The 72,089-nt window shown below is 35.8% G+C and overlaps 2 protein-coding genes and 1 long non-coding RNA gene across 3 annotated transcripts; all 3 read left to right on the forward strand.

Annotated features, from left to right (window-relative positions):
- The first annotated feature begins 28,141 nt into the window (after window positions 1-28,141).
- Window positions 28,142-30,316, forward strand: LOC145053382 (receptor-like protein kinase ANXUR2). Its single transcript, XM_079001421.1, has 3 exons — window positions 28,142-29,201; window positions 29,525-29,587; window positions 29,677-30,316. Exons 1-3 carry the CDS (start codon window positions 28,220-28,222, stop codon window positions 29,913-29,915), a joined length of 1,284 nt encoding a protein of 427 aa, XP_078857547.1. The 5' UTR covers window positions 28,142-28,219; the 3' UTR covers window positions 29,916-30,316.
- A 36,925-nt stretch (window positions 30,317-67,241) lies between these two features.
- On the forward strand, window positions 67,242-68,145 carry LOC145053383 (uncharacterized). Its single transcript, XR_013684464.1, has 2 exons — window positions 67,242-67,383; window positions 67,816-68,145. It is a non-coding gene; the product is annotated as an uncharacterized LOC145053383 (long non-coding RNA).
- A 762-nt stretch (window positions 68,146-68,907) lies between these two features.
- Window positions 68,908-71,111, forward strand: LOC145053381 (putative receptor-like protein kinase At5g38990). Its single transcript, XM_079001420.1, has 3 exons — window positions 68,908-69,986; window positions 70,543-70,608; window positions 70,690-71,111. The coding sequence occupies exons 1-3, from the start codon at window positions 68,957-68,959 to the stop codon at window positions 70,923-70,925; spliced, it is 1,332 nt and encodes a 443-aa protein (XP_078857546.1). The 5' UTR covers window positions 68,908-68,956; the 3' UTR covers window positions 70,926-71,111.
- The last annotated feature ends 978 nt before the right edge of the window (window positions 71,112-72,089 follow it).

The following is a 72,089-nucleotide window of genomic DNA, read 5'->3' on the forward strand; positions in this document are numbered from 1 at the left end:
AACTACCAATGGATCTGAAGAATTCAGCCCCTTCGTTCGTCGTCTACCTGAATTCAAATTCTTGTGTGTCCGGTGGCAAATCGGGCAGTCGTTCTGTGTTTTTATCTAACACGACACGACATGAATTATTTTCCCTCAACCCAAACACGAAACGAAACGATATCGTGTTTGTTTTCATTAACACGAACACGAAAAAATAAAAAAAAACACGAAAAAACCGATAACACGAAATAATTTACCAAAAAAACAATTCCATAATGTCATTCATAGTTCTTGCAAAAAAGTTAAGTTAAACATAATAAATACACATTTAGTGACAGAAAATAACATAAAACGTCATAAAATTTGGCTAAATGTCTTCAAGCTTGTGACTCCATTTCTTCATGTGTACCATTGGTATTGTTATCCAACTTCATAACATCTTCGGTAAGATCTTGTAAACATAACTCTTTATCACCTACAAACAATATTAAAAACATATTAAAAATATTAAATACTTTATACAAATGTTTCAAGAAGAATATAAATTACCTTTAATCCCAAACAACGAATCTTTTGCTCAAATTAGAGCTTCAACATTTTCATGTTTCAATGAACTTCGATATTGATCAAGAACACGACCACCATTACTAAAGGCTGATTTGGATGCAACTGTGGAGACGGGGATGCTCAAAATATCTCGAGCCATGGAAGCAAGTTTTGGATAACAATATTGATGAGCTTTCCAAAAGGAAAGTACATTTATATCTTCAGTTATGTCACTTCTTGGCTCATCTAGATACATCTCTAATTGTGATTTTTGAGACAAAGCAAACTCCTTAGTTTCATACACTGTGAACTCCTATGAAAATAGAAAATTAATTAGTATAAATTAAAAAAACTTATGAAATAAACTAATTATAAAAAAAATTAATTACTAAAAACAACTTCTTACTTGTAGCATTTGTCTCGTGCTTTTACTAAGTGTTGTGTCATCTTTCTTTTTGTAAACACTTTTACTTGAATCACTTGTTGAAATGGTTGATGCTCTATAAGCCATGGGTGATTCAATAACGTATTCACCAAATAGATCATGTAACTTCTCCCGAATACAATCACTATGCTCATCAAAACTGCTTCCATAGAGTTTTTTGTAAGTAAACTCAACATATTGCATTTTATAACGTGGATCCAAAACTACAGCCATGGCCAAAATTGGACTATACTCGGCCCAATATTTAGAGAACTTCTCATACATTTTGCAAGCCATTATCTTTATAAACGTATCCGAACTTTCTATTTCTTCTTTTAAAGTTCTTTCAACTATGGAAACTGAAGGAAAATATAAGTTTGCTGTGCAATACTTATTTCCAGAAAAAATGCATATGACTTCATAAAATACTACCAAAAATTTGAAAATCTTTTCTAATTTGCCCCATTCTTCATTACTTGGACAATCTAAGTAATTAGAATCACATAGTGCTAAACGGAAAAAAGCACGACGATAAAAAAGGGCACTTTCAATCATAAGAAAAGTACCATTCCATCTAGTTGGAACATCTTGTCGCAAGCCTTTTTTTTGGATTCAAATTAACCTGTTTCAAACAATTCAGAAAGTTTCTTTTCCTTACTGAAGATCCCTTCATGTACTTGATAGATTCTATAATTTTGACAATCCCTTCATCAATAGCCTTCAAGCCATCTTGCACAACTAAATTCAACACGTGAGCACAACATCAGACATGAAAATAATCTCCGTTACTATGAAGTGCACCTTCATTACATAATTGACCTTTTAGGAGATTCACAAAAGTATCATTACTTGCAGCATTATCTAACGTGATTGTAAACAACTTTTTATCAATCCCCCAATTGGTCAATAAAGTAGATATTGTTTCGGTCAAGCATACGCCATTATGTGGAGGTGGCATATATTGAAAGTTCAAAATTCTTTTTTGCAACTTCCACTCCTCATCAATAAAGTGAGAAGTAACACACAAGAAACCATCTGTGTTAATAGAAGACCACAAATCAGCAATTAATGAAATCCGACCAGGAAGTAACTCAAACAATTTCTTGAGTGTTCCTTTTCCTCTTTTAAACAAATTCAACACATCTTCTTTAGCAGTTTTTCTAGTAATTGTGGTAACTTTTTCATTTAAGTAGCTAAAGATTTCTCTAATTCCCTCATACTCTACAAACCTAAAGGGAAGGTCGTGCTTGACAATAGCTTCACTAATAAGTTCACAGAATCTTTTGGGTTTAAAAACTGTGGAATTTATTAAAATGGAACCACCTGATTTTGAAAAAATGAATTGTGCTATATCACTTTTGTCTCTTCTTGGAGACTTTGCAATGTGATTTCTCAAGCTACCTGTCCCATTTTTTGTTTCACAAATGTATCTTTTTTTGCACTTATCACATTCAGCCCTTTCCCTACCATCTGCACCAATTGGAAGTCTAGTATAATACTTCCATACCTCAGACCATCTTTCCCTTTCCATTTTTACATGATCTTCTGTTGGATTAGTGTCTAAGTCCATAACTATTTTGGTATGTACTTGACCCGATGGTGCATGGTCCTTTTGGGTTGCCTTCACCAAAGCAACTTGATTGGAGAAATAAATAGAGAGAGAGGTTATTATGATTTATTAATATGTTATAAGAATAATATATTAAAGGAGAAATCATATTTGTTTAATTAATATTGGTCAATAATTAATTAAGAATTAATTTTGTGATCAAGTGTAATTAATTAAACTAAAGGGGTTGAATTGTAATTATGTGATAGTTACAAAATAAGGTAAGGATTATCTTAAATATAGGGTGAACGAATTTAAGGAGATAATGCCTTAGAATTCGACTAGGATAAGGGTTTCTAAGACTTATCTTATGGTTGCTTGGTGGGCAAGTAACTAGATAAGGATAAGGACTAAAACCCTAATCTTTACACCTATATAAACCCCTAAGGCTCATGAATTCGTCTAAGCCTTCCCAAGAAGTCCTAAGGACGAATTCCTACCTCTATCCTCTCTCTTTATACCTTCTCCATTTGCTCTTGGTGTTTGTAAGCCATTAAAGGAGTGACACTTGTGACTCTAAGCCTTCCAAAGTCAATTCAAGGAGGAATTGGGATTGTTATTGCTACATAACAATCAAGGTAATATCATAAACCTAATTATATGTTAATATCGATTCCCATATGCTAGAATTAGGGTTTATAGCCTTGGATAACTTGCATGTACAATAGAGAAACCTAGATCCAAGCATTAGGGTTTGTATGAGCACATAGGATGTTCTTAGGACCAAAACCCATCATCTTCTTCACCCTCTACTTTAACATCTACCTCCACAACATCAATGTCATCAGCTTCTTCTTCAAGTTCAACACCCCTGAAATAAAAAAAGGAGGGTCTTTTTCAGAAATTATATAATTTAAATGGGGAAAAGTTTAAAAAAATAATGAAATAGTTGAGGAGCTACAGATGCTGAATGTGTATCTGTTTTATCAAGCTTTGCCTTTTTTGTATTATGTGTTTTATCAAGCTTTGCCCTCTTCATGTCGATTTTCTTATCAAACTTTTTGAAATAGAAATTGGAAACAAATATTTAAAAGAAAGCTGTAATATGAAACTAAGAAAGCAATCAGAAGCAAAATATGGAGTGTACAGTTTATATGAACATGATTATAACTTTAGATACTATTATACAAGAACCTATAATATGAAACGAAACAAGTTTATTAAAATAACAACAAAATTCAGAGTAATCAAGAAGTCTAGAAGTATAAGTAAAATCAAGTATCTCATAAACAAATATGGAGCAATATAAGAAGTAATCAAGAGACAAGATGTATAAAGCTTCTCCTTATTGCAAAATCAATCAAAAATTATCAATCCAACAATCAAGTTTTACTTGAACATATCACAGAAATATTTGTATTTTCTTTTTGTATAAGAAACTAAAAAAAAAAAAAGCAAGTGACAAATTATTGAGTGCACAAATGTTTAGTGCTATTACGTAAGTAACCAGTTGCAACATTCTTTGAAAATTAAATAATAAAATTACATTTCTTGCGACGATTGTGGTTGAGATTTGAGAAGCAATAAAGCAAGTATATGAGTCAATTGCGATTGTATGAACGGCTAAACCAAAAACGAAACAAGTTTGAGAAGCAAGAATAGGAAACAACTAGAGCATTTTGGTTTTGCGATCACCGATTGTCGACTTGTGGTTGAGAGATTGTAGTTTAAAAGCAAATAATGAACCGGAGATTCCTTTAACAAAATCAATTGCGTATGGTTTTCAAATAACACCGCCATCAATGGTTTATGGTTCTAGTTCTACTGAGTATTGAGAATGGGGAAATGCAAAACGCCGATTAGAATTTCTAAAAGTCTTTTGGGTTTTCAAAGAAGCCGATGGAAAGGCCTAGCCTAGGTCTTGAATCCTTAATTGTTTAATTATTTTAATGCATAAATTTAAATACCTATTATTATTTTTTATTAAATACCTATTATTTAATAAAGTGTAAAATGGAATTATCGTGCTATTATGGTTTTAGTATCGTTTTATAGTTGTGTTTCATTTCGTTTTAATATCGTGTTATAGTCGTGTATATATCGTGTTTTAGTCGTGTTGTTATCATTTCTTATTTCAAACACGAACACAACATGACATGACGTCGTTTTTTTTAAACAACACGAACACGAATTCGAATTCGAATTTCGATTTTGCCCTAATTTCGTTTCATGTCGTGTATTTTTGTCGTGTCGTGTCGACTTTTGCCACCCCTAAAAGTTGAATCTTCATTGGTCACATTTGTTGCATATTACAGGTACATTGAAGCATCTAGATGATCATTATAATAGGGATTTGATTGACAGAATTTGTTATACCATACAATTTTTCAATATTGAAAAAGAAAATGTTATTTGCCTTAATGAATTTCTTATTACTTGTCATGCTAATTGTTATAGCTCTAAATATTATTAAAAGAGAAACCTTATGACATCATCTAAAATAATCTAGACCCTTGATTGTATTTTAATCTTATTTTTTGCACCCTTAGATCAAATTGCCGACATCATCTTTCCCATATGGAATGTATTTAATTCCAATAAATGGTTTCCAGTTGTCAAACAATAACTTAGATTCGTTGAAATGAAATGTATTTAATTCCAATAAAAGCTTTCCATATTTTAAATTTTGAATTTCCAGTTATGAAGATTTTAATATGCTCAATTTTAAAAGCATATTACTAATAAACCATTTCAATCAAGACATTAATATCAACCATTAATATAAATCTGTTTATATTAGTAAACCATTAATATAAAACCTATTTTTATTAGGAAATCATTAATACCAAAAAATGATGTTCAAATTATCACATAGATATACGATTTATCATTGAATCTGCGGCTCATATTTATTTTCAATCGTTTCTTTTCTTCAAACCTTCTCTTACAACATCATTATTATTGCTTATAACTTTCATCATCATTCTCTGCTTCAAACATTCGCTCTTGTGCACTAGAAGGTCAATACCTTCTTTTGCTTTTTATATTTTTTTGGATTATTTTTTTGTTCCTATATCAAATGTATGTATTCATATATTTCGATTTTCTTTGTCACAAATTATATAAAATCAGTTAACTACTTTTCTGAAACTTTTCAAATAAATAGGAAAAGATATTACGTACCTTTAACAAAACAAAAATTAACTATTTTGGGAACTAACATTAATTACGAAAAGAGTAAATTACACGAATGGTCCCTATGGTTTAGGGTAATTTATATGTTTGGTCCCTAACTTATTTTTTTAACTCGGAAGGTCCCTATTGTTTGTTTTTGTTACGCGCTTAGTCCCTGTCTTACCTAAACAAACCATTTTTCCTTTGATTTTTTTAATTTATTTAAATAAACACACCCCAACCCCACCCCTTCACCTTACCTTACATATCCCATTATTTTTTCTATATTTAAATAATAGTTTTTTAAGTAAGACAGGGACCAAGCGCGTAACAAAAACAAACAGTAGGGACCAAGCGTGTAACAATAACAAAAGGTAGGGACCTTCCGAGTTAAAAAAATAAGTTAGGGACCAAACGTGCAAATTACCCTAAACCATAGGGACCATTCGTGTAATTTACTCTTACGAAAATGTTACTTTTATATATTAGAGATGATTATGATTTTTTTTTTTAATTTTTATGTCATGAGAAGCCGGTTAATTTTGGCATGATTTTAAAATGTCATTGAAATTATTATGTTTTTGTATATCATATCAATCTACTTTTTTATCTTTATATAGTAACAATAAAATTTATAAATTTACACAACAAATATACATATTTCGAATTTTGTAATATTATTATACCTTACAAAATACAACTCCCTCCAAAATAATTTTCGCCAGTAATTCCATCCATAATTTCAGCAAATTTAAAATTGTATTTTCTTTATATAAATTTTTTTAATGATCCTGGTCTTTTTCTTCCAAAAGTATATTAAGCATTTACGTCTTAGATAATGCTGTCCCATTATAATTATTATTTTTCAAAAATATATCTGTTTAATAAGGAATTTGATATAATAAAGGAAGTAAATGTTAATTAAAATGAGATACATATTCCATAATTATTACACGAGTTTATTAAAAAAAATTAATATCAAGGTGTAAACATTAAACATTTTTAAAGTGAAATTTCAAATACATACAAACAGTGATGTTGTACAATGAAATATAAAATTAAATATACTGAAGAAAAAAAAATATTAAGACAGTCAATCTTGAAAAATAATATTATTATGAAAAATTATAAAGTAAGATAAAATTATAAGATATTAGGAGATTTGTAAAAAATACAATCAGTAAAAATAAGACCGTTAAAATTAGTAAAAATACAATATATAAACTAAATTAGCACAATAGTAATAAAATGTCATTATTTGATATTTCATATAATTGAAAGATATATCAAATTACATTGATGATATAATAAAATTATTCAAAGTTATGCCAAAACTAATGCAAAGTATTTTCGAATACAAAATAAATAAGAGCAAACATAAAAGCTAGCACTTATATTCATAATCAATTTAAAATAAACAAATCATGATTTAGAAAAAAAAAATTCATTGATGATATACTAAAATTAAATTCATACAACATTTAACATTCTATAAATTATATTATATAACTTTATTTGAATAAATGAAATAGTTGTCAGTATTTAATGCAATAGAAAAAACAGTATATTTGTTGTCAATATATGTTTAAATTATGTAACCTTATTATGGAAGGAACGTCTAATTAAAATGTTTATAATTATATAAAAATATCATAACTATATGAGACGAGGAAGGTCGTTTAACTAATAAAACAAAAAATGTTGTCTACATTATAGATATTTATCATTTTCAATGTATTTTCTACACATTTCAATAATACCAATAACCATATATTTTTTTATAATCGTTATGTAATATTTGTAAACGATTATATGTTTTTTATGCGTTTCCCGCGTTTAACGCAGGCTATAATCTAATTAGTTACTGTAGATAATAGGTGTTGTAGGGATTAATTCTCAATATTGGTTATATAACATACAACAATATATATATATATATATATATATATATATATATATATATATATATATATATATATATATATATATATATATCCTTATGTGTTAAGTAATTTTTTATGCATATATAATGAAGGTAAATGTATGCGTTGTATCTTCCAACTTTTTTTTTTCAATTTAATATAAAAATGTTTGTTAAAATATTATTATTATATTGTAATAAATTTTAATTCTTTAAAATATATTCCATAGAAAATATAAAATGTGGAATTCTAAGGATTAATAGAATAGCAGGTGTTCATTACAAACTCCAACCTTTTTTTGGCTAATTTTTATACTAATTACGCCCTTTATTATTTATTTAATTTTAGAATGACATTTACCACTCTTAATGAATTTAATGACATTAATCTTATTATATATAAATAATATAAAAGTTATGAAAAGTTTAAATAAACTGTTTTAAGTTGTGAATGAACTATAAATTAATATGTGAATCAACTATAAATTTTATGTTTTATACACGCTATATTTTTTTTATAGAAATCTACAATTAAGAAAATATATTAATTTGATTAGGTGTAACTCTATTTTTTTTATTAAATTATATATATGGTTGTAGAAATGAAATGGTATGTCTTAAATAGTATTTTACCAAAGAAAGAAAAAATATAATGTTTATTAAATTAAGTTGTGAATAAGACAAGAAAAATGTCATTGAGTTTAGTGTTGGTCCAACGGCGGTCCGGCGATGGTCTGACGATGGCCCAACAATAAGTGGCAACTAGTTGTACATTAAGAAACGAAAAAGTTTGACTAATATAATATTAATGGTTGATTTGTCAAACAACTGTAAACTTTATGCATTAAAATGTTAATTAACTGCATTAAGTTGTGAATTTTATATTTAATCTGTGAATTGATTATATTAAATTGTAAATTTTGTGTATTAAATTGTATATATTTATTATATTAAGCTTTAAATTTTGTATATTAAACTGTTAATTGACTGTATTAAGCTATGAATTTTCTGTCATTAAAAAATTATATGGTTGTCAATGCATATTTTTGTGTACTAAACTGTAAATTTATTATATTAAGCTGTGAATTTTGTGTCTTAAGTTGTGATTTTTTTGGGGTTTATACTGTGAATTGACCGCATTAAGCTATGAATTTTCTGTTTAAACTGTAAATTGACTTTATAAACTATGAACTATATATATTAAATTATGATTTTTGTGTTATAACTGTGAATTCAATGCATTAAACTGTGAATTTCTATTTAAATTGTGAATGGACTATGAATTTTTAATGAATTTTGTGTTAATTTATGAATAATTTAAGTTGTGATTGTTCGGTTTAAACTGTGAATTGACTGCATTAAAATATGAGCTTTCTATTTAGACTATGAATTAATTATGAATTTTTAATGACATTTGTGTTAATTTTTTTGAATGATTTATGTATGAATGTTTGTATTCATATCTTTTGAATATATATTTTTATTGTACAAATATGTAAAAATGGATAAGTTTATTATTTTTTTAATTATTTTGCATTAAACTATGAATAAGTGAATTAATTGTTTTATTAAAATGTGAATATTGTATTTTAACTGTCAATCAATGATTTTATATATGGATTTAAGTTTAAAGGAATGATGAACGCGACTGTATCACAAATGGTTGATGGTGACGTGTAGTAGTTAGTCATGGTGGTGGTAAGAGAGTTTGAGTTTGACTTTTTAAATATGTGAATTAATGTATAATCAATTTTATTATGTTATGTTGTGAGTTTTATATATTAAACTAAAAATCTGTTGTATTAAGTTGTATATTTTATATAAATTTTGTGTTAAAATATGAATGAAAGTATGTATAAAAATATTAAACAATGCATTAGTGAATTGTTATGTTTATTAAACTCTGAATATTATATTTTATATCGTGAATATTTCTTAGACACAATATATATTTTTTTTACAAGAAATCTACAATTTAGATAAAGAAAAATTGAATTTTTCAAGACATAATTTAATTTTTTTTTACCAAAATTTTGTATATTTTGGCTGGAAAAATAAAAGGTATTACCAAAGAAATAGGAGTAACAATTTTTGTTCCACTAAACTCTAAATAAGGTGAGAAAAATGTTACCGAATTTCTTGTTATTCCGACAACATTCAGACGAAGCTCCCGCGGTGGCCGGATAAAGGTTCGACAGTGGTTTGGGGACAGTCTAACGACAAGTAACAAGTAGTTTGTACACTAGGAATGAAAAAAATTGTTTAATACAATATAAATATTGGATTTGTCCAAAATGTCTTTCATGAAAACATTAAAAAAATGGTTCTTAGGGTTCTTAATATTTTTGGGTTCTCATTTGAACGACTATATATATATATATATATATATATATATATATATATATATATATATATATATATATATATATATATATAATACAATATAAATATTGGATTTGTCCAAAATGTCTTTCATGAAAACATTAAAAAAATGGTTCTTAGGTTTCTTAATATGTTTGGGTTCTCATTTGAACGACTATATATATATATATATATATATATATATATATATATATATATATATATATATATATATATATATATATATATATATATATATATATAGACTTACATTATTTTGTTTTTACTAACTATTATGTGTTAGAATGCACAGATCTGGACCACCGGATGGAATAGAATCAAAGTTCATGATTTGACGGTCTATGATATTAGAATAGGATAACATGTACCATATAATCACACAAATTTCAGCATAAGGGCATTTTAGTCAATTAACTTATATTAAAAAGGAAATTTTCAGATTTTTAGGGATAATTAATTCATTTATTTTTAAAAATCAGAATATTTTAAATTAATTCAAATTTTAAAATCCGATTTTATTCTGTCAGGATGATAGAATTCCAACCACAAACTAGTAAATATAGTTTTAGATTTTATTCTTTTAGAATAACAAAATGTCAATCATAAACTAGTAAATACATTCCGAAAGAATACACAAAATCGATTCTTGAACTAATACCAAATAATTACATTATATGATTGTGATTCATTGAATAATAACAACATTCTGAAAAAATAAAAAGTGTAATTCTTAAAAAATAACAACATTCTTAAATAGTGAGTGTGGTCATTCTTTAATTCATTCTTCAAGCCTTTCCTATAAGATCTTCAAGCCATTTCTATCACAAATTCATTGCTAAATATTTTGTGATGATACACTTGTAACAACTGCACATTAAACATATAACTAATTAACTACAATTCTATCTAAATACAACAATAATATTCTTACATAATAAACTATTCTTGAAGAATGGTTTTGAATATTCTTAAATAATTTGTATTATGAAGAATATACCCAACGAACAAAACATTTGAAATATAAATGCAGGAAAAGATCATGTTAACACAAAGATGTATTTTGAATGAATAACTACAAAGATGTATTTTATATCAGATGTGTATACACATTTACGATTGACATAAAAACTCAGTCTCACCTTCTATTATAATTATTCTGCTTCTGAGACAATCTCCCAAACCTTTAAACTGGAAAATGAAGAGGGGGAATCAAGGTCAGAAATTTGAACTTAATAGCAGCTTACAGTATAATGAAATAAACAAAAATATTGTAACGCCGTAAATTTCAAAACAATTTTTCATTTAAAAATAATCGTTTAATTCTTAAAAACACTTTTCTTAAAATCTCATTCATAATCGAATTACAAAAACATAACTCCATTTTCACTTGCATAATAAACCAGGATCCTCAAAACATGACTTTTTCTCTGGTGTATACAATCGAGCCGGTGCCGTCCCGTGATCTTGAGAGAAACCTGAAACACATAACACAAAACACTGTAAGCACGAAGCTTAGTGAGTTCCCCAAAATACCACACATAACACATATTAGCCACTCGAGGCTATAACTCTGTGGGTCCGTGGACCCTACTCTGTGAACCTTCCGGTTCTAACTCTGTGAACCCTCCGGTTCTAACTCTGGGAACCTTCCGGTTCTAACTCTGTAAACACGCACAGCATAAATCACATAGAAATAATGCAGTACAACACATAACATACATAGCATACAAATACTCTGTCACATAACTCTGGTTACCTACTCAAGGTAAAGTATAGTGAGAAGACTCACCTGGTAAGCAGGAAGCAGATATCCTCACGCTTGCATCTCGAACTCGCCACCATCTATCACATAAGGCAAATGCTCTCTTGAACATAACTCTCGAGACTAGACTCAATCCTCTCTTTGCACCCTCTTAAGGGTAAAAGACCATTTTACCCCCTTCTTGGCCCAAAGGCCACATTGCTGACCAAACCCTAAAAGTCAACAAAAGTTAACGGTCAAACTTTCACCCAACTCGCCGAGTGCACTCCGGTGACTCGGCGAGTACACACGTGTCCACTAACTCTTTGTCCCGCTTGGTACGTCGAGTCCCTCCCTATGCTTGACGAGTCATACCAGACAGGAATCGCGGGGCCACCCCGACTCAACTCGCCGAGTCTCAAGAACAACTCGGCGAGTACTGCCTTGAACTCCAATCCTCTAACCCCCTCCTGACTCACTGAGTCATCCCCCAATTCGGCAAGTCTATTCACTGAGCAATTTACGTGAAACCCTAACCCTACTCGCCAAGTCTCAAGAACAACTCGGCGAGTTCATGCCATGCACAAACTCTACTGACCTCCTGAGGTCAGATCTGTTTCCCCAAACCATATATCTAGCCTCCCCAAGCATGAATGCCACGTAAAGTTCAAAACTTGATGCTTGTAGAACCACAACAAGGCATCAAAAGGAGATTTAGTCCCAAAAATGGCAACCTAAGGCCAATAACCGCAAACTGGTCCATAAAGCTCCAAGGGTCAAAGTCTCTGGACCTCTTTGAGTCCAGATCCAAGGCATAAAATCGAAGAGGGACTATTTGCTTCACATAATCACTCTACAAAGGGGTTAGAAAACCCTAAATCTAATGATCAACACCAAAACTGAAGGAGGTTCGAACCATTACCTCAAAATGATGTCTCTGAAACTCTGGAACTGCTTGAATCGCACCTCATCTTTGCTCTTGTCACCTTCTTCTTGCTAAACCAAGGGTTCAAGGATCAAAAGCGACCTCTTCTCCCTCACAACAATTTGGCTCACTTAGGGTTCTCTCAAGGGACTGGTAGCCGCAACGGGAGGCTATAAGTTCCCTTAAATAGGCTCCAAACCCGGGGGATTAGGGTTTCATTAAACAGCGTGGACTCGCCGAGTCCGGACGTGAACCCGGATGAACATCCGCGACCCTACTTGGGCGAGTCTTGGCTCCAACTCGCCGAGTTCCTCCTCAAACTCCAAAATAATTAAATAAAAGAATATACCTGGGAAATCAGGATGTTACAAATATTATAAAAAGGTAAACAGGGTCTCAGGAAGAGAGCCTATCAAACAAGATGCATACCATTCTTCTAACCATCAATGGTTGATAAGCTTTATCCTCTTCATTTTCTTTGTAAGCAGGTACTTTTCCCCAATCAAATTGAAAATAAACAGTTTACACTTTCAAGCATAACAGTATAGAACAGGACATACAAATTACATAAACAGGTGACAAGGAGAAACTAAGAACATCTATACTGATAAAACCTCAATAACCTTACACAATAGGCATGCCAATATAAATATGCAAATGTTCGAGGACCATTCATAGTTTAATTGTTCGCAAATTGAAGGGGATAATTACCTAGGTTGGATCTACATGTACTCCAACATCAAAGTTATGATCAGCCCATAGGTCTGTTTGCTTCAACATCATAAACATAAGGGAAAGTCTGTTTGCTTCAAAATCAAAGCTATGATCAGGATAGATTTTTGCTTCAACATCATAAACATAGACTGAATCATCAATACTTTTGGCTACAAGTTCTCTGCCATCAAAGAATGGTGTCTCGAATTTCTAAAAAAATTAAAAATTTACAAAAACCCAACTTGAAAAACTTAATCAAAGATCAATAAAGTTCATGTAAACTTACCAGCATCTCCTCGTTAACCAGGGATTCAAGAACAGATTGAGTAACCGGAAGTTTCTTGATTTTTCGCACAAACAAGAAAGGGGAAGGGTTTGCTTGTTGATTGATATGAAATTTCTAGTCAAGCAACCCTTGGTGCCCTCACTTCATCCTCCAAACACCGAGAGGCAACAATTTCTCTTCCCGATGAAAGACAAGAGGCGAGGCGACGGCCTCTTTTATTGCTCGCCCCCTTCGCGAATTCGGCCACTGGACCATTGATCGACCTTGCGGTCGTTCTCAACCGTGGTCCTCCTTCTCGATCAGACGAGGATCGAAGTCCTTTTCCCCTAATGATTCTGCCTCGTGCTTTCCTTCGTGTATCTTTCATCGCCTCGTTGTGTGCCTTATCCTCTTTTACCGATCAAATAAAAAACGGGTTGGGGAAATAAGCTACAATCGATTGCAGTGGGGTTGGACATTAGTTAACGATGAGAGTACGGTGGGCTAGGTTTAGAAAAGGGGGATGACGAATAAAGGGATCTCTCAGTGATTTTTTAGTGTTTATTAACAAAATTTCCATATTTAAAGGTTATTAATGATTTTAATTATTTACTATATTTATCATAAATAAGATTACTATTATACATTTTATGATTTATTATTGATTTTATTTTTTCTTAATTCTGATTGGTTGTTAGAGGCATACAATATTTGTTGGAAACATTTGAACTTATCTCTCTCTCTCTCTCTCTCTCTCTCTCTATATATATATATATATATATATATATATATATATATATATATATATATATATCCATATTTAAAGGTTATTAATGATTTTAATTATTTACTATATTTATCATAAATAAGATTACTATTATACATTTTATGATTTATTATTGATTTTATTTTTTCTTAATTCTGATTGGTTGTTAGAGGCATACAATATTTGTTGGAAACATTTGAACTTATCTCTCTCTCTCTCTCTCTCTCTCTCTCTCTCTCTCTCTATATATATATATATATATATATATATATATATATATATATATATATATATATATATATATATATGGGTGTGTGTGGGGGTTGGGGGGGGGGGGGTTGGAAATACTTTCCCGTTCACCTACCTTCTACATTTAAAAAAACATTTCAAATGACTTTTTTATGAGAACCAAAATATGACTTTGTATGCTTGACTATTAATAAGCCATGAATAAACAACAAAAAGTTTATTTATCTGACCATGAATAAATAATGGGCGACGCAAAAGAAATTTTATTTTTAGACTATAGTTACATAGTTTTTGACATAGAGAAAACCTAATAAAATGCCCATCCAAAAAAATCATTTCTTTTATCAACAATAATGAGATTAAACACATTTATAATTTTAACTAAAGCTTAATTTTGTTTTATTATACTTTTGTTTTACTTGTAAAATAAATAAAATGTGCAATTAAATGTTGAGAAAATGACCAAAATAAAATAAATTTTTCTTTGGCTTTTCTACAAAAGAGTCGAGAGAATGAAAAACCACCAAATAACAACTATTTTCGCAGGCCATATATGTCAAAATCTTATTTGACATGAAGTTTTTTAATTTATTTTTGAGAAATTAAAACGATGTTGGTTTGTCATATGCGAAAAATTACTTCATCTGTGAATATCTTTCAAAATACTGTATTTTTTTAAAAAACATGTATTATCTTATCGTGTTAACTACAAAACTAGTTATTATACTCTAAAAATCAGAATTCGTACAACAAAAATCCATACAATGTGGATCTTGCTCTTGTAAATTATTGTTTTGTAAAAAGACTTCACATAACCAATTGTCTAATTTGTGGAGAAATTTTTTCGATATATATATATATATATATATATATATATATATATATATATATATATATATATATATATATATATATATATATATATAGAGAGAGAGAGAGAGAGAGAGAGAGAGAGAGAGGTGGGTTCAATTGAGAAAATAAAAAAGGTTGAGAATGAGGGAATCATTCTAAGCCACTCATTTATATAAGCATAAAAAGACACGGTGGCAAACTTGTAAATATGTTAGTAACCTTCAATGTCAAATACGTAACTATAGAGATTTCGATAACAGTGCGTTCATCCTCAAAATTTCTCCTCCAACCTTCAACAATCATCCAAATTTCTTCAACTAAACCATCATCAATGTCATCCAATGTTAATCAATCATCAATATCCGTAGATGGGAGGTTCGTCGTTCAAGACAAATTCGCAATCCAAATTCATCAATTTCTTGGATTTCTTAAAGTTTGGAACTGGAATTTCCCAGATTCGCAAACGAAATCAGTTGGAATCGGAATTTCTTCGCTGTTCATGAAATTGGAATCGGAGTTCTTGACTCGCAGTCACGATCGACATTGAAGGACTCATAATCGATACTCACATGTTCCCAATCTGATTTTCGGAAATCAAAATCAAAATGAGAAATCGATCAGACATAGGTGTCGCATCTGAAGTTGAAATCGGAAGTATATGATGATTTGGAATTGATAACTTGATGTTTTTAACATTTTTAAAATAGTTAACTTGTATGCACTCCAACTGTTTGATGAAATGCATAAACTAAATTACCACGTTATATTCATATATGAATTTGTTTTTTCGCTTGAATCAGTATATGATTATTAAAACAAAAAAACGAATATGCAAGTCTAGATGTTATTCATATGTGAATAATATATAAAAATTATATATATTTGTGAAAACACATTGTAATATGCATATGTGAATATACTGTGTAATATTCATAGGTGAATATATCATCTAATATTCATAAGTGAATATACTATGTATTATTCACATGTGATATACCATGTAATACTATGTAATATTCAGATATGAAAATATTATCTAATATTCATAAGTGTATATACCATCTAATATTCACAAGTGAATATACTATATAATATTCACAAGTGAATGAATCGTTTAATATTTAAATATGAATATACTATGTTTACTATATGCTATATTCATATATGAATGATACTTAAAATGTAAAAAAAAAAAATTAATCATAGTTTTTATTCATAAGTGAATAACGAATGTACTGTAGAAAAAAACTTGATTCATTTTTATTCACATATAAATAACGATAGCTGAAAATATAAAAAAAAAATTATTTTATTTTAAAACTATATCAATATGGATGTCTATTTGTAGAGAATAAAAAATCATGAATTTTGGTATATTTAAAATAACTTTTCGATAAAATTAGCTTCTTAAAAATTAAAAAAAAAATGAAAAAGACTATGTTTTTGTATATATTAAGGTAATGATTAGCATAGTTTAAGGAAATATGTTTTGTTGGAAAATACATGTCTATTTTTTTCCCATTTCCGCTGGTACGACGGAGACTTTTGCGGTAAAAATAAATGAGTGACTGAGAATGATTCCCCCATTCTCAACCTTTTTTTTTCTCAATTGAACTCTCCCCTATATATATATATATATATATATATATATATATATATATATATATATATATATATATTCAAATGACCACTTATTTCGGAATGGGACATTCCAGAACATATTTCAGACAAATTTTCGGGTGGGCCGACCCATTATATTGGGTTCGGAATCACCATTCCAGACTATCCGTTCGTGTTCTGCATCGGGATTTTAAATTTCAAATTTCAGAATATAATTTGAAACAATCTTGACCAAAGCCTTTATTCCGAATCTTGCTCCGAATTCCGATTCCGACACACGATTTCGGGTCATTCGACCTTCGATTCCGATATCTAACACGTATGTCCAATCTTCGACATGCAAGTCTAATCTCCGATACGCAACTCCGACATGGAAGAAGAGCACTACGACCTCATTATTTTACGGGTACATTCTTCTATTTATCTTTACCTAGTTATCTTGCTTGTTTATGCCTATTCATCAAAAAATATTGTTCCGGAATGCATAGAACACATCCGGAATGAACCGAAAACGTTCAAGAGTTTAAATTAAAGATGTCATTGTTGTAGAACCAACTGAAAAGTAGTTTAAATTATTGGGTATTTGTCACACCCCGAACCAGGACGGCGGAAACGTCCGGGGGCGGATGACCTCATTGTATAGTATCATAACAATTGAGTATAAATGAAATATAGTAACCAAACAACACACATTGAGATAACAAACTTCATAAGTTTACATTTGTAATTGTTCAAGTGTTACACAAAAGTGTCAATAATTGTAAATTCCATAATGCAGTAATATATCCAACATCCATTGCTTAAGTACCTGTTCAAAGAGTTCCTGAGAATACAAGTTATTTTGAAAAACATCAACATAAAATGTTAGTGAGTTCATAAGCAGTTTTGTATGAAATTAGTTTGTATTTGTTTTGTTTGGAAAAAATGCTGAATACTGCCGGAAAATCCAATATTTTCCATAGAAATGAAATGTTTTTTTGTTTCCCAAAAACCATGAATATTTGTATGCACGTTCCTTTAAATCATGTTACTGTAAGTTACCAGAAAATCCTGTATTCCCTAATTTTTTGAAATTGTAGTCTTAAACCCCCAAGACTGAATTAGCGTCAATAGAGTACTGAAATGGTGTGTAGTTTTATAATTTATGAAACCAGAGAAGTGTAAGTTCTTCGTAAATCAAGGTATACTTGTTAATCCCTATGTGAGTCATTATAATCATGTTTGATGTGACTGTTATGCTTGTCATGACGTTCTTCAGGCGTCGGTTGCGGTATCATATTTGTCACCCTAGACTGGCCCCGTCTAGCTGTAGCGAACATCTCAAGTGTAGAGGTGTCAATCCCCATATAGATCTATACACAATTATATGGCTCCCCCTCTAGGAGACTCTGATTATAACTATAGGACATAGAGTGTACACTACGTAGGTATGGTGAAGATTGTGTCCCACTAGAGAATTAGCGAATTTACGCCGATTTCAAATCTCTTTATTGTATAATGAAATAACTTTACTAGTGTAAATTCGCAACTAATGTTTTATGACACGCATTTTCCAAATTTTGAAAATGTGCTATTTTATGATACGCGATTTCCAGATTTCATGACCTGCGGTACGATACTTATGAAATAAGAGTTTTATGACAAACAGTTTATGGCACCTAATATTTTCTATCACGAAACCGTTTTGTATATGATTTAGGTTAAGCTATTTTCCATATTTTTATATAAATAGCCTTTAATAAATAGGTCTAGTTGTAACATATTTTGCAAAAATAGTATATTATCTTGGGTTATAAAACATCCCCAAAAAAATGACAACAAGTTTACGACTATTTTACTAAGATTATTATTTTTAGTAAAATATCAAACTTTATCCTTTTTACCAATTTTGTGAGTTTAAAACACAAAATATGTTTTTTGAGTTTAGCTCAAGAATGTCACGATTTTTAAAATACCAAAAATAATAAACTCGATATTTTACCCAAATATTGGTGTAGTTTCATACAAGTATTTATGTTTTAAAATGTCACGATTTTTAAAATACCAAAAATAGAAATCGGCCCCATGCTTCTAAGAGAAAACCTAGCCAATTTTCTCCTATCTCCTTAGTCATCCTCTTGCATTGGGTGTTTGTGATTCCACTAGAGGTGCAACATTTGAGTCACTAAGCTTTCAAAGGTCAAGGATATTCAAGGAGATCTTGTTATTACTACATAAAAAGAAAGGTAAGATCTAAACCCTTGTTTATATGTCAATTTGATTGTTATATGCTAGTTCTTAGAATCATTGCTTTGGTATTCAATGTTGTTGTGTTCATAGTAGAAAAACCTAGATCAAAGCAATTAGGGTTGCATGAACACCATAGGAATGATGTTATGCTCATTACCCAGAGAGTTTTAGCATGAGATAATCAACATTTCAAGCATAAATTGTTACATAGACACATAGGTGCATTCTATTATCCAATGGTTAACCGGAAATGGACTTGTATCCCCCCCCAAAAAAAAGTATGAAAAACACGGAAATAGTGGGGTATGAACCTCACCTTGGTTTAGTGTGTTAAGAAGAAGAAGAAAGAAGTTGTGGAGCCTAGACTTGTGTGTCTTGAAGGTCACTCGAAAATGGGGATGCTCTAAGAAGCTACACTCTAAATGGTATGTGTAAATGGGATGATCTTGGTATAAACAAGTATAAAACACTTTGAGTTTCACAACTGATCCCAAATTATCCTCCCCCATGGATATCTGCCACATAAAAAATTAATTAACAATTAAATTTAAAAAAAAGTATTAGTAACGATAAGTAATTATAATAAGTAATTATATAATAAACGAAGTTATATCTGTTGAAATCATCAATGTTGGATAACAAATTGAAATACTCTTCTGTAACATGGTATTTAGGAAACCACCCATTGAAACCCTTATCTAATAGGTATATAAGGCATACACAGACTGCATCCTCATAATCAGTAAGTGAATGTTTAAACACCTTAATAACATAGTCTAATTTGACGGACACATTCCGTAGGACCATAGGAAAGGCACAGGAACAGAAGGCGGCGCCGGATGCAGAAGTAGGAAAATAGTCACCAAACCGGAAGCCGGTGATGAGACAAAATTATTTCTTCCCGAAAGAGAACTCGTAACCCCCAATCTCAAAAACCATTCCCTATACTTGGCTTCGGCGGTTGGTAACAACTTCGTTTCAAAAGACGTAATGTAGAAGAAAAGGATCCACCTACATTAGGAATGTCTAACCACCTCCTAAAACATGAATTCCGAAACATAGTCTCGCATTCGGGTCTGTCTCTGAATGCCGCAAGAATTTTCCCACCGATTTTCGATTTACAAGAGAGTGTAATGGATACATCAAAAAACCTATCATGTTGCACAAACAAAAAAGGTGTTATAACTTGATTCCGGAACGAAAATGACCAATACTTCAGACCAGTTTCGAACCAGTTCATCATGTTTTGGACGAGTTCATGGTGTTTCGAAACAGTTTCTTGCATTCCGTAGGCTTCCACAATGAGCTTTTACGATCTGGAACACTACATTTTGATGTAAATGAACAATATTGTCACAACTAGCAATTTAGGGTTTAAGATGTGAAGCTTGTACACAACAAATTCCTCTATGTAACCCTATTACATCAAAATAGTGAAATTCAAACTACAATGTGGTATGAAATCATATGTGCAACAAATCAATTTATCATAGTCACTTATAAGCCCAAGTTTGATGCCATAGTTGGACAAAAATCTATTTTTAGGCTTTGCTTAGAGTTCACGACCCCAAAACCCTTATTGGACCAAGTAAGCTCAGAAGCCCATAATCACACTTTAAGAACCAAAAAACTTTATTTCGGGACGCTTGTTGACCAAAATCCTTTGAATTGGCCCAACAAGGATCCAAAAACCACATCGGGCCATATTGGACCCAAAAGCCCACACCTCAAGGACCGAAAACCTCTTGGAGAGTTGTTGTCGGCCACATGAAAACCGAGAGCCTCTCCTTTTAATTTAATGAAGTAAGTTTTAGCATGGGACAAACAAAAAAAAGGAAAAGAAATAGGAAAAATGTGACACCTCATTCCTTTATCTTGTTTTAACCCCGTGCTAAATGGTGGATAGTTAGCTCGGCGTGGATTGATGACCTTGATTTTCTCGACACTAAAGTTCATAGGGCACTTTCCCTAACACCGTCACTCAAAAACTCCCCAATCCATGAGCCTCGAGAAAAGAAGGCACAGATAGATGATCCATCTCACCCGCCACCACCACCATCAGCTGTTGACCCATCAACTGACAAGGACCGAATTATTAGTGACTTGTCAAATGAGGTCCTTCAATTGAAAAATGAGCTTAGTGAATGTCATAGGATCAACGTTTAGCAAAGCATGATACTACTTTATGGTTCTAAAACTTATCAATAAGACTCTCGGAGACGATGTTGCTACCTCAAAGGGGATGGAGGTACATTTTTAATTTTTTCATCATTTATGGTCATTATGTTTTTGTATTGTTTATAAGTATACATTATTGAACCATATAGTAAAATTACTTATGGAAACATGATTATGTTTTAAGCACCCCCGCACAACCGTTGCATGACGGCCCTGAGCAGCCGTCTTCGTGTATTTAGTCGTCGGATGCAGAAGAGATTTTGCGGGATGAATACAAAACACCGTTGCAAGCACCTCTCAGACGTTCTAAGCGCCAAAAATTATGTCCATATGGTATAAGTCGCGAGGGATACAAATGAAGAGGAAGGGTGTTACATGGTAAGAACCAACACCATTAGACAATATTTTAGATCCTACCATACACAATGTATATAAAGAATGGGATAGTTCGTTGGTTCGTCGGTCACAATTATTTGACCGATTTTGCTATGATTGAGTCTTGGACACGATCAAATGCAGATAGTCATGGAGGAAGGTTGTCAGGTGATGTAAGTAATATAATTAAGTGCTCATTACATACTATGCTTCTAATAACAATACTTACTTTACTTCAAAAAAAAATTGGCAGCATATCATGTCGTGCATCTAATTGTTGTTAGAGCATAAAACCGATGATGCTTGGTGGACAGTTGTGCCATCAGCTTTCAACACTAATACATTTGATTAGAGTGACATGGCAGACGGATCCATTTACCCATCTTGGGCAGAGTGTGATATGGTATAATTTTGTTTGGATTACGTTACCTGAGTTTTTATATATTAATTAATTATTTCTAACTTTTTTGTAGCTTTACATCCCAATCAACATACAACAAGCTCATTGGTTCTTGTGTGCTTTGGATTTGAAGACATTCAAAATGACTGTATACGATAGTCACTGGAAGGGCGGCTACTGTTTGGAAAATGAAGATTGGTTTATAGGTATGAAAGCCCGCATCCACAAACTTCTAGTGGGAGTTAACTACTGGGGTACCGAACCAACTGATTCAATCCCACTTGAGAGCTTCAAGATGAACCTAGAAAAGGCCCAGGATGTACCACAACATATTGCAACATATGAGATTGTGTGGTGTTTTTGTGTTGGTTCCTAGAGGGTGTTGATCACCGGAAAATCGATTTCTGTAGAGGGTAAAACTGGTCCATGGGCTATGGGTTATTGAGAACGAATTGCAATTTCTTTTTGGGTACAAGGACAAAGATAATTTGAACATCGTATTTACAATATGACCTACAGATACATCCTTTATTAAGTTTATGTATTTATTAATTGTTTGTTGATCTTAATTGCATTTATATTTTATAAAAACAAAAGTTATACATTTTATAAAATCAAAATTTATACATTATATAAAACCAAGACCTTTACAAAAAGAAAAACCACATGTTACACGCAAAAAAAAAACAAGTAAAATTTATTATGGAATCATGGTCCAGAATCGTACTCCATAATTCCGGAGACTACTCCAAACCAATGTGTTCTAGAGAATGTGGTTACTTTACAAAAAAAAAAATTTGGGTCATTTTTGTCAAAGATGTCATTTATAAGGATTAAATTACTCAATTTCCATATATATATATACTAGCAGTGTACCCGCGCAAAGCGGCGGGGCATGTAAATTCTTTCGGTGATATGTTTCCTCTACAAAAATGTTATGTTACAAAAGAAAGTACATGTCGAAGATAAAATAATCAAACTATGGTGTTATTTGGGAGATGAAGTCATTTTTTGTTCCTGGACGGTGGGCTTTATAGCAGAGGAGGGAACAAAGAGGTATATGCGATTGGAGAGATATTTGAATCAACATGCTAAATTTAAGGATATCTAAAAGGGTTCAAAATTTGAATGAATCTGGGATTTGAGGGAACCATATCAAATTGCTGAGAAATATAAGGAGATTTGATGATAAATTTTTGAATTCAAAATGTGGTTAAAATTTAATATTATTTTATTAATGATTACTTGTACTATCAGCTTCATCATTTGGACGTCTTAGAAAAATATTATTATTATAATCAATCTATTTTTAGAAATAGTTAGATTTCTTTTATAAGATAGTAAAGATATATATATATATATATATATATATATATATATATATATATATATATATATATATATATATGTATGTATGTATATATCACTAACAATTTTCTACACCTTACCGATTCTGCCGCACTAATTAAGACAACATGAGTTCAAAACATTCCAAATAAGTATTTTGTTGTTGTTTGTGTCAATGGTTCATGGCATTCAGAAAATGGAAAATTGCTATATGTTAGGCAATTTGTTAAAATATTTGGTGTTGAAATTCTAGTAGATATAAATTTCTCTGATTTATATCAGTTGGTCAAATAGAGGGCATGTTGGGACAAAAAACCTAATATCATTCTGTCTTTCTAACACCCTATGTTGAACTTGTTATACAAATAAATCATGAGGGGGATGTGAAGCGTTTACAAATGATTATTCAACAAGTTTTAACTTATGTACATATGTATCTGATGGATAATGAGCCAGTGAGACAAAACATCTTCAATACAATGTCGTAAATAGATTTTTTTGTTGGTGGGAACCGATATATAAGAGGAGGGTCCAATGACACAAAGAGGGAAACGGTCTGTTGAGAACATATCCAATAGAAGAGGTAGCAATAATTAAGAAGGTATGTATGTATCTCCACATGAGCATTATAATAATTGTGGATGTATTGCATATGGAACACCAATACAACAACAATTCAACCCACAAGTTTATGAAAAGAAATATAGGAATCGTCAAATTTAGTATGCCGATCCTAGATATTATGTACCATATGAAACATTGGTAGTACCATATCAAACACAAAATAGCACCATATCAAACACCAATAACACCATTTCAAATGCCAATTGTACATCAAACGTCAGTACCTCTATGCCAATTTTTTTTTACTTCAAGCATCACCTCTCCCTCTCCCAACATTAGAGATTTTTGAGACCCCGTTACTAATATTGAGAGTGTGTTTCTCAAGTTCTTCTTCGTTGGCCTCCATTTCCTTTTTCATTTTCTTCAAACATCTTCTAAGATCTTATAATAATTTTAGAGCTGGAAGGATTATCGATGGAATGATCGATTTTGGAGAAAAGGAGAATAGGAATACATGTTTCCAAGCAAAAACCCATTTTTATGAATGTTAAATTGTAAGAAAGTTTGGTATGAAATTATTTTAATTTTATCCTCTTTACATACAATTATCTACATGTGGTAGGTAGCACATTAATTGTCATGTCAATATGACTATGAAAATGTACACTTTGACTACGAATTTTAGTCACTTAGTAAGAATCTTCTTTACCATCAAATTGTCATTTCAATTTGACTACAAAAATATACATTTTGACTATGAATTCTAGACCGTTAATAAGAACTGTCATTTCACTAGTAAGTTTTCAATTCGTTTGCAAATTTTCATGTTAATTTGACTATGAAAATGCACACTTTGAGTATGAATTTTACACATTCAATAAGAATTTTCATTTCACGAGTTCACTATTATTTCACGAACGAATTGTCTTGTCACATTGACTACAAAAATAAACACTTTGACAATGATTCTCAACCATTTAATAAGAATTTTCATTCCATTAATGAATGTCATTTCATCTGGGAATTAACATGTCACCACGAATTTAGACACATTGACGATAATTCCCTATTATTTTCCTGTAAATGTGGTACATTAAACTTATATTTATTTCAACTAATTACACTTATATCAATGTATTTGAAAATGAGTTCATCAAATGGAGTTCACCAAGAAAGATTTGCCAGCCTACCAATAATCTTTCATAATGTTGAAAGAACCAATCCCAATAACATATCCATAATTAAGAAAAATCTCATCGACCAAATTGAGTTATGTTTCATGGCCTTTAAATGTTTGGTAAGATGCTTTTGTAGTGTATACATTGTATATTTTCTATGATAGTTTAACTTATAATGGTACCATTATTTTCATAGATTTAACTATTTCTAAGGCATATGTTGTCATATATCTTTATAGGTAGTGTCTCTTTAAAAATGAGCTACTTAGGGTCAATGTCAATAGCAGTTTCTATGGATGAAAACCATGACAAAGTACTGACAGTGTCTAGTTTGGGAATTACATAGAATGATGATGTAATGATATTCATAATTCCATCGAATTGGCCATAAGTATTGTCTACCCAAATACAGATCATGAGCATTGTTGTATAAATTACGGTGGAAATTTATGTGTTTGGATTGGTCACAATAGTGTAGTGGATTGTTGTTTTGGCAAACATGAAAAATCGTAACATATTTAACGTTCAGTTGCCTTTGGACAGACTTCAACATGCAATCAACAATTAAAAAACCAAAAAATTCACTTAACCTGACTTGACAATATTGCTATTACCAAATGGGCAGGGTCTTTTTTTCTTAAATCTTATTTCAATGTTTTGTCATTTGATATTCATCGTGTCGTTATAAGGTTATCTATGGGTACACCATATTTACCGATAATTACTGATATTGAGGTTGTCTATGTGATGAAGCAACAAGTGTCATGACTCGATTTAACTTAGGTAAATAGATTTCTTGAAACTATTTTTCTTTATTTAAGTGTGTGTGTGTATATATATATATATATATATATATATATATAAACACACACAAACACTTTAAGCCTTAAATGATTTTTTTGGAAGGGGTAAATATAGTGATACCACACCTTATATTGAGACCAAGCTGCGTAAGAGTATGCACATGAGTCAAGCCTAGCAGGTGAGACAAGTCTAGTTGCAACTATAAAGTTACATATTACAAGCCTGTAGTTGCAACTATGAAGTTACATATTATTTTCCTACTACATGTGTATAACTCCGTCACAAGATTTATAGATGTAGGAAATGGCAAAAAGATGGTGTACCTTGTGAGTACGTGATACCAACGTTGAGATCATTTAAAGTGTCATACATGCACCAATTTGTTAACAATAATTTGACTTCTGTCGTGTATCGAACTACATACCGAACTAAAATGGTGTATCCTCTACCGCCTCCTCCTCAATGGGAATTACTAAACGATGTAGTGGTTGTGTTATCCCCCTCTATACCTTTAAATTACTACATGTCTTTCTTAAGTGTATTGCAATGTTGTATGTTATGGGCTAATATAGTATCTAATAAATGTGACCTCCAAAAAATTTCCAAACGTCACAAACCATCATAACTTGGAGCTTACAAAATAGGAACTTATGATATCAAAATATTGAGTGTGATATGTCCATTGATAACTCTTGTAACAAATAACACAACAAAAAAAAAATCATCTCAAACAGACTTTGTATGAAAGAGTTAAGAATGTTTAATGTTGTTTTATATTTAATATTTTCATTGAATATCCTACTTTTGAGCTAAAAATATATGACTTCTCGACCTCCAAATTAGAAGTGCGACATGTCTCAGCATACTCTTGTTACAAAGAACACAATGAAAAATAATTTAGCAAAAATGGACTTCATATGTGAAGGGTTGTATTCTTTTTTTTTTTTTTTTTTTTTTTAATTGGAAACGGCAAATATATTAAATATGTGAAGTGGGTGGTCTGGCAATAAGAAGATATGGTTTCACAACAAGAGTGTATAGTGAGACACATAAGAGTGAACCAGTAGATGATTGTTAGAGTAATGTGGGAAAATAGGATTCGCATAGGTAACACGACATCTTGTTTTGTAAAATCAATATGTTTTCCAACACCTTCCCATTGCCCTCTAAGGATTATGGTTAAAATAGAGAAAAAAGGTGATATGATATGCATGCCTACAATAAGAGTCAACGGTAAGAGCAGAAGTTTGATTTGATCTCATGATGTAGTTGAATCAATAGAGAAAAAAAAAATATATAAGCAGAAGGTCCATCTCTACCCCGCTTAGTAGATTTCCTAGTTGTTAAAATTTTACCCATCAAATTTATTCAATGATAACACCTCGATTATCATCATAATTATCTTAAATAGAGATCAGTACGATTTTCATACCGCTAGTCTTAAGCGATATCCATTATTAGTGACTGCATGAGAGATGGTAATATTAATGTCTACCATGTTTGTGGTCATTTATTTTAAATTCTAGAAAAAGATGTTTTTGTGGTGATAGACCATTATTTATTATGGTCATTTTAATAAATAATTCGTAGAAAAACGTGCTTAAAATGATCGTGTCTTATTTACATAATTCATAACTTAATTTTTGATTAATGTAATATTTGAAATTTATGTATAGTAATATATGTATTATAAAATGATATACATATAATAATAAACTTGAAATGATCAAAAAAGAAAGTGGGGTGAGTTTATTGAATATCGCTAAAAGTTAATATATCGTATATGTTTAACGATCAAATTCTAGAGAAAGTTAAATTCGATTTAATACTCTATTAAATAATTTTAAAGAGTTGAATGAATTGGATGCATTTGAATTTGTATTTTTTTGACTATTATCAGCAATTGAAAATCAAGAATGCTTTCACACTCACACATAACCTTAGTGCTTATCCGTATATAATCATATATTTGGAAATGCTTTGCAAATCCTAGTCCTAGTTCATATTTGTAAGTACATCTTCTTTCCTACCGGTATGGAAGCTGAATGCTCCTCATCCTTAGACGTGAATCAAGAATTCCGGCAACTTACAATTTCTGAGATTCATTTTGTAACCAAAAACTTCGATGAGACATTGGTAATCGGGCGTGGGGGTTTTGGCATGGTCTACAAAGGAACCATCAGAAATGGGACAACTCATTTAGTTGCTGCCATCAAGCGGCTGGATTCAACTTCTAAACAAGGAGAAGCAGAGTTTTGGGCTGAAGTTGAGATTCTCACTAAGTTAAGACACTGCCACTTAGTGCCTCTGATTGGTTATTGCAACGATGGGGAAGAAATGATCCTTGCATACGAATATATGCCCCATGGAACACTTGAAGATCATCTCCACAACTTTCAGACTCCTTTATCTTGGGTGCAACGACTTAAAATATGTATAGGGGTGGCACGTGGGTTAGATTACCTTCACACTGGTACGGGTATAAAGCATGGAGTTATACATCGCGATGTGAAAAGCTCTAATATATTGTTAGATGAAAGCTGGAATGCTAAGATTTCAGATTTTGGTTTGTCAAAACTAGGTCCAATAAATCAACCTTCCACTTATGTAAATACTGTTGTGAAAGGAACTTTTGGATACCTAGATCCAGACTACTTCACAACAGGTAGGCTGACTAGAAAGTCTGATGTGTATGCCTTTGGGGTTGTTTTATTTGAAGTCGTTAGTGGAAAACGAGCAGTGGATAAAAGTCTTGGAGAGGAGCATTCGGGTTTAGCAAGATGGGCTCAAGAATCTGTCAAAGAAGATAGGCTTGAGCAAATAGTTGATTTGAATATAAAGGACGAAATCAGGGGTAAATGTTTAAAGGAGTTTGCACGTATTGCAGATTGGTGTTTGGATAGAAATCCCAAGCAACGGCCTACAATGGCTGAGGTTGTGGTTTGTCTTGAGTCTGTGCTAGCGTTACAGGAGAAAGCCAGTAACAAGTTGCACCACGCACGCATGAGAAAATTTGGTAATAAACCGCTAACGTTTCCATTTTGGTCCAACGTGGAAAAATCTAGTATTATGTTTTTTCTTCTAGTTTTCTTTGTTTTATCTCATGAAGAAGCACACAAACTGGTTTACCTGTGGATTTATGCATACATACATTTATTGGAAGAACATATGTGATATCAGTCTATTTTCTTTTTCTTTTTTCTTTTTTTGAACAACTGTGTTGTGTGTGTTACTTGTGTACAATCTAAGATCATAGACTTGTTCTATTTAATAATTTATAATGTGATATTGTAGAGGACATTAAAATCTTTGGACTTATATAACCAAACTATTACGCAGGTTGGGCGCAAGTTGTTGCAGAGCTGGGTCCCATGTTGAATGCTAGCAGAAACTATTATACAGGTTTGGGTTTGGAAGTTGGAACTAGTATAACATAATTGCAACTGAAAAGTTCTTTGACAATAATAAAATGTTTGCTTTCCACTGTATAGAGAAATCAAAGTTGAAGTCTGAGATGATTAAAGAAAAGTTTGTCAACCAAATAAAGCAAATGTATGATGACAGCCAACTCGTCAAAATTGCAAAAGAACAGACGATGCATTCAAATTTACTCACACAGTCACTTGGGGTGGTATCTAAGAAACTGAGGAAAACTGAAGAAAAGCAGCCTATTATCAGGGACAGGACACAAGGGTACCAGGATCAAAACATGCAAGAGGACACTTTATAAGTGACAATCTGTCCTTCTCAACTTCTGATATTTAAACCATATATCATGCTCGGAGGCGTGAACATAGATGTTATGTAATAATGCCATTCCATCCATATATTTACTTTCCAAATTCACATTATTACATACTAGTTTGAAATGGTTGTTTTACCCTAAAAATAAAGTGTGTGTTTTATATATTTGGGAAAATGACTTAAAAACCCAACGAAGTTTCCAAACCGTTCAAAAAACCCCAATCATGTTTTGTCTGTTCAAAAAAACCCAACAAACTTAACATTTTGTCTAAAAAGCCCAACTAAGTTACACTTTCCTGAAAGTCAAATAAGAGAATCAGATGACGTGGCTTATTACCGTATCGATAAAATGACTTGTTAGACCAACGAAGTTTCCAAAACGTTTAAAAAACCTCAATCATGTTTTGACTGTTCAAAAAAAACCCAACGAACTTAAACAAAACAAAATTGGAATTTTCTGAACGGTTTGGAACTTTGTTGGATTTTTTAGACAAAATGTTAAGTTCGTTGAGTTTTTTTGAACAGACAAAACATGATTGAGGTTTTTTGAATGGTTTTGAAACTTCGTTGGAAAGTTAAGTCATTTTCCCTATATATTTATATCGTATCCATATCCGGTGTTGCAGAAGGCAAAGGTCTCCGTTATAGTTATACGTACACCCATGTTAACCATCGCTACCACTTTGGCACTTGCATAAATTTTTGCATTATTCTAGATGATACTATTGAAATAATATAATGTTTGGTGTTCAAACTTAACATCCTATGTATTGGATATTTTTTGTATATGTTTTTATATTAAGGGGTTTGTTTGTAAGTTCATCGGGACTAATGCTGAGGTAAGCTTGTTTAGAGGGTACAAAGTGTAAGTCTTGTATTTGTAGTGGGTTGCGGCTCACTTTCTTCAAACTTAACACACTTATCTTTTAATCCATGGGTCGATCCTTGACCCGAAGTATTTACATCAGGAGTGCAGCAGCTGGATGGCTCATTATTCACAGAGTTACACACACAAACACTTGAAGATCCTCTCACTTTCTCTCTCGTTTACGATTAGGTTTTTTTGTAGATTTAGGGTTCATACTTCTCCTATTCTTTGTAAGTTCCTAATATATGAGTGATCTGTAAAGAGAGTAGGTTTAGGTTTGATGTAGTGAGTTGTTCAGTTGTAAAGAGTCAATGTATCGAACTGGTTTATCATAATAAAGGAGGCTGTTCAGGTCGTAATCTGGTATGTTTACATTTCTTTACATGGTATTAGAGCCACGAGGTGCTCCGATTGTTCTTATCAGTCATGCAACATTGTTTTGAACGATCAGATGGGGTGTGAGGTACAGTCCAATCCTCTTTTTTGGTATGTTATTTTTTCTTTCGACCCTTGTAGATCTACGTAGTTTGTGTTAGCTAGGTTTTTCTTCGTAAAACTCTAAACCATTGACACCGACTGTGCAAATCTAGGGTTCTTTGAATCAATTTAGGGTTTCTCTGTTTGTGAACTCTAAATCGGAAGATCTGTTCTTATCTTCTTAAGATCTCAGTTACTGCAAAGTGTTTGTATTTTTTTTTTGATATGTGGATTCCATATCTTAGTGTGAGGATCTAACATCGTTGCTCTTCGATCGGTAATATCTGGATTGTTCTTAAATAAGTTCGCTAGAGAGCAAATTTTATCACCAATTAACTCTAGAAAGGAACGAAACCAAGAGATCTTGGTTTTCTTGATGTGGGAGATCCTAGTTTTCTTGAGTAAACCAGTTATTTGTGATATATTTCTCATCTGCTTAACTTTTTTTTGTTTTTCTCGACTCTATGATTGACAAGTCTTGGGCCCCAACATATTATGGTGACCTTCTGGACTATATAGTCGTTACAATTGTATGTGTTTTCTTGAGTAATTGCTTCTTGATTCTTTGTATTTCTTGAATGGCTGGTTGTAACGCCCGTAGATCACGGCTAGATAATTTAGAGATAATAGGGGTCGAAAACGACTTTTCGACAAAAAATTATTTAGAATAAATAATCTTAACCTAGTTTTAGACTATGTCTCAAGGGTTTAGTACATATAAATAGCGCCGAAATCCGAGTTATAACAAAGAAGTTATGACCCGTCGAAGTTTCGCGACGGAACCGGCACAGCACCGGGAAGGCGTAAATAGTTAATTTATGATAGAGCGAATTTTAGCCTTAGTTATCTAAATGAAAGTCGTATAATATGTTAACCTGAGAGCGTCCATAAAAAGAACGCCCAAATCTGACTTCGTATGAGGAAGTTATGATTTTTCGAAGTTTGGGCTTAGCAGTGTACGACCCAAAACTTGAATTCTAGTTCGAGCGGTTTTTGGCCTACGCGACCTAAATGAGAGTTGAATAACTCATTAATAGGAATTCAACAATAAAAAGAAAGATGAAAACGGAGTCTGTATGAAGGAGTTACGAATTCTTCGCGGTCAATTGACAGTCTAATCTCCTCGTACCGTTAAATTTAACATCGGTCAAGAATTAGCTGATGGAGTCTAAATGAAAGTTGTAGATCCTGTTTTTACCTACGCGTGGATATAAGGAACATCGAAAACGGAGTTCGTATGCGAAAGTTATGAATTTTTGAAAATCGGCTGATTTCCACCCTGTGTGCGATGCCACGTGTTAGCACCAGGCTACGTCTGGCTGTAGCCAGCCTGGCTCAGGACGTGAATATCAAAAATTCACGACGTGAACCTTCCTTCATCCCCTATAAATAAGTGGTGAGGCCTCCATTCATTCCTCACACCCCCCCACTTCCCTCTCTCTCTAGAACTTCTCTCTAGCTCCGAAACCCCCCGAAAAGCCTAGGGAACCTCCCTAGCACGAGGCGGAAGCCCCGGAGTGCCTGATGGCTCCGAGAAGAGAAGCCTTTCGGCTCGAGAACGCTGCTCCATCGACGTCCGGTTTTGAGAAAAACCCGCTGTAAGTGAGTTACGCCTACGCTATTTTAAATATAGCTTTTAAATAATTATAGTAATGTTATTAGGTCCCTTAAAATAATTATTTGGACTATTATTATGAGTTATATAGAGCATTGTTTAAGGCTTATATAATAATAATAATAATAATAGCTAGACTATTAATTAGTCGCGGTTAACGTTAGACTAAACCCTAGTGATATTGATACTAGGTTTTGTCGAGGGAAAATTGTTTTCAGATAACGAAGTGTTGTCCGAGTACCGAGTCACCACCTAATCACGTGAGTGCATAGTCTCTTTCATCTTACACAAAGATACGAAGTATTTTAATATAAATTACGTGCTATGTGTGCATATTGTCTGAATACTTGTTGCTTATGTTGGGTGAAAGATTTTTATACATGTTTTAAATGATTTAAACTGTATATGTATTTTATATCTACAAAATGTGTTGGGTAAAACATGGGTAGATGAAATAGTTGTGTGATAACACAATGGAAGACATCAATGTTGACAGTGATCCAGTCATCTAGTGGAGTATAGATGACGACCATGGACGATACTAGACAGTCCAGTGGAACACTAGCAGGCTCGTAACCTGTAGGTGTTTTTGAACTAGTTGCTCATTAGGTATTTTTGAACTGAGTGTGTTCACTAGGTATTTTGAGCTGAGTGTGTTCACTAGGTATCTTTGAACTGAGTGTGTTCACTAGGTATTTTGAACGAAGTGTGTTCACTAGTTACTTTTGAACTAAGTGTTTACCAGATGTTTTGGACAACGTGTTCACCAGTTATAATCTATAAGCCTTGGTAACGATGGACTTCGTGCCAATTCCTTAGGATGATCCTTAGGAATAAATAAATGAGAAATAGTTGATTCTTAGGGTAGATCCTCAAGACTAAAGAAGATAATGGGGATGGGTAATTGGGTTGATTGTTTGATTGTTTAAACATAATAATTATATTATTGTGGGTTGAAAACCCTATGTACTCACCAGGTTTCCCAACCTGAACCATTGACACTGACTATGCAAATCTAGGGTTCTTTGAATCAATTTAGGGTTTCTCTGTTTGTGAACTCTAAATCGGAAGATCTGTTCTTATCTTCTTAAGATCTCGATTACTGCAAAGTGTTTGTACTTCTTAGATATGTGGATTCCATATCTCAGTGCGAGGATCTAACATAGTTGCTCTTCGATCGGTTAATATCTAGATTGTTCTTAAATAAGTCCGCTAGAGAACAAATTTTATCACCAGTTAACTCTAGTAGGGAACGAAACCAAGAGATCTTGGTTTTCTTGATGTGGGAGATCCTGGTTTTCTTGAGTTAACCAGTTATTTGTGATATATTTCTCATCTGCTTAAATTTTTTTGTTTTTCTCGACTCTATGATTGACAAGTCTTGGGCCCCAACATATTATGGTGACCTTCTAGACTATATAGTCGTTACAATTGTATGTGTTGTCTTGAGTAATTGCTTCTTGATTCTTTGTGTTTCTTGAATGGCTGGTCCAACTAATGTATCAGATGGTAGTGGAACGAAAAATGAGACTGTTAATTTTGACCATCCTTTGTATATTCACCCATCTGAGATACTGTTACCACTATAGTTACTGTTAAACTGATTGGTATTGAAAATTTTCATGTGTAGCGTAGTTCTATGATTAGGAGTCTTATGGCTCGTAATAAATTAGGGTTTGTCGATGGGTCTATTTTGTAACATCCATAAAATTCATGAAATTTCAAAACTTTTTCAACCATTCAAAATCCATTATTTAAAACAAAATGTTTTCAATATAGTGTCATATCAAAGTATCCAAGAAATCAAATCATAAAAGTGCAAGAGGTACACGATTAAGCCTTTGCCTTCCCGCAATCATCCGAAGTATCTGAAACAAAATCCAAAACTATAAGCCCGAAGCTTAGTGAGTTCCCCCAAAATACCAATGCTATACAAATCATAACCATATCATAGCATGCATATAGAGTCTATAGTAGACTGGATTGCCCTCACCGGGCTTACAGTCTATCTAGCCCACTCTCAGAACCTTCAGCATGTCTGGTCCGCCCATCTAGGCCTTTAGCCTGTCTAGACCATTCTCTGGGCCTTCGGCCTGACTGATATGCCCTAATGGGTCTACATTCTATCCGGTCCGCCCTGGGTTTTTTGGCCTTTAGCACAAAGCAAGTCCGCCTCAACCCAACCCCACACACACAATCAACACATAATCATAAGCTAGCTAGCATGTATAAATAGTTAAACCGATCTAACTGATCACTAATCATAACATTATCCTATATTCTGGGATACTAACCTAACCAGTCACTAACATAACATCATCTTATATACCAGGATACCGACCTAACAGGTCGCTAACATAGCATATAATCATGCAATAACCAGGATAACAATCCAAAAATAAGGGTCGGTATTGGTGCATTCGACCCTGTCAGTATAGTGAGGAACACTCACCTCACAATGTCGATCGGAACTGAAATATCAAACTCCTGAATCACGGCTCCAAACACCAACACCTACAACCACCATTGATCCCAGTCCATAAATTCCTAATTAACAAAATACCCTCAGAAGTCAAACTGGTCAACCCTTGGTCAAAGTCAAAGTCAATCGGTCAAGGTCAACAGTCCATGTTGACCCAACTCGTCGAGTGCAACTTATAGACTAGTCGAGTTCCTTCAAATTCTTAAAGTCGCGAAAACCCCTATCAACTTGCCGAGTTACCAAGTAACTCGTCGAGTCCATGAAACATTCAGAATTTCAGGAAAACCCTAACCAACTCGTCGAATCACCTTGCTAACTCGCCAAGTTCATGTAGAATCCATAAAGAGGGAAGCCCTCATCCAACTCGTCGAGTTGACTACACAACTCGTCAAGTTCCTTTGGCTATTTCACATTCAGCTCATTCCAGTCGAGTTCATGGCTCCAAACTCCAGATCTAGCTTTCTAGGGTGAAGTTACCATGTAAAGTTTCTAACTTTAAGTGCATGTAAGGTCTTAAAAGGCTTAAAACACCAAAACTTAGTCTAAAAGAAGTCCAGGGCATGGGGAAGGGCCAAAGCTTCATAAAGCTTGAGGCTTTATGTCAAAGAGGGCCTAGAGGAGTCCAGATCTGAAGCCATGTCCTTGTGACAAGCTCAAACCCGAGAATGACCCCCATTTTGCACCAAAATGCCCATAAAATTGTATAAGAATAGATCTAAGAAATGGAAAGCCAAGGTAAAGACTTTTTACCTCCAAATGGATGCCAACACGATGTAGATGTTGGATCTACAAGCCTCTTCCTGTTCCAAGCCTCCAAATCTTCAAGAAATGCACCAAATATACACTTTTAGCCTTACACACACAAAATATGGTTAGCTCGATTAGGGTTTACTCTCTGGATGTGAAAGGTGGTAAGGAGGCTGGAGGGGAGGACTTAAGGTCCTTTAAATAGGGTGCAAACCCTAAAGATTAGGGTTTTCATAAATAGCCTCAACTCGCTGAGTTGGGTCCTCCAACTCGTAGAGTAGGTTCCATAAATCATGCGGCCTGATCAATCTCTACACAACGAGTTAGGGGCAACCAACTCATCGAGTAGGTTCTATAATGTGAGTTTAAAAGCTTTAAAATTTATACCTAGGAGTCGGGATGTTACATGTTTTAAAAGATACTAGTGATGAAACTAAATCTTCTAAATGGGAACGTGCTAATGATGGTGTGTCTTCTTGGATACTTGGTTCTTTGTCTTAATCAATATATTTTGTCCCTGTCAACCCTCTGTTCAGCTACGAGGGCTAGGAGACTTCTCCATCAGGGTTGTTCGGGATTTTTGGCATACATCTCGGATACGAGGGTTGAGCCCACGACAGATTTGGGTAGTGTATCGATTGTACGAGATTTTCGGGATGTCTTTCCCAAGTATTTGCCTGAGGTGACTCCGGAGAGGCAAGTGGAGTTTCGTATTGATTTGGTGTCGGGTGCTGCTCCAATAGCTAAGGCATCGTATTGGCTAGCACCGGCCGAGATGTAGGAGTTGTTTACGCAGCTTCAGGAGCTGCTAGACCGAGGGTTTACCTATCCGAGAAGCTCCTCGTGGGGAGCACCGATCCTACTCGTGAAGAAGAAGGACGTGTCATACAGGATGTGCATCGATTATCGGGAGCTGAACAAGCTAACGGTGAAAAACTGTTATCTACTTCCGAGGATCGATGATTTGTTTGATCAGCCGCAGGGTGCATCTTGGTTTTCCAAGATTAATCTTCGGTCGGGGTACCATCAGATGATGATTAGGGACGAGGATATACCGAAGAAAGATTTCAGGACTCGGTACAGTCACTATGAGTTAGTGGTGATGCCATTTGGGCTCACCAATGCTCCAACAACGTTCATGGATCTCATGAACAGGGTATGTAGGCTGATGCTGGATCGGTCTGTGATCGTTTTTATTGATGATATCTTGGTCTATTCTAACACCAAGGAGCAGCATGAGCAACATTTGAGGGATGTATTGGATAATTTTAGGACGAAAAGGATCTATGCCAAGTTCTTAAAGTATGATTTTTAGTTGTGAGAGGTGCAGTTTTTGGGGCACATTATCAACCAAGAGGGTATTTTGGTTGACCCAACCAAGATTGAGGAAGTGATGCGGTGGAAAGTACCAAAGAATGCATCCGATATCCATAGCTTCTTGGGCCTAGCGGGGTATTATTAGAGATTCATTCAAGATTTCTCCAAGATTGTCGTGCTATTGACCCGTTTGACCAAGAATAATGTGACTTTCCGATGGGGCCCGGACCAATAGTTGGCTTTCGAGACCTTGAGACAGAGGCTATGTGAAGCCCCGATTCTAGTACTACCTGAGGGGTTGGATGATTTGGTAGTATATTTTCATGCATCGATCTTAGGGTTAAGGGCGTTACTGATGCAGAAGGGGCATCTGATCATGTACGCCTCGAGGTAGTTGAAGCCTCATGAGGTGAATTACCCCACTCACGGCCTGGAATTGGGGGAAGTGGTGTTTGCTCTCAAAATTTGGAGGCATTACTTGTACGGGGTTCGGTGCACCGTCTTTAATGACCACAAAAGTTTGAAATATTTGATGGGTCATCAGAACCTTAGTATACGACAGAGGAGGTGGTTGGATGTACTGAAGGATTATGATTGCGAGATCTTGTACCACCCAGGGAAGGCCAACGTTGTGGCCGACGCTATTAGTCGTAAAGCGGAAAGTGCTCCGATCGGGAACGTTTGTTTGAGGATGACGGTGATCTCTCCATTGTTGGATATAATCAAGGAGGATCAGGTGGAGGGTTTGAAGAGAGAAAATTAGAAGTTAGAGCGGATTCGGGGTCAGATTCCCATATTTGTTCAGGTTGTTGGGGGTCTTTTGACACAGTGTGGCCAGGTGTGGGTTTCGGCATCTAGGGGCTTGAGACAGAAGATATTGGAAGATACATACAAGCCCAAGCTCTCTATACACCCGGGGGCTACAAAGATGTACAGAGATATGAGGTTCAGTTACTGGTAGTCGTGCATGAAGCGGGTTATCGCCTGGTTTGTGAAGCGGTGCTTGACCTACATGAAGGTCAAGGTTGAAAATCAGCGGCCTCATGGCAAGGCTCATCCGCTACCCATTCCTACGTCGAAGTGGTAAGAGATCTCCACAGACTTCATCACGAAGTTATCGAGGACAGCGAGGGGTGTGGATGCCATATGGGTTATCATGGATAGATTAACGAAGAGTGCCCATTTTATATCCGATATCCGAGAGTATTTATGTTGAGAATATAGCATATTTCTATGTGTGTGAGGTGGTGGTCAGGCATAGAGTGCTAGTATCGATGGGGACCTCGATGTTCGATTTACATCCAGGTTTTGGCGGAAGTTCCACGAAGAGTTGGGAACTCTGTTACACTTCAACACTAAATACCACTCCCAGACAGATGGCCAGAGCGAGCGGACGATCCAGATGCTTGAGGATATGCTACAGGCATGCGTACTGGACTTTGGAGGGAGTTGGGATACATACCTCCCACTAGCAGAGATTTCATATAACAATATTTATCATTTTAGTATCGGCTGACCCCCATTTGAGATGTTGTATGGTCGGAGGTGTAGGACCCCAATTTGTTGGGGTGAAGTTAGGCACCAAGTCATGGGAAGAACCGAAGTGGTGCTTAAGACTATCGAGTTAATCTAGCAGGTGCGCGATAGGCTGCGGGTCGCACAGAGCCGTCAGAAGAGCTATGTTGATCGGCGTCACTTGGATCTTGAGTTCTAGGTGAGAGATTTCGTATTGCTGAAAGTTTCACCAAGGAAGGGTGTCATTTTGTTCCGAAAGAGGGAAAAGTTAGGGCCCTGATATATTGGTCCGTTTTGGATTACTTCCCGGGTGGACAAGGTGGCTTACTATTTGGATCTGTCGGACGAGCTTAGCCAGATTCAAAACACCTTCCATGTTTCTCAGCTTCAGAAGTGTGTCACTGATGAGACTACGATTATTTCCTTGGATTACAGTCAGGTGGATGAGAGCCTGAACTACATTGAGAGACCCGTTGTAGTTTTAGATAGAAAAACTAAGGTCCTTCGTAACAAGAAAGTGAATCTAGTAAAGGTGCAATGGCAGGACCGAAGAGGCTCCGAATGGACATGGGAGTTGGAAGAGGAGATGTGAGACCACTACCCAGATTTGTTTGCATCAGCAGACTTAAAGGACGAAGTCTAGTTCAAGTGGGTGATATTTGTAACGCTTGGTCAGGTACTATTCAATTTTCAACATTCTTTAGGGTTTTGAACTGGAACTTGACGAGTTAGGAAGCTCCAACTCGTCGTGTAGGAAAGTATTTGGCCATGAAGTTTAAGGATCCAACTCGACGAGTTGGGAGCCCCAACTTGGTGAGTTGACAGCCAATGATCAAACCTTAAAATTTAGGGTTTACACCCTATATAATCTCCTTAAATCTTAGAGGTTGAGCCCTTATCAGCCTCCTAAACCCTAATATCTATATTGCAAACCCTAATCTCTATTTCCTTCCATATTGTGAGCTAGTTGGCGCTTTGGAGCAAGAATAGGAGAAGTTGGTGAGGAAGAAGCAAGGATTTAGCAAACACCTTCGGTTTGGCACTGTGGTGGACTGTAGTGAGTAATAAAAAACCTAATTTTTATGTACATGCATAGCTGGATCTCAGATTTTTCCCTTCTTCCCTCCTTATTCTAAGTTGTGGATGCATGAGATTCATAAAGCTTGTAACTTTATGAATCTCTAGGGCAAGAGAGCCTCATAGTGGGTTAGATCTGACTTTTGATCAAGTTTTGATGCCATGCATGAGAGTTAGGGAATATTTCTTCTTTTTAACCATTTTGGTTTCAAGACATGCACTAGACATGCATTTTCGTAAAGATTCAATCTCTGGGACGTCCTTGAAGTTAGAACCTCTTCTGGAAAGGGGTGGGTTCCATATCTCTAAGGCTTTGGCTTAATGATTAAGCCTTTGGGTTTACAAGGCTTGGTTGAGAGTTCTTGGACATTGGGATGGATCAAAGGATAAAGTTGGAAACTTTATCCTTTAGGGCACATTAGGAGTCCAGAACTGAGCATTAGGGTCCCTCGAATCGAAGGATAATTCGAAAGGATGTGTGACAACCGTCAAATTCTGGTCAAGTCAAAGTCAAATAAAGTCAACAAGTCAAACCGGTCAACTCAACTAACCCTTGTTTACTAGGGCTTACGTTAGGTAATTACTATACAACTCGCTATGCTAATGAGAAATCATCAATTGAAAAGTTCGTATATCTAGATTTCATTAACCTAAAATTGCGTTAAGTAATGAACCAAACCGATAAAACTATGTTGCATACTCGTCGGGAGTGTGTAAGATCCTTAAACATAGCTTAACGGGGTTTACAGACCTTGCGTTGCGAAGCCGGACATTCACAAATGTCACACATGAAACCTCTCTCAATCGTTTTCACTCTATCTCTCTCAATTTAGAATCTCTCCCAAATCTCTCCAAGAATGTCAAATCTCTAACAAATCTCTCCAAGTATGTGAAATCTCTCCCAAACCTCTCTCTGTATGACAAATCTCTGCAAGAATGTCAAATCTCTCCTAAATCTCTCTCTGTATGAGAAATCTCTTCAAGAATGTCAAATCTCTCCCAAATCTCTCCAAGTATGTGAAATCTCTCCCAAATCTCTATCTGTATGAGAAATCTCTCCAAGAATGTCAAATCTCTCCCAAATCTCTCCAAGTATGTGAAATCTTTCCCAAATCTCTCTCTGTAGGAGAAATCTCTCCAAGAATGTCAAATCTCTCCCAAATCTCTCTAAGTATGCCAAATCTCTCCAAGTATGACAAATCACTCCTAAATCTCTCTCAACTTTTTATAATCACTCGGAGCATCCCGACCCTCGAATTTGACGAAAATAGCTCGAAAACGGAAGTCTACGCGAAAAACAGCCTTAAGGAGCCGAAACTCCTCTTAGGAACCGAAACTCCTCTTGGGAGCCGAACCTCTTAGAGCCGAACGTCCTGACAACCGAAACCCTCTCAACCGAAATGGACCGAGCGCTCGGTCTATTTCGGTCCCCTGGCTAATCAGAACCGAAACCTGACTTTCGGCTCTACCCTTCTTACCTTCGATCCGAGGACTTGACCTTCGGTCTGAGATCCTAACCCTCAGTCCCTTCTGATGAGCATGCCTGCGAGACCTCTCTGTTCCCATGCACAACCGAGCCTCACCTTCTGTCCGACAGGCGACCCGCGCAGCCAAACCCTTCTCTCTCGATTTCTTCTCCTACTTTCGGTTCTAAGGACTAGGATCGAACCTCCGGCCCCAAATTTCAGAATTTGGCGGTTTTTGCTCGGTTTTCAATATTTTTAGCGTTTTGAGCCCGTTTTTCGATATTTTAACACGGGATTTTCACACAAACTCATATTTTAACATAATAAACCCCAAATATTCATATTTTAATTATATTTTGGGGAAAATCCTTGCTTAAGAATGAAATCTAGTAAGTAAGATTTATGGGTGGAGTGTTGACTTTGCCTTAGTGTATGACACAAGCAACCTCCCCATACCTTCATAGTACAAACCCTAGTCACTATTCACCCATACCTACTCAATAATTTTCCTTTTCCCACTCTTTTCCAGCCAAAATGTTGAACAAAAGCTAGAGATATCCTCCTCTCTCCTCCCACTTTATTCACTATTTCTTAAGAAGAACAAACACCTCTCTTCCACTTTCTCTCTCTAAAAATTCGAGATTCAAAGGTTGCTCTTGGGTTTTTCCTCCACATTTGTTAAGTATCTTCCTCCCAAACTTAGATATTCTACTATCTTTCATCCAAATCATAGATTTCTTACACAAATATCGTCATATTTGTGTTAGATCTTCAAATCTTCAAGCACCTCCCAAGTGTTCTTGAGTTGAACACTTCTCTCCTTCAACATCCATCCAATGAAATCACATAAGGTGATTTCATACCCCTATCTTTTCATGTTTTCTTAAGTTTTGGGGGGGGGGGGGGGGGGGATACAAGTTAAAACACCAAGAACACAACTAAACTTTTCCAACAACTTTCATCAAGAAAGTTTAACTCCATTCACGGACTGTTTTGGTCAACTTAAACATTTTAGTTTTAAAAATTGTATTAGATGCAAATAGTTCAGGTTTATACCTTTAAAATAAACACGTGCACGTCTCCATACTATTTTTCTACGATTTATGGTGATTTTTACAAAACAGCCTATCATTTGAAGAACAAATCCGGACCAGTCTGTGAATATGGATATTTTAACACAAGTTAAAGACTTCCAAAAATTATAATAAAAATTATGAATAAACTAGACACATTTTATGAACTCTCAAAATTTACAGATTCAGTTTTCGACTCCGTATGATTTTGCTATGATTTTTCTAAAACAGTGCAGAAAGGTTAAAAACTAGTTAACAGCTTATAACTTTCATAACACATTGTATTATGTTGAGCAAAGTGTATAACAATAAGTTCTAAATAATGAATGTGTTTTCTTGTTAGTTTATCACTATAAACTGAAATTTAGTCATTCATGATAGGGATTCTTCATTCATTTAAAACACATTAATAAGCTATAATAAGCATAGTATGTGGACTTTTACTACATGAGAAAGGTTTTACTCTCAAAACGAATGGGTTTTTCATATACTACATAATAGTAATAGTTTATGGACTCATAGCATTAATGTATTTTCATAAAAGGAGTTCTTTTACCTTACAAACGTTTTGGATAAACTATAATAGGTAGAGTTTATCTATCATTTACTTTTCAAACTTATTTACCAAAGGTTTTCAGTTTAGTTCACGTAAATCTGTTAATGAATAAATTTGTGAGTCATTTCCTTCGTGTTACCTTCATGGTAACAAAATCAAAAGTCTTGTAAATTATAACCAAAGTCTCTTGTAGGGGTAGCGTGATAGTTGTGTATAGATCTATATTGGGTCTGACAAACCTGCATTTGAGCTGCTTGCAAGAGCTAGACCGGCAGGTCTGAGGTGACAAGGGTCATTTAACAGCGACGCCTGAAGAACGTCGTATTACGAGGCCATCTGAGTCTAGCATGGTTATAATAGCTCACATGTGGTATTAACAAATCATAAGATTTACGGGTTCTACTTTTAAATTAGCGAGTTATGTCGATTTAACTCACAGGAATTACTTTAAGTATGGAAAAATATTTGTACACTTTCATATCAAAAAGAGTTTTATGACGATTTAAAATCACTTTTACATCTTTAAGTATGGAAAATACTTGTTTACTTTCGGTCCTGGTATTTAGGACTACCTATCTTTTATAAGAAAATATTGGATTTTCTTGGGAAACATATTTCTAATAAAACTACATTTCATCTAGAATTGTTAGGTTTCAGCTATAATTGTTAAGTTTATATGCTAGAGTTATATAAGAATCTAGTCACAATCGACTTAGAATTGGTGGGCCCGCCTTATCTTCGGTTCCTTGTTTGGTTGTGGACCTAGGGCAGACCCATTATATTCAACGGTTTATTTAATTTAAATCTTATATAACTTATATACACTGAGTGATTATAGAAGGAATCTACGAGTCTTTCTAGGGTTCATTATCGCACAACATAGAAGCATTCATTTCACACTTGATAAAGAAAATATTGGATTTTCTGGAAACATACTTTGTCGCTTTTACAAAGAAAACGGTTTCTTTCTCAAACAAAACTCTTATGAGCTCACCAACTTAATTGTTGACACTTTTTCAAAACTACTTGTATTCTCAGGAAATCAGTGAAACAGGAAAACTAATGGCATTTTGAGGATGGGATGATAAATCGTCAAACAGTTCATTCGTCATCATAATGTAATTGATTTGAAACATGTAAACTTACTATGATGTAACTTTTTCAATTATATTTATGTTGGTTGTATTTACTTTGAGCACTATTATACTCGTTGTTGTGATACTATACATGAAGTCCTCCACCCCCGAACGTTTCCGCCATCCTTGGTTTGGGGGTGTGACAGATTGGTATCAGAGCATTGTTTATAGTGAACTAAGTATATCGAACCACATAAGATATACAAACTATAAATGCATTGGGACTAAGGTCTCTGATTTAACATTTTCAAATGACTATAATTTTAGAAATAAATAGTTTCTTGTTAAAAGTATACATGCATGCATACATACTACGGTCAGCATAATTCTATAACAAAACAAAAGTAATGATTGTTGAAGGGCACAAGTAGGCTTGGGGATGTATAGTCAGGTCTGGGAATGACATAGCCTGATCAACTATGTCTGACCAAAAGTGATTAGCATATGCCCGGGAATGGTTGTGGCATTGCAACAAGTCTAAAAACTTACCAATTCTATCTACAAAGAAACATTGAAAACATAAGACAAACATTAAAATACTATAAGAGTATTTTGTGATACTATAACCAACTTATGTGAAAACTAAAGACCCCTATTAGTAGGCCTATAATGACTGAGTGCATACACTAAGGTTATACATAATTCAAGATAGTATAGACTCGGAATCTATGACTATTGCTCTACTTCCTGTTCCTTGTTTGGTTGTGGACTTAGAGTAGAGTCATTTATTCGAAGGTCTATTCTATCTCAGATTAGGTATAACTGGTATGCACTATGCGATTATAGGCGTGACTGATAAGGATCACCCCTATAAGTAATTATAGGATTAGACGTCTATTAATTATCTCTTCTACCCCTATTCGCGCACAAACAACATGGCGGGAGCTAAACTACCAGGAGGCCCTAGTCTTCTTGACCAGGAAAATGGTGGTTGGAAACGGAGAGAATTTCGAAGAGGATACTGAAGAAATAATAGAAGAAGACCCCGACGAGACTTCCATGGTCCGACACCTTAATGAGCCGTAGATTTACAGAGACGGAGTTAGGAACTAGGTCAACACCCTCCCTATGGCATGGATGGGGTTTTTCTAACCTCAACGGGGGAAGAGTAGCAGACAGGATTCTCCTTACCATAGCATGCCACTTCAATCACAAGAGGGTATCAACACGAGCATCGGTAAGCTGAATAATGGAGATTGACGCTACCACCAAGATCACCGCAATTCGCCTTCGTCATCTAGATAGAGGCCATGAACGAGATCGGAAACCATGTCAAACCTTTCGGAGGAAAGGGATCGCAACTCGAGCCGAGATTAGAGAGTACCCGGAACGTCAAACAGCGTTAGAGAAAGAGCATGATCACAACAGAACATCAAATGACAAAAGCCAGGACAGGAATTAGGCCAATGCAGATTTTCATGCCTTCATTAAATGGCCCACGAAACCCCACCCACCGCGAGTAGTGTGTGCATTACTGGCGAATCGATAAAGACTCAAACAGCTAGAATACGTTTAAACACTACCCCTCACATGCATGAACTTGAACCTTCAAATTTAGAGACTACACCGTTCAAGAGAGTCGTGTTCGTGTCGAAATTTTCCGTACCATAGTGTAATGTGGACCTTCTATAGGGTCAAACTTTCCAAAACTTTATGTACTAAACTATATAAATGAAATTAGCATACATTTTATTTCATTAGAAGTTTACTAAATATTTCATAACCGGGTATTACAGACGCTTCGCTTATGGTGCCTCTAAGAATGCTTAATGTATACCCCCAGGTTAGGTATAATTAAGAGACGATCGACTTAGAAATGGTGAGTCCGCCTTGGGTCCTGTTCCTTGTTTGGTTGTGGGCCTAGGGCAGACTCATTAAGTTCAACGGCCTATTGGACCTTAATTATACACAACTGGTATATGCTAAGTGATCTTGGGAGTGGATAAGGCGTGGAACAAGATTACAAGATTTCATTCGATTCATTACTACTAAATTCATAAGTTTATTTATATAGACCTCTACTATGAATAGATTGCCACTTTCGAACAGTAGGGAAATGCTATACTTGAAAATTAATAACCTAGTTTAACGACGCACGACTAATAACCATTACTAAAAGACTTATACCCATTTCGTCTCTGAAATTCTATAACAGAAAGATGCTGCCTCGTAGGTCTGCTAGATGTGCTGACAGAACGCAAACAAATCTGCCACCGCCGCCTCCCCAATATGACCCTGTCATGTTCCAAGCTGTGGTCACAGCCGCAATGGCAGCTTCTATGTCCCAAATCAACACTGACGGTACCAGAAGAATAGGGAGTGGTAGTAATAACTCCACTCTCAAGGAGAAAGCCAAGGGCGCTCGAGAGAGTGTTCCTTTAAGGAATTCACCAATGGCAAACCCGACTCTTTCAATGGAAGCGGGGGAGTCATCACACTGATGCAATGGTTCAAGAAGACCGAATCGGTCTTCGAAATTTGTGCATACTCCAAAGCAAGCAAGGTCAAATTTGCAGCATGCACTTTCTCTGGCCGAGCCCTTACTTGGTGGAACAGCCAAGTTAAGTCACTGACGCTTGTAGTGGCTAACTCGTTAAGCTAGGAAGACTTAAAGACGATAATGCTGAAAGAGTACTACCCAAGGGGCGAAGTGCAAAAACTGGAGCAAGAACTGTGGAACCTCAAGATGACAGGCTCTTACCTTGCAACTTACACCAACCGATTCTGTGATCTAGCACTCCTTTGTCCCGCAATGGTCACTCCTGAGGAAAAGAAGGTGGAACGATACCTCTGGGGATTGTATCCCCAAATTCAAAACAGTGTGTTGGCCTCAAGACTAGCTACCTTTGACGGTGCCAAGGAGTTGGCACAACAACTCATCGACCATAGAGCCAGCCATGACACTGTAACAACCACCCCCTGAGCAAGATGGAGGGAGAAACAACAAAAGGAAGTTCTGGAAAAACAAGAAGGACCAACCAGCCCAGGACTCCACTAAGAAGCAACAAACTGTTGCTGTTCATGCTGCCATAACTCCTGCCACTCCAGCACCCATAAATCGATACGCTGTAACCCTTCCGAAATGCAACAAGTGTAACTTCCATCATACTGGGGTTTTTTGGGAGATGCACTGCAAGAATTGCAACAGGAAGGGGCACACTATCCGTTTCTGTAGAGCACCGACACAACCCATCAACCAGGTCCCCGGCATTGGAGCCAGCCCAACTTGTTACGAGTGCGGTGAAGCAGGACACTTTAAGAGAGATTGTCCAAAGACAAGGAATGTTGGTGATGGTGGAAGGGTGCTTATGATCACTGCAGGAGAAACTCCCCCGGAACCACCCGTGAATAGTGGTACGTGCTTCTAACCGCCACATGTAGGTTTTAAATCCTTGCTAAGACTAGTGTCGACTTAGGGTTTATCGACCATATATCTTGAGAACACAGCAAAACCCGGATAAGTCTTATCACCTATATAAAAACTCAGGGTTTTTACTAGTGAATCTATGATGGCTAGTGTAAACATTATGGTCATATATTATTAAGATTCTATGGACTTAGAATGTGTGATTCTGCCTCATTTCCTGTTCCTTTTTTTGGATGTGGACTTAAGGCTGGGTCACCCATCTGAATGCCCTTGCAATCTTAATGATATACGAATAGATTACACCAAGCGATTATAAAAGAACTGGTAGGGCTTATACTACCAACTTTGTCATTAATTGTCGAAAACCTTTTTGTGCTAATACTCACTAACTACAACCTGAAGTATTCATAGTGGTAATTCCAAGTATAAAGCGGAGAGCATAAAGGCACACATAGAATACTCTATCATTCCAAAACAATAAACTTCTTTTACAATAAGAAATTCCAAGGTCGTCATTTAACATCAAGCGAATTGGTCCCCACTATAATCAATTTCTTACTACGAAGAGTTCCCCCATCCTTTCTCCAAATTCTTGAAGTCCTGGTCAAAGTGCTAATTTCGGGACGAAATTCCCTCTAACAGGGGGATGATGTGACAACCGTCAAATTTTGGTCAAGCCAAAGTCAAATAAAGTCAACAAGTCAAACCGGTCAACTCAACTAACCCTTGTGTACTAGGGCTTACGTTAGGTAATTACTATACAACTCGCTATGCTAATGAGAAATCATCAATTGAAAAGTTCGTATATCTAGATCTCATAAACCTAAAAATGCGTTAAGTAATGAACCAAACAGATAAAACTATGTTGCATACTCCTCGGGAGTGTGTAAGATCCTTAAACATGGCTTAACGGGGTTTACAGACCTTGCGTTGCGAAGCCGGACACTTACAAATGCCACACACGAAACCTCTCTTAACCGTTTTCACTCTATCTCTCTCTATTTAGAATCTCTCCCAAATCTCTCCAAGAATGTCAAATCTCTCCCAAATGTCTCTCTGTTTGAGAAATCTCTCCAAGAATGTCAAATCTCTCCGAGTATGTGAAATGTAACATCCCGTATATTAAATAAATAAATAGATAAGGGTTAATATGAGTAGAAACCCTAAAATAATTAATAATTAGTAAGGTGTTGGTTTCGAGGAGTTAACCGTCATAGTTTTAGAATTTGGGGGTTAAAAAGCGTAAGTTTCAAATTGGTTTTGTGATTATTTATAAAGGCGGGGGCTACAATTGTAAATAATTTATAGAAAAGGGGCTGCTTGGTAATTTTGGGGTTATTATGAAATGAACTTATGGAGTTAGGGGGAAAAAGTGTAAATGATGGATTAATATTGAAGGAAGTCTAGTGAGGAGGGACTAAAATTGTAAAGAGCTGGAATGTTCAAAAGTGTGGCACGGGTTATACCCGACACTCCTTACTCGCCCTCTAACCCTAAACCGAGAAGCATATTGTAGCCGCCACCCTCATGAGAGCCTCACATCGGCACCTCCTTCCTGCTCTCTTTTCCGATTAAATGAAGCCTCCAAATAGATACCTTGCCATTGTAACGCCGCTGCAACACCGCTGTCGGCCGGAGACGTCAAGGGCGGCTGGAAGAACCACCGAGATCAAGGTTGAAGATGGCTCGTTATGTGTGGGACGAGAGTGACTAACAGCCATCAGTAAGTTCGTTGCAACCTATCTTCTTCTTCTCTCTGTCTCTCTCGCTGTAATCTGCGGGTACGCGCCGGAAACGTCGATGGCCGACGTCAGTGGCAGTGGGGCCGCTATAGGCGTTTTCCGATGACTCCTGCCGCCTAGTCGGCAGCTGTATGGTTTCATATTCGTGTGGAGTTGCTAATTTCAGCGTTCATGGGGAATTTCACGTGTGTATTTGGCAAGAGAAACCCACCATGGCTGCCAACCATGGTGGCTGCCGCCTCCTGCCATTGCATCACCACCATCAGCCGCCATATGGTGGTGGTTGTGTGTATTTTTTTGTGATGATTAAGCGTATGTCTTATGAAATGGGACTTTTGTTAGCATTTTTAGTGGAGGGATTGGGGGAAAAACCACCACCACCACCGTGAGGTGGTGGCCGTCGCTGTGAGCCGCCATTGACCACCACTACCTGAGGTGGTAGTGGGTGGTGCTTGGCATAGTGAACCCTAATCGGCCCAAATGCTTGATCTGGACTAGTTGGATGGGATATTGGGCTAGAAACCCTGATTAGGGTTTAGAAAACCCTAATTTTAGGGTTTGTGGGTTTGGACCTATTGGGACCCGCATTTGGACCAGTGGACTGGAGTTATGACTCATGCCGACTCCATTGCTAAATGGCTTAGTGGAATAATGGACTTAATGGGTTAAGTGAGAACACTTAACCCTAATCATCATTTCATGTGAAAACCCTAATGTTGCTTGGGCCTTGAGTTGGGCCTTCCTTTTGGGCTTTAGTGATTGGGCTATTGATGGGCTTTAGGTTAAGTCCCACATGAGGGTTTGGGCCCAATATGGAAAATTGGGCCATAGTTGGACATTTAGTGGACCTTTGTGGGCCCATTTAGTGGACCTTTGTGAGAACACTTAACCCTAATCATCATTTTATATAGATGTTTATGTATTTTAAATGTATAAACGTATTTTTTACGTATTTATATCTATTTTTAAGTATTTTACATATTTTTGATGTATTACGTATTTATGTATTTTTTTTAAGTGTTTTATATAGATGTTTTTCTATATTTATGTATTTTAAATGTATAGACGTATTGTTTTACGTATTTCTATGTATTTTTTAAAGTATTTTACATATTTTGTTTTGTGTTTTTATGTGTTTTTTATGTATTATGTATTTATATGTATTTTTACGTCGTTATGTATTTTTTTAGTTTTCATATATAGATTTTTATGTATTTTTATGTATATTAAATGATTAATTATTTTACGTGATTAAACATTTAATATACATAAAAATACATAAACATCTATATAAGAAAACTAAAAAATTACATAAATATGCAAAAATATATATAAATACATAATACATAAAAAAACACATAAAAACACACAAAAAAATATGTAAAATACTTAAAAAAAAATACATATAATTACGTAAAACAATACGTTTATACATTTAAAATACATAAATATACAAATATATATATATATATATATATATATATATAAAACTTTTAAAAAATACATAAATACGTAATACATAAAATATATGTAAAATACTTAAAAATAGATATAAATATGTTAAAAATACGTTTATACACCTAAAATACATAAAAATCTATATAAAAAGCTTAAAAAATACATAAATACGTAAAAATATATAAAAATACATAATACATAAAAAATAACACATAAAAATACGTAAATATATACATATAAAAACATAAAAAATACAAAAATACATAAAAATAGATAAAGATATGTAAAAAATATGTTTATACATTATATAAAAATTTTGACGAAATCTGCAAAAAAGTCTCATTATTTTCTAAAAATTAACAATTTGGTCTCATGACCTGCTGAACAGGTCAAAAAGGGCTATAGTGAATATATTAGCCGGTTTCTTGGGCTTTTTTATTCAAAAAGTGAAAATGTCAGGACTTTTTTATTCAAAAAATAAAATTTATGACTTTATTAAAAATTTGCCCAAAATATTGGGACTTTTCTGGAGATATCCCGTTGTAATTTGTGTGTGACCGGAGGGTCTTATTCTTGTTGATGAACAGAGGGTCTTATTTCCACTATTGACCGGAGGGTCTTAATATATTATTGACTAGATGGTCTCAGTACATATAGATCGGAGGGTCTTAGTACACTATCGACCAGAGGGTCTTATTTGTTTATTTTGTGTTATGTGTTATCGTGCATACTGTCTTTATGACTTATGTTGTTATGGTAATATGTGTAAATATATTGAGCTTATGTGTTTATTTGAGTACTGCGATATCCTGCACTATGTCTATGTGAATTATGTTGTGTATTTATTATGAGCTTATAGATTTAGGACCGGAGGGTCCACAGAGTTAGGACCAGAGGGTCTACAAAGTTAGGATCGGAGGGTCCACAAAGTTAGGACCGGAGGGTCCGTTAGAGTTGTGGGACTGGAGGGTCGCACTGAGACACATGGATTGGAGGGTCTTACAGATTTATAGCCTCGAGTGGCTAATGTGTATTTGTGGTATTTTGTGGAACTCACTAAGCTTTGTGCTTACCGTGTTATGTGTTATGTGTTTCAGGTACTTCTCAGGATCACGGGAAGGCGACGACTCGACTGTACACACGAGATAAAGAGTTATATTTTGGAGGATCTTGGATTATTAATCAAATAATTAGGGATTTGTGTTTTGTTAATTTGATAATTGGGGATTTTTTTGAAATGTATTATGAGAATTTTTGTGATTTAAAAATGACAATTTTATTAAAAAATTCGGTGTTAGAAGTTGGTATCAGAGCCTTGGTTTGAGGGATTCATATGTGCTCTCGGGTATCTCTGAACTCAAACTGAGGATTTGAGAAAAATTTAATAAATAGAAAAGATTTTTTAACGAGTAAGAGTTTTAAAGAGAAAACGAGATGGAGCAGTGTGTACAATCCGTCAGAGCCCGAATGGTGATTTCCCAAAATACCCTTACGTTTATATTATGAGATATGCTATGAGATATTATGCATGCTAGAGATAGGCTAGGTATTTCATATGTTAGGACTAGAGTGGCCTGATTTGTGATGCCTTAGCCTAGAAGTTGTTGTTATCTGTGATGTGGTTTCGAGCATGTGCTGAGTAAGAGTATCCAACATGGATCCTTTTAGAGAGGGATTTGAGTAGAGGAGTAATCTAGGAGAGATACCTAGATGAGCGTTTGCGGAGCCTATTGAGAGAGTAGTTAGATATCCGCGAGGGGTGGAGTTGCTGAGTTCGGTGATATCTTTTGAGTGAGTAGAGCAAGTGGAATTATCACCTGGAGTGGGTTTACGTGTTTATTCGATGCCCGAATGTTGCTTGCTTCGTGCTTTGTGGAACTCCCGATGATGGGAGTCAGCTACCAAGTGAATGTGACGATATTCAGGAGGTTGATGACTGGCATCATTAGGAGTTTCTCAGCAACTGATGGCGGAGAAGTGTGAGAACCTAGGAAGAGCCTAGGAAGTGACTTTAGTCAGATGGGTACGCTGACAGAGTAGAGCATTTCGCTGGGAAGCGAGCATGTGTGTCGAGATTGGTGATTGAGAAGGTTGAGCAACTACTTTGGGACTCTGGGATGGTCCGTGCAGAAAGTATGGGTAGATGTTGCAGGTAGTATGGGCCCGTACTACTAAAAGCAGAGGACTCATACTCAATGTAGGGAGTATTCCGAAGAATCTAAGTAGCAGATCGAGAGGTGATTTCATGGTTCGAGTACCATGATTTGTAGTAGATCGAGAGGTGCTGTCATGGTTCGAGTACCATAATTTGTAGCAGATCGAGAGGTGATGTCATGGTCCGAGTACCATGATTTGAGGTGGATTGAGAATAGAGAACATGGTTCGAGTACCATGATTCGTGGTAGATTAAAAGGAGGTAACATGGTTCGGGTGCCATGATTCATAGCAGATTGAGAGGTGGTCACATGGGTTGAGTACCAAGACGCGTGGCGGTTAGTGATCCTGGTTTTACCATTTATTCTATGGTGATCATCTAGACTGAGATCAGATGTGAAAGAGTATGGGGCTAGAGGGCCATGATGAACGAGTTTTAGTGGAGCATCCATTGAAAGGGAAACCGAGTTAACTCCAAGGGACTGTTGGTGAGATGCCAGTTGGAGTCGCAAGACTCAGGGATGAGTAGGCATGGTGCGTTATGGGAGAATACGGTCTGGGCTGAGTGACCGGTCGATAGTGGAGATGTCATTTTATGTGGCCTGAGTGGCGCTATTCCTGTTTCCTATGGGGAACATAAGAGGTGTTGAGATTTCAGTTTCTGAGCTTGGGGGTAAAACCCTGCGGGTTAGCATTGATGGCGACCTTCCATCAGAGTATTTGGGCAGTATGTCTGCCGAGTGGTAATGCTAGAGCATGAGCAGGTTGTCAGTGGGGAATGAGATGGTTAAGGACAAGGATACACCCTATTTGAGCATAGTAGGGCATGTATTAGTTGCAGTGGCAGGCGATCAAGAAGAGGATATTGGGCGGTGGCTCTTATTGTCTATGAGGAGTATTGAGTATGTTAATGAGGGTTCCGCTCTTCTTACAATCCACGTGATGGGACGTTGATTGAAGAGTCGAGGATGAGGAGTATGATAGTTCATTATTTCAGATTAAGAGTCAGAGTTACTACTTGACAGTTGAGATGTCCAGTAGTGGGATGATACGAGATTCTGAATGACTAGGGGTAGTCATGATGAGAAGTTTCTGAGGATTTCATCTGAGATTCGGGTAATTGGAGTTGCTCGATCTCCATCAGGGAGATCATTGAGCATTGCGTATCACCTTCCAAGAGTAGGTGCGATGTTACTGGTAAAAAAAAGTATGTGGGATAGATTGTTGGTGAACCAATTGGTGATGGTTCGAACCCTGAGTAGGGGAGGACCGGGTGCTTTTGAGGAGACCAGAGATCTGTTGAAGAGTGGTTAGAGAATTGGATATATAGACTTGCGGTGCGGATTCCTGAGACCAGGATTATTGATGGTCAAGGCGAAGTGTAGAGCGAGATAGTGCATGTGGTACGTGTTCGAGAAAGGATGAGTGTCTGTACGACAGGTGACCGTTAGGCAAAGGCCTTGTAATAGGTAAGAATTTTTCGAGGTGGTCGGTTCGATGAATGGATTGTTCTATGCTCTTTCGAAAGGGTAAGAGATGGTCGTGCAACCGGCTTCAGAGTCGGTATGAATGTCCTTATAGAGGTTTGAGCAACAGAGGAAGGAGTTTAGGATTGTCGACATCGTGTTCTGAGTCATCGACGATTTCTCTGTGTTTCAAGTTGAGGATTGGGATTTTCGAAGTTATAAGATGTGTGAGAGGAAGATCAATTGCGAGATTCCGACAGAGTACATTGCAGTATCTAAGTATGATGTCGTGAGTAGGAGACCAGTGGTGGGGGCAAGACATCATGAGATTATGTGATGGTGTGTCGAGACATCCGGGTATGATGTCCTAAATTTCGGTTGATTTCGAGTCTTGAGTTATGAGATGACGAGTGGTGTATCAAGTGTCTATGGTTCCGGTGGGGGCCCTTCAGCTAATTGACATCAAATAGATTTATCTGAGAATGTGAATTGCAGCGAGAAAAATAGGTTTTGTCACGACGGTGGTCATCCAAAGTAGTGATGTTTAGCCTGGATGGGTGTGTGTGTACCTATTTATGCTGGGCCGCAGAGCATGAGTTAATGATCGTAATGTGGTGTCAGCCTGAGGATGAGATTATGAAGTGATAAGAGTAAGTGCGGTAAGACTACAGGGAGCTGCAACTTCAATGAGTCAGTGCAGAGAGGTTGTGGTGATGCTACGGGGAGCAGTAGTACCCACTAGTCAGCGAGAGAACGTTGTGATGAAGTGCTCTCTGACCAGAGCTTGACGCAGAAAAGTTTTAGGCTTGGGTAGCCCTAATAATTGAGTCTTTGGGAACCTGGTGGCAGGGGCAGGCGTGAGACTGTGGTCTCCATGATGGTTGGGATCCGTTATATCTCGAATTGAGTAGAGGTTGTGGCACATTGGAGGGAATAGGAGAAGTAATGTATGCGTAGACTTGTAAATCATGGGTCCTATGTTGAGTATCAGATTGGATATGAGTGGTTCCAATTTTGTTGTCGAACCAGACTCTCGAGTTTGAGTTGGCCCTATTGGTGTAAATGATAGATGAGTTGATATTTCATATTCCTGATGGGTTTCATTTTGAGTGATTTATGGTTTGCATATGATGTTCTAGACCCGTAAGGGTCGGCTCAATTCGTTTGAGAAGGACCGCAACATTCATGGAGTTAGTGAGTGTTAGACGACAGAGGTCGGAAATGATGTGTGTCTATAGATCGGTTGAAATATTGCTTGGAGTAAAGCGAACTTAGTGATTGCAGGCAATGTGGTTGCTTAGGATATCTCTGTTGGATTGAACAACTGGGGTTATACTCGGGCTTATGGCCATGCCGTTGAAGTTGTCGGGCATGTAACGTATGGTGAGGAATGATTTCGAGGACGAAATCTAATTTAAGTGGGGGACAATTGTAACATCTTGTATATTAAATAAATAAATAGATAAGGGTTAATATGAGTAGAAACCCTAAAATAATTAATAATTAGTAAGGTGTTGGTTTCGAGGAGTTAACCGTCATAATTTTAAAATTTGGGGGTTAAAAAGCTTAAGTTTCAAATTGGTTTTGTGATTATTTATAAAGGTGGGGGCTGCAATTGTAAATAATTTATAGAAAAGGGGTTGCTTGGTAATTTTGGGGTTATTATGAAATGAACTTATGGAGTTAGGGGGAAAAATGTAAATGATGGATTAATATTGAAGGAAGTCTAGTGAGGAGGGACTAAAATTGTAAAGAGATGGAATGTTCAAAAGTGAGGCACAGGTTATACCCGACACTCCTTACTCGCCCTCTAACCCTACACTGAGAAGCATATTGTAGCTGCCACCCTCATGAGAGCCTCACATCGGCACCTTCTTCCTGCTCTCTTTTCCGATCAAATGAAGCCTCCAAATGGATACCTTGCCATTGTAACGCCGCTGCAACACCGCTGCCGGCCGGAGACATCAAGGGCGGCTGGAAGAACCACCGGGATCAAGGTTGAAGATGGCTCGTTATGTGTGGGACGAGAGCGACTGACAGCAATCGGTAAGTTCGCTGTAATCTGTGGGTACGCGCCGAAAACGTCGATGGCCGACGTCAGTGGCAGTAGGGTCGCTGTAGGCGTTTTCCGATGACTCCTGCCGCCTAGTCGGCGGCTGTATGTTTCATATTCGTGTGGAATTGCTAATTTCAACGTTCATGGAGAATTTCACGTATGTATTTGGCAAGAGAAACCCACCATGGCTGCCAACCATGGTGGCTGCCGCCTCCTGCCATCGCATCACCACCACCAGCCGCCATATGGTAGTGGTTGTGTGTATTTTTTTGTGATGATTAAGAGTATGTCTTGTGAAATGGGACTTGTGTTAGCATTTTTAGTGGAGGGATTGGGGGAAAAACCACCACCACCACCACCGTGAGCCACCATTGACCACCACTACCTTAGGTGGTAGTGGGTGGTGCTTGGCATAGTGAACCCTAATCGGCCCAATTGCTTGATCTGGACTAGTTGGATGGGATATTGGGCTAGAAACCCTGATTTGGGTTTAGAAAACCCTAATTTTAGGGTTTGTGGGTTTGGACCTATTGGAACTCGCATTTGGACCAGTGGACTGGATTTATGACTCATGCCGACTCCATTGTTAAATGGCTTAGTGGAATAATTGACTTAATGGGTTAAGTCCTTAATGGTTTAAGTGAGAACACTTAACCCTAATCATCATTTCATGTGAAAACCCTAATGTTGCTTGGGCCTTGAGTTGGGCCTTCCTTTTGGGATTTAGTGATTGGGCTATTGATGGGCTTTAGGTTAAGACCCACATGAGGGTTTGGGCCCAATATGGAAAATTGGGCCATAGTTGGACATTTAGTGGACCTTTGTGGGCCCATTTGGTTTTGGGCCTTGGTGGGCCCAATGGGCTTGAGTTAGTTATGGAATGGGTTGGTGGACCATATTTAGACCTAATATGTGAAGGTTGGTCTTAAATCCTAATGGGGTTAATTATGGGTTTGGCTCAGAGTTAGAGGTCGGAGTACAACAACAACATTTATAGGATCTGTTCACCAACCGAGGTGAGTCTTCTCACTATACTTATATGTGTTGTAATTTGTGTGTGACCGGAGGGTCTTATTCTTGTTGATGAACAGAGGGTCTTATTTCCACTATTTACCGGAGGGTCTTAGTATATCATTGACTAGAGGGTCTCAGTACATATAGATCAGAGGGTCTTAGTACACTATCGACCAGAGGGTCTCAGTACATATAGACCGGAGGGTCTTAGTACACTATCGACTAGAGGGTCTTATTTGTTTATTTTGTGTTATGTGTTATCGTGCATACTGTCTTTATGACTTATGCTGTTATGGTAATATGTGTATATATAATGATCTTATGTGTTTATTTGAGTACTGCGATATCCTGCACTATGTCTATGTGAATTATGTTGTGTATTTATTATGAGCTTATAGATTTAGGACCGTAGGGTCCACAGAGTTAGGACCAGAGGGTCTACAGAGTTAGGACCAGAGGGTCCACAGAGATAGGACCGGAGGGTCTACAGAGTTAGGACCGGCGGGTCCGTTAGAGTTGTGGGACTGGAGGGTCCGACTGAAACACATTGACCGGAGGGTTTTACAGAGTTATAGCCTCGAGTGGCTAATGTGTATTTGTGGTATTTTGGGGAAAGGCGACGACTCGATTGTACACACGAGATAAAGAGTTATATTCTGGAGGATCCTGGATTATTAATCAAATAATTAGGGATTTGTGTTTTGTTAATTTGATAATTGAGGATTTTTGTGAAATGTATTATGAGAATTTTTGTTATTTAAAAATGATAATTTTATTAAAAATTTTCGGTCTTACATGAAATCTCTCTCAAATCTCTCTCTGTATGAGAAATCTCTCCAAGAATGTCAAATCTCTCCCAAATATCTCCAAGAATGTCAAATCTCTCCCAAATCTCTCTCTGTAGGAGAAATCTCTCCAAGAATGTCAAATCTCTCCCAAATCTCTCTAAGTATGCCAAATCTCTCCAAGTATGACAAATCTCTCCCAAATCTCTCTCAAAATCTCTCTCAACTTTTTATAATCACTTGGGGCATCCCGACCCTCGAATTTGACGAAAACAGCTCGAAAACGGAAGTCTACGCGAAAAACAGCCTTAAGGAGTCGAAACTCCTCTTAGGAACCAAAACTCCTCTTGGGAGCCGAACCTCTTAGAGCCGAACCTACTGAGAACCGAAACCCTCTCAACCGAAATGGACTGAGCGCTCGGTCTATTTCGGTCCCCTGACTAATCAGAACCGAGACCTGACTTTCGGCTCTACCCTTCTTACCTTCGGTCCGAGATCCTAACCCTCGGTCCCTTCTGATGAGCATGCCTGCGAGACCTCTCTGTTCCCATGCACAACCGAGCCTCACCTTCGGTCCGAGAGGCGACCCGCGCAGCGGAAACCTTCTCTCTCGGTTTCTTCTCCTACTTTCGGTTCTAAGGACTAGGACCGAACCTCCGACCCCAAATTTCGGAATTTGGCAGTTTTTGCCCGGCTTTCAATATTTTTAGCGTTTTGAGCCCGTTTTTCGAGATTTTAACGGGGGATTTTCACACAAACTCATATATTAACATAATAAACTCCAAATATTCATATTTTAATTATATTTTGGGGTAAATCCTTGCCTAAGAATAAAATCTAGTAGGTAAGATTTATGGGTGGAGTGTTGACTTTGCCTTAGTGTATGACACAAGCAACCTCCCCATACCTTCATAGTACAACCCCTAGTCACTATTCACCCATACCTAGTTAATAATTGTCCTTTTCCCACTCTTTTCCAGCCAAAATGTTGAACAAAAGCTAGAGATATCCTCCTCTCTCCTCCCACTTTATTCACTCTTTCTTAAGAAGAACAAACACCTCTCTTCCACTTTCTCTCTCTAAAAATTCGAGATTCAAAGGCTGGTCTTGTGTTTTTCCTCCACATTTGGTAAGTATCTTCCTCCCAAACTTAGATATTCTACTATCTTTCATCCAAATCATAGATTTCTTACACAAATATCGTCATATTTGTGTTAGATCTTCAAATCTTCAAGCACCTCCCAAGTGTTCTTGAGTTGAACACTTCTCTCCTTCAACATCCATCCAATGAAATCACATAAGGTGAGTTCATACCCTATCTTTTCATGTTTTCTTAAGTTTTAAGGGGTGGGGGGATATAAGTTAAAACATCAAGAACACAACTAAACTTTTCCAACAACTTTCATCAAGAAAGTTTAACTCCATTCACGGACTGTTTTGGTCAACTTACACATTTTAGTTTTCAAACCTGTATGAGATGAAAATAGTTCAGGTTTATACCTTTAAAATGAATACTTGCACATCTCCATACTATTTTTCTACGATTTATGGTGATTTTTACAAAACAGCCTATCATTTGAAGAACAAATCCGGACCAGTCTGTGAATATGGATATTTTAACACAAGTTAAAGACTTCCAAAAATTATAATAAAAATTATGAATAAACTAGACACATTTTATGAACTCTCAAAATTTATAGATTCAGTTTTCGACTCCGTATGATTTTGCTATGATTTTTCTAAAACAGTGCAGAAAGGTTAAAAACTAGTTAACAGCTTATAACTTTCATAACACTTTGTATTATGTTGAGCAAAGTGTATAACAATAAGTTCTAAATAATGAATGTGTTTTCTTGTTAGTTTATCACTATAAACTGAAATTTAGTCATTCATGATAGGGATTCTTCATTCATTTAAAACACATTAATAAGCTATAATAAGCATAGTATGTGGACTTTTACTACATGAGAAAGGTTTTACTCTCAAAACGAATGGGTTTTTCATATACTACATAATAGTAATAGTTTATGGACTCATAGCATTAATGTATTTTCATAAAAGGAGTTCTTTTACCTTACAAACGTTTTGGATAAACTATAATAGGTATAGTTTATGTATCATTTACTTTTCAAACTTATTTACCAAAGGTTTTCAGTTTAGTTCACGTAAATCTGTTAATGAATAAATTTGTGAGTCATTTCCTTCGTGTTACCTTCATGGTAACAAAATCAAAAGTCTTGTAAATTATTACCAAAGTCTCTTGTAGGGAGAGCGTGATAGTTGTGTATAGATCTATATTGGGTCTGACAAACTTGCATCTGAGCTGCTTGCAAGAGCTAGATCGGCAGGTCTGAGGTGACAAGTTTCATTTAACAGTGACGCCTGAAGAACGTCATATTACGAGGCCATCTGAGTCTAGCATGGTTATAATAGCTCACATGTGGTATTAACAAATCATAAGATTTATGGGTTCTACTTTTAAATTAGAGGGTTATGTCGATTTAACTCACAGGAATTACTTTAAGTATGGAAAAATATTTGTACACTTTCATATCAAAAAGAGTTTTATGACAATTTAAAATCACTTTTACATCTTTAAGTATGGAAAATACTTGTTTACTTTCGGTCCTGGGATTTAGGACTACCTATCTTTTATAAGAAAATATTGGATTTTCTTGGGAAACATATTTCTATTAAAACTACATTTCATCTAGAATTGTTAGGTTTCAGTTGTAATTGCTAAGTGTATATGCTAGAGTTATATAAGAATCTAGTCACAATCGACTTAGAATTGGTGGGCCCGCCTTATCTCCGGTTCCTTGTTTGGTTGTGGACCTAGGGCAGACCCATTATATTCGATGGTTTATTTAATTTAAATCTTATATAACTTATATACACTGAGTGATTATAGAAGGAATCTACGGATCTTTCTAGGGTTCATTATCGCACAACATAGAAGCATTCATTTCACACTTGATAAAGAAAATATTGGATTTTCTGGAAACATACTTTGTCGCTTTTACAAAGAAAACGGTTTCTTTCTCAAACAAAACTCTTATGAACTCACCAACTTAATTGTTGACACTTTTTCAAAACTACTTGTATTCTCAAGAACTCAGTGAAACAGGAAAACCAATGGCATTTTGAGGATGGGACGATAAATCGTCAAACAGTTCATTCGTCATCATAATGTAATTGATTTGAAACATGTAAACTTACTATGATGTAACTTTTTCAATTATATTTATGTTGGTTGTATTTATTTTGAGCACTATTATACTCGTTGTTGTGATACTATACATGAAGTCCTCCACCCTCGAACGTTTCCGCCATCCTTGGTTTGGGGGTGTGACAGGGTGCAACGGGGGTAAAACTCGACAAGTTGCCATACCGACTCGGCAAGTTGGATTGGGTTTTCCCGCCTTCGGGATACTGTGGGGACTCGACGAGTTGTCCTGACAACTCAGGGAGTTTACTAGGGTTTTTCAGGTTTCTGAATATTGAAGAAACTCGACGAGTTGCTAGGTGCACTCGACGAGTTGGGGTCAACATAAGTTGTTGACCTTGACTTTGACCATGGTTGATAAAGTTTGACTTTGAGTGTAATTTTGGTATTTCGGGATTTTTAACAAGTTAGTTTCATAATGGTTGTAGGAAGTAGAGTTGGACCTGCGAGTTGGGACTTATCTTATTAGTCCAACATTTCTTGAGAGGTGAGTCTCCTCACCATACCAATGGGTCGAAGGCACCAAGGCTGGCCCATTATACATGATATGTGGATTGTTAGTTGATTATGTGATATGTCGATAGGACATTTGTATAGAAGACCCCCAGGGGTTCCCGTGGCAGTAGATTAAGACCATGAGAGGGTTCCCATGGCATTGGTATAAGTCCTTGGATGGTTTCCATGGCATCCTAATATGTTGCATGTTTAGCTCTTATGATATTTCTTTAGTTAGTGAAGACCATGTGGGGGTTCCCATGGCAGGTAGTCAAGACCACGTGGGGGTTCCACTGGCAGTTAGTAAAGACCATGTAGGGGTTCCCATGGCAGTTAGCGAAGACCATGTGGGGGTTCCCATGACAGGTAGTTACGACCACGTGGGGGTTCCAGTGTCACTCGGTATAAGACCTTGGAGGGTTTCCATGGCATCCTGATATGTTTTGTATGCATGGATTATGTGATATATGTGGCTTTTATAGTTTATATGGTTTATGTGATTATGTGGATTGTGCGGGGTATGCTCTAGGGAACTCACTAAGCATTAGCTTAGAATTTGTTAGTTGTTCCAGGTACTTCAGAGCCTAAGGGAAAGGGTCGGCATGATGGCGCGGCATGCACTCCCCGATGTTTTGATTGGGACACTCTGATGTTTTTAAACAATTTATTTTATATTATGGACTTTGGAAAAACAAATGTGGTTGAAATATTATGTCTTGAGAATGATTTTGATAGTTAAAAACGAAAAATTTTATCAGAAATTTGGGATGTTACAGTTTATCTATTCCTTTTGCCCTAAGTGGAAAAGCGATATCTTTGGCCCCTCAATGATTTGGTGTTGACTTATATGTCGGGCCCGGTCAGAACTGAATTGATGTACTTGACTAATTTATTTATCATTACAAATCAGAAATCGGGAAACAAACTGTTGGACAATGAGAATAATTTTGTTCCATGTCATTTGTTCACATGATATCTTGCAAAACAGAGGATTATATGATCACTTATCTTGGGACACGCAACTGACAATGCCAGAGTTCGATAAAAAAAACTATGAGAGCTACGATTGCTTATCCGTTTTTGAAGTCATACTTGGATTTATAGTTATTAGATTTATCCAAGTGGGAGACTGTTGGATTAAGTGTCTGATCTCATAACTATAATTGGTATGTACTTGAATTGATAGTGGCATAGTCCTTTTGGGTTGCCTTCTCACATGTAACTAGACAGGATGATTAATTGAGGAAGAGGAAGAATTTATTAATTGATTAATAAATTGGAATAAATGATTTAATAATATGTTATGGAAATAATATATTAATTAGTAACCATATTATTAATTAGTATTGAATCATAAATTAATTTGTAATTAATTTTGGGATTAAAGGAATTAATTACAAGTGTAGGGACTAAAAGTGAAATTATTCAATAGTTGAGGAAAAGGGTCCAGAACCTTCCTAGGGGAAAGGTGGAAGGTTTTTAGTATGTATATGTAAGATTATTCTAGAGTTTCTGGAATATCTTATCATATATGGATAATCAAATGAGGTGGATAATTACCATATTTGAGATTAGGGTTATCCATAACATCCTTGGTGCACTATAAATAGAATCCTTAAGGATATGATTTTTGGCCACTCTTTGATAGAAGCAATAGCCAAAAGTTTGATCTCCTCATCTCTCATATTATTCTCTTACATTGTGTGTTTGTGAGCCATTAGATGTGTTACACTTGTGAAACTAAGTTCTCAAGCTTCAAGATGTACAAGGGAATCATTGTTATTACAATATAACAATCAAGGTATGTAACCTAACCCTAGTTTTATATGAATTTTGAAAATATTAGACACTTCCTAGGGTTTCTCCTTTTGTGTTCAAGTTTGCATGTTTAATTAGAGAAAACCTAGATCCAAAGCATTAGGGTTTCATGCACATATAAGAATTGTTGTTTTCCTAAAGACCTATCATCTATATCCTAAAAGGTAGTACAGTTATGGGAACGGTGGCTATCTCCCGATCCTTGAATGAAGGTGATGACAAGACAGAGTTGTGGCATCGTAGGTTGGGGCACATGAGTGAGAAGGGCATCTCAGTTCTAAGTAAACAAGGACTGCTTGGTGGAGAGTCTACTAGAAAGATAAAGTTTTATGAAGCTTTCGTTAAGGGAAAGCATTGAAAAGTGAAGTTCGGTACTAGTCAACACACAAGCAAGGAAATCAAGGGGTATGTTCACTCAGATTTGTGGGGTCCTACACTAGTGAAGTCTTAAGGAGGATGCTCATACTTTGTGACATTCATTGATGACTATTCAAGGAAGGTTTGGTTGTATTTTCTAAAGACCAAAGATGAGGTGTTTAGAAGTTCAAGGAGAGGAAGACCATGGTTAAGAAAAGGACTTGGAAACAGGTCAAGACTCTAAGGACTGACAATGGGTTGGAGTTTTGCAATGCTCCCCTTGATAATTTCTGCAAGGCAGAAGGTATAATGAGGCACCGCACTGTACGACAAACACCACAACAAAATGGAGTGGTAGAACGGATTAACCAAACACTCATCCAAGCAATTCTGGGACAAAGTAATTAACATTGTTTGCTATCTAGTGATCAGATCACCATCAACTGCAATAGACTTGAAGACTCCTCAAGAGGTATGGTCCGGGAAACCCTTTTACTATTCTGGTTTACGTATATTTGGATGCCTACATATGCTCATGTGAATGATAGTAAACTTGAGCCAAGGGAAATGAAGTGCATATTTCTAGGATATGCGACATAAGTAAAAGGTTATCGACTGTGGTGTATAGAAGAAGGAAGAACTCCTAAATTTATCATGACCAAAGATGTGACCTTTGAAGAATCTGCCATAGTTAACCAGGGAAGAGGTGATACAAGTCAAGCAGGGAACAAAGATCAGGGTGCTAGCCAGAAGGTAAGGTTTGCGAATCAAACTCCAGACAGAGTTGTGATAAGTGACAAAGAGCAAGGCGACAGTGAACAGCCTGGTAAAGATGAAACATAAGAGCAACCCATGGGATCTTCGTCTAGTGGTGATGATGTCGGGAAAGATGATGGGAATGAACCTGTAGCAAAGAGAAGATCGAAGAGGGTTATTCGACAACCTGATAGATATGTGGGATGTGTGAATTTAGGTGAACTTGACTCCATTGTTTTTGCTTCAGCAACTAGAGAAGGCATTGACACTGAGGAGCCTCAATCGTATAAAGACGTTATAGCGAGTAAAGAAGCAAATGACTAGTTGATGGCCATGAATGAAGAAATGCAACCTTTAGAGAAAAAGGAAACATGGGATCTTGTTTTATTACCAAAAGGAGCAAAGCTACTGGGATGTAAATGGATCTTTAAGAAGAAGGAAGGGATACCAGGAGTTGAACCAGCAAGGTTCAAGGTAAGGTTGGTGGCGAAAGCGTTTTCTCAGAAAGAAGGAATTGATTTTCATGAAGTGTTCTCATCAGTCGTAAAGCACAAGACAATTCAGGTTCTTTTGGCCATGGTGAGTGCATTGGATCTGGAACTTGAGCAGCTCGATGTGAAAACGACATTTCTTCATGGGAATTTAGAATAGAAGATTTATATGTCCCAACCAGAAGTGTTCCTTGATTCTAAAAAGGATCATGTATGTTTGCTGAAGAAATTCATGTATGGGTTGAAGTAGTCTCCAAGATAATGGTACAAGAGATTTGATTCATTCTTGATCCCGAATGGATACACTTGGAACCAGTATGACAATTGTGTTTACTCAAAGGAATTATCACAAGATTCCTACATATATCTATTGTTATACGTTGATCATATGCTCATTACAGCTAAAGACATGGCTGGAATAAATGAATTGAGGGCGACCCTAAAGAATGAGTTTGAGATGAAGGGTTTGGGAGCAACAAAGAAGATACTGGGGATGGAGATTCAAAGGGACAGAAGATCAGGACGGTTATGTATTTCTCAACAAAAGTACATTAAGAAAGTTTTGTAGTCCTTCAATTGTGATCAGTCCAAGCCAATTGGAACTCCTTTGGCATCTCACTTTAAACTTGGTCCAAGAACTTTACCTACTACTAATGAAGAAAGGAATTAGATGAGCAGGGTTCCATACTCAAGTGCTGTTGGAAGTTTCATGTATGCTATGGTATGTACCAGACCCGATTTGGCTCATGCAGTTAGTGTGGTTAGCAGGTTTATGAGTAATCTACGGAAGACTCATTAGGAAGCTGTAAAGTGGATCTTGCGATACTTGAAGGGAATGACGAATGTTTGCTTGGTGTGTGGAACAAACACGAAAAGTAACTTGGTGGGATATGCTGACTCTGATTATGGTGGTGACTTGTTGAAGCGCAAGTCACAAACGTGCTACATATTCACTTTATTCAGATGTGCCATCAGTTGGAAGTCAAGGTTACAAGATATAGTTGCTTTGTCCACAACTAAATCCAAGTACATGTCCATAACGAAATGATTAAAGGAAGAGATGTGGTTGTAAGGGTTTATTCAGAGTCTTGGTCTGAACTCTGAAGGTGGAGAAGCATGTCTTGTATTGTGACAATCAAAGTGCTTTGAGTCTTGCAAAGAACCCTCTGTATCACGAGAAGACGAAGCACATCGATGTCAGGTTGAATTTCATTCAGGATATTCTGGAAGGAGCTAAGTTTTCAATACTGAATATTGATACAAAGGTCAACCCAGCAGATATGTTGACAAAGTTGTTGCCCACAAAGAAGTTCAAGTTTTGCTTGTACTTGGTTGATGCTTGCAGAAGGTAGGTCTATTACCTAGCATTTGTGACTTAAGAAAAAACCCAACCTATTATCCTTTTATACGATGAGTCACAGGAAACCCCTTGGTTGGTATCATATTAGTAGTGAAAATTGTCGAGGAGGATTATAAAATAGTTTTATTGTATAAAATAAAAAAATAAATGTTTTTTCGCGCATCAAATGATAATTTTTTGGATTTTTCTGATGTCAAAAATGTTAAATAACTGGCTTTCAAGGGTTTGTTGGTTACGAAACATTATTTCAGACATGGTCATCAAATAAAATGGTTTTATCATACATAAAAATAAAATAATAGTTTTTTTTCGAACATTGGAGGATAAAATATTGGGTTTTTCTAAGATTTCCTTATTTTTAGTCATAATACTTGTTATGCATGATATTAGGAAAAAATATTAAATTTTATTTTAAGGTTTAGTGACCCGGAACGACTCAATTGGTAGCATACTTATGCTACTTCTGAACTTGATTTTGTTGGCTTTCCACGGACATCCCGTCAAACTCAACCAGCGACACCACCTCCACCACCCCTGCCAACTTCCTCTGTCTCTCCGACTGATGCTTCAACATCTTCTGGTAGGCATTCACCTGCTCCATGTGTTTGCGTTTGTGGTCAATTGTGCAATATTCAAATTTGATTTGTGGTAATTTTGTTTGCAATTAGATTATAGAGAAATCAAAACAACAATCTAGGATATTTTGCATAAGATTTCAGATTGTTAGGCGTTAGAAACCAAAATTGTTGTTATTGATTTTGTGGAGATTATATGTGATAATTAGGGGCTGAGTAATTTTCTTTGTTTAAGACTTGATTCATCAATGGCCAAAGAGTAACCAGATACTAAATTCCATCAGTAGTATGGTTTTATAACTAATTGTTAACATGATGAAGAAATCGGGATATAATTAGGTAACTTTGTTTAGCCTCTCTTGTTACCCTAAATTCTTTTGGTTGGTTAAATTGGAAGATTAATGGATTCATTTTTTGATAGTCTTATGAAATTGCAGATCCCAGTTCACATTTTCCATTGAGTAGTGGGGTAGAAATTGTTTCAAGGTTTCCACTTGATCATGAAGTTAACTCAAAGATTTATCTGTAGAGAGGAAGCTATGGAATATGGAGATTGAAGATGACTGAACAATCGTTGGGTTCTGAAACATAAAGACATTGAAAACAAATCTCAAACTGAAGAATACCCCATCTTCAATTAACAGAATTTTGACATTCAATGTCAAATATGTTGTTTTTTAACTTTGAAATTCTTTGGATATATAAAAATGATATTATTTTTTTTTTAAATTTATGTCAAAGATATCATTACAAGTTATTAATTAAAATTTTGATTTATGCTAATATGAATTTTGTATGGTATTTATAGTTTTTTATAATTATTCAGCAAATATAATACATAAGGGTAAACCAGTAATTTTGATAATTCAGCATATCAATTCAGAGGTTCCAACTAAACAGTCTGTTCATAATTCAGATCTTAAAGTTTTAGACTCTTTTAGAAATTCAAACCTCTTAAAAATTCAGATCCTGACAAACAGCCCCTAAATGATACTATTAGTAACAAGGACTTTTCTTGTAGCTTTATAATGAGAATCGCGTATAGAAACAACTGAACTAGGCTTAATATAAGTGTTTTTTTTTTTTTAAGTTAAATAAACAAATAAGTTAACTAACATATTTCTAGGATTTTATGAATAACAAAGATAAGTTTTTCAAAAAGACAATATTTAGGTAAGGTTGTAACAACTAACACGCATGCTATCCATCTCTACAAAAAAGTCAATTGTTGATTAGCTAATCACCTACGAAGTCTGTCTTGACAACAGGTGGTGATGGTGAGCTTTCAATTGTTAAACATAAATAGTGAATCAATGTGACGTGAACACTAATACTGTCATATCTAGAAAATGTCAAACCAACCTCTTTTGTGTGTCCAGGAATATGAAATCGTATGTTTGACTATGAGTAAGTAATATTAAATATGTATGTTTGACTATGAATAAGCAATAAAAATATCAAGATGCTTTCACCCATGACCCTAGTGCATATAACTATATGATCGATCATACATTTGGAAATACCTTCCAAACTCTAGTCCTATAATTTCACATCTCTAAGAACCCCTTTCCTACCAGTATGGATGCTGAATCCTCCTCATCCATAGAGTTGCCACAACAGTGTCGTCAGCTTACCATTTCTGAGATTCACTTGGCAACCCGAAACTTTGATGAGTCATTGATAATTGGGCGTGGGGGGTTCGGCATAGTTTACAAAGGAACCATCACAAATGGGGAAACTCATTTCATTGCTGCCATCAAGCGGTTGGATTCAACTTCTAATCAAGGAGCATTAGAGTTTTGGGCTGAAGTTGCGATCCTCACTAAGTTAAGACATTGTCATTTAGTACCTTTGATTGGTTATTGCAATGATAGGCAAGAAATGATCCTTGTTTACGAATACATGCCCCATGGAAGCCTTGAAGATCATCTTCACAAGTTTCAGACTAATTTACCTTGGGTGCAACGACTCAAAATATGTATAGGGGTCGCTCGTGGGTTAGATTACCTTCACACTGGTACGGGTATAAAGCATGGAGTTATACATCGCGATGTGAAGAGCTCTAATATATTGTTAGATGAAAGCTGGAATGCTAAGATTTCAGATTTTGGTTTGTCCAAACTAGGTCCAATAAATCAACCTTCCACTTATGTAAATACTGTTGTGAAAGGAACTTTTGGATATCTAGATCCAGACTACTTCACAACGGGTAGGCTGACGAGAAAGTCTGATGTGTATGCCTTTGGGGTAGTTTTATTTGAAGTCCTTAGTGGAAAGCGGGCGGTGGATAAAAGTCTTGATGAGGAACATTGGGGTTTAGTAAGATGGGCTCAAGAATCTATCAAAGAAGATAAGCTTGAGCAAATAGTTGATTCTAATATAAGGGAGGGAATCATGCCTAAAAGTTTGAAGGAGTTTGCACGGATTGCAGATGCGTGTTTGGATAGCAATCCCAAGCAACGGCCTACAATGGCTGAGGTTGTGGTTTGTCTTGAGTCTGTGCTAACCTTACAAGAGAAAGTCGGCAACAAATTGCACCCTTCAGGCATGAGAATATTTGGTAATAAGGGGCTAATGTTTCCATTTCGTTCCAATGGGGAAAAATCTGGTATTATGTTCTTTTTCTGTTTTACCTTACCTGTGGATTTTTGCATATATAAATGTATTGAAGAACATTTGTAAAATCAGTATGTGTTCACTAAAATCAGTATGTGTCCATTTGAATTCCCACATCATCAATTTACTGTTGAATAGAAGATCTTTCACTTAGTAGAGATCAACGATACATTATGATTTTCATACTTAACACCAAATGGTCACCCATTTTCAATCTAAACTTCTTTTCTGTCTATAGAGTTTATATTAATATTATAATTCTTTTACTTCATTATTAGTTTCTAGTTCTTCCTTAATGGAAACACTTACCATCGTTTCCCTATAAGAGACCTTTGATTCATCGAGGGGAAGGCATCTTAATTTGGTTTTCCCATCGGTGACAAAACCGATACTTCTTTTTATCAATTTCCACATGTCAATGTCCTTCAATATTGGTGACAATCTTATTTCTGCTCATTATATATGCTTTCACATTCATATGGGTTATTTGTAAAAAAAAAAAAAAAAAAAATCCTTCTTCTTAATTATAACATCAAACTCTTGTGCAGCTTGCCCCCTAAGCATAACACACTTGGTTCGTGGTGGATGGAATACTTACAGAAACTATAATGAAGGTTTGAGTTTGGAACTATCAACATTGCAAGTGAAATTAAAGCACATTAACAAAAGTAATATGTTTGTTTTCCACTGTATAGGAAAATCAAAGTTGAAGTCTGAGATGATTTCTCATCAAGAGAAGATTGTCAACCAATTAAAGCAAACATATGATGACAGCCAACTTGTTAAAATTGCAAAGGGACAGAAGCATATGAAAGCACTCGAAGAGTCACTTGGGTTGGTATCTAACAAACTGAGTGAAGAAAAGAACCGCATTGTCAAGGACAGGAAACAGCAGTACCATGACAAAAACATGGAAGATGACGCTTTATAAACTATTTCTATGGTCTCACCATAAAACTTATTGGATAACCATATTTTATTATTATTGTAATTATCTTGTTGCATTAGATTAGGACTCTAGTTTCCTTAACTTTACCCGATCCTCTTCTATATATAGGGACGTTGAGAATGTATATTGGCATTTAATTAACTCTTTCATGATATTAGATTCTTTCTAGATCCTTGACCTATAATTTTTTCTTCTCTCACATGGCTTTCTTCCATCAACCAACCGCTGATCTCTGCCTTCCCAACACCTCCATTTTGTCTCTTCTCTCCTACCTCCCATGGCCACCAACAAATTCCTCGTCAGCGGTCACTATCTCTAATATTAAGAACTGTATACCCATCACCCTTGAGATGGAGAAAAGTTAATATACATCATGGGTTGCCTTTTTAAAAAAGAAAACATTTCCGAGCATTTCAAGTGATAGATCATACCCCCCCCCCCCCCCGCCCCCCCCCCCCCCCCCTTCTCCTACAAGGCTACAACCGCCACCGATGCCACAAAGCAATAACCGAGCCCACTGAAGCTTGGTCCCATCTTGATGCCATAATCCTTCAATAGATCTATGTCACGATTTCTAATGACATTTCAGACTATTCTTGCTCAGGGAGTAGCATGATACCTCCAAAAAAAACTAATTATTGCAATTTTTTCTAATGAATGTACTAACTAAATTTAAAACTAATAAATATAACATCCTATTTTGAGGGTTTGTAGCAGTAAACTAAGTGTAGTTATTCTTTAAAAAAAGTTGGTTGTATGATAATAACTCTTGGATATGTTGGTAAAATGCTATTATGTGCATATATCATATATAAGCCAAAACACAGTCGTGTTATGTGAAACACATCTCGTGTAATGTTGTCTAGTGTTTATAAGCCTGATTTAAAGGTAAGTCGGCCATTCGTCCTTTAAAAGCATACTCAACACCTTTAAAAGGCCCTCTACGCATGGGAGAACGTTCCTACGAGTTTTTGACTAAAAAGAGTGTTTTTGAAAAACTTATTTATACAACTACGCACAACGCCATCTTTCATTCGTCTCTCCGGCTGCACCTCCATCGCCGACCACAGCTCCAGCCGGCCACCATTCAACTTTCGGTCATACCAGACTCCACCTTCGAATTTTGGTGTAGAAGTTTTCTTAGAT

The sequence above is a fragment of the Lactuca serriola genome, chromosome 5 (assembly GCF_051521515.1).
Source record: "Lactuca serriola cultivar US96UC23 chromosome 5, Lser_US96UC23_V15, whole genome shotgun sequence".
Lineage (NCBI taxonomy): Eukaryota > Viridiplantae > Streptophyta > Magnoliopsida > Asterales > Asteraceae > Lactuca > Lactuca serriola.

Excerpts from the sequence above, each read along its gene's own strand:
- LOC145053381 (XM_079001420.1), top strand. The coding sequence starts at position 68,957 with ATGGATGCTGAATCCTCCTCATCCATAGAGTTGCCACAACAGTGTCGT. Across the intron at positions 69,987-70,542 it reads TTCCAATGGGGAAAAATCTG|CTTGCCCCCTAAGCATAACA; the intron begins GTATTATGTTCT and ends ACTCTTGTGCAG. Across the intron at positions 70,609-70,689 it reads TTACAGAAACTATAATGAAG|GAAAATCAAAGTTGAAGTCT; the intron begins GTTTGAGTTTGG and ends TCCACTGTATAG.
- LOC145053382 (XM_079001421.1), top strand. The coding sequence starts at position 28,220 with ATGGAAGCTGAATGCTCCTCATCCTTAGACGTGAATCAAGAATTCCGG. Across the intron at positions 29,202-29,524 it reads CGCACGCATGAGAAAATTTG|GTTGGGCGCAAGTTGTTGCA; the intron begins GTAATAAACCGC and ends ACTATTACGCAG. Across the intron at positions 29,588-29,676 it reads TAGCAGAAACTATTATACAG|AGAAATCAAAGTTGAAGTCT; the intron begins GTTTGGGTTTGG and ends TCCACTGTATAG.